This window comes from Ambystoma mexicanum, chromosome 6q, assembly GCF_040938575.1.
Source record: "Ambystoma mexicanum isolate Mex_15411 chromosome 6q, UKY_AmexF1_1, whole genome shotgun sequence".
Classification (NCBI taxonomy): Eukaryota; Metazoa; Chordata; class Amphibia; order Caudata; family Ambystomatidae; genus Ambystoma; species Ambystoma mexicanum.
This window is the reverse complement of record NC_090937.1, coordinates 1,423,243,923-1,423,316,011: the sequence shown is the minus strand read 5'-3', so window position 1 is coordinate 1,423,316,011 and position 72,089 is coordinate 1,423,243,923. Positions and strand designations below refer to the sequence as shown.

Below are 72,089 nucleotides of genomic sequence, written 5' to 3'. Positions count from 1 at the left end.
CATTTAGAAGTAAACACTACAAGATGAATAGAAAACAACAGATATTAACTACTGGCTGAATAAGAGAGTAAGCAATGTAGAGTAATCATAAGGAAGTACCTCTCAAGACAGGCAGGTGCACGTGTATCTACGGACAGAATGCAAAAAATATGTGAAAAAGTAACGTAATGGTACAACTGGAGCCGTGTCCACGATATCAGGATGTCTGTTACGGAAAATGAAATAATCTATAAGTCTGATGGAAATGACTATCACAAAAATAATAATATCTACAAAATGTTGATATCGAATATAGACATGGTGACATGCTGAAACTCATAGATAAGTATAGTCACAACTAGTATAAGCATTGTGTCTGAAGAAAAAGTAACGCTAAATCACAGGATCGCCGAATTACCGAAAGTGTAATGGCAATCACCGCCTCGGTGTAAAAGTGGAAGTCATGTACTTTCTGTAAAGAAAATATGGGGCATGTGAGATAACGTATTTACAAATGGCAAATAAGCCACTAAAAATAGAGGGAAGCAAAATGTTACTTAATGGATCAAAAAAACACTACCCCGCTTACCTCGAATATCAAGTCACAAAGCCCTAGGCGTCCTGTAGCGAGGTCCGTATCCATGGAGACCAGGGATAGTAAAGAAACTCGTGGCCCTCTAGTGATGACTAATATGTTATCTCAGCCATGATTGGAAAAGAAGGAAGTAATCGACTGACTACCAATAATGTAAACAGCCAATGTGGCGGCCATCTTTGACAATAGTATACTCCTGGTAAAGATCACCCGGCTATTGATAGTATATATTGTTTGGAAAAGAAAAGGGAAGAAGGAATCTATAAAGGTAGCCCCTATGTATATCGTGATGTCTAATCTCAAATAGATGATTTCGGCACGAGGATTGGGTAAACAATGTATAATAGTGTACTATTATAAGATACCTTAAATGTCATCTGTTTAAGGAAATGGTTAATCGTAGTGAACAATGGAGTAGAATGGTAGAATAAATAAATGTTCTAAAGGAAAGTCCAGAGATATGGCCGATACATACTGTGAGAAATGAAATGAAAAGTGTTACCGTAGCTGTAGTGAAAGATCACCCATTGTGTTGACATTATGGTTTGTGACAGTATTGGTTACATGTACACCTTTCAGCACGAATATTACAGTATTGGTGACGGGTAAATTATAACTTCCATAAATTCAGTTCTAATAGTCAAAATAGACTAAATTCTGTACAATACATGAATAAATCAAATTCACATAATGAACATAAATTGAGTCTATATTCATATATATCAATGGTAATCATAAATTGAGTCTATCTTCATGTAGACGATTACCAATCCGTCATAGTGATGCATATATCTTTACATTAACAGCCAACAAAGGTTCTCTTGGCACAATGGATAAAATACAGAAGAATTTACAGACATAGTGATACCGTAAATCCAGTATATTGTAACAGTCTAACTTGAAGTAACTAGTAAGAAACTTGAAGATAAATACAAACATGACTTTCCAAAACATTGTCTAACCATTTGCTCTTATTAGATGTCCATTCTTGATTAAAATATGAAAGTACCATCAATTATCTCCATCATGGTCAAGCTATAGGTTTATTGTGAACAAAATCAACAAAATCAATTTGTTGTCAACTAAGGCCAAGAAATCCTCAATAGAACAGAATGACTCAATTGACTCTCTAGATACAAGACTTTCCTCCAAAAAAGGATGGTTTTCAGTACATAGGTCTTAGTCAGGGAATTATATAAATGTATAGACTGATTCATATTCAGGGCACGATATGTATGTAGGCTACTGTTAAGATGGATTTCTGAACTCTGGTCTGGTGGGCAGAGGTTCAGGAGGCCAGCCTGCCTAGTTTCTTGGAACAGGGTAACCTTCTGGACAAGCCAGACCAATCAAGGAAGCTTGGCGGCGGTCATTACTAGGTCCCAGGAGGGGTGAGGGTGACTGAAAGACCTCAATGAGCACACAGAGTAAAGGGCACTTACAAATCACTCCCAGTCAGGTGTAGATATATTAAAAATACAAATACATTTATTTCAAGGCCTTTGAGTTTCAACACACAAATCAAATCACAGTAATACTATTAAGCCAACACAATCCTATCTAAATACATATATACAAGACGAATGGGGTCTAAAGGTTTAATGTACGAAATGGGTCCAAAACCTTAAAGGGGAAGGAAACAGGCAGTGCAAATAGTCTTTAGTCCCTTCTGCATCCAACACACTCCTAACTAAGCGGCAGTCCAATCCCTAAGAAGAGTGGAGCCTAATGCTCAAGTTTACATGCAATGCTAGCGCACGCGTTAGTTCAAATGGGCAAAACAGGGTCTCCTCAAGGGTCTGTAGCAGCTCAGGTAGGTGGATGAGGCGATGAAGAATAGGTTCCCACTATACGAGGAGGGTCTCAATTTAAGGGCAGAGTCGATTCCAAGAGTTGGGAATAGTTTGCTAGTTCGCACTAGCAGTGGTAAGGAGAGGGGCCCCAGGGGTCACCCGTGCTTAAAAATGGGTGGCGGCACTAGAGGCCACTAGTTAGGGTTGCGATTCGTCACCGACCCCCGGCGCACTCCGGACAAACTTCAGCAGTCGAGTCCACTTCGGTTGCAGGCTCAAGTGCGGCAATTTGGCGGCTCTGAGGCTTTTAGCGACAAAGATGTGGCGATGATTCCCAAATTGGACAGTTGCGATTTCTCCGCTCCTGGTGGATAGATCAGGCCAGTTTCATTGCAGCAGGCTTCAGGGGCAAGAGGACACAAATGCAGCGCACCTGCAAAGTTCATCACCACGGCTGTGCGACACGGTAACCGTGTATACTCCGGTTCGGGTGCACTCACTTTACTCCAGACCTGGGAACGCCAAGTGTACAAAATTTGGTGTGAGGGTGCCGTGAACACGGAGCTATATTCCAAGTTTCGAGGGCCTCTGCGAAATCGCTGTGGTATCAGGGCAAAGAGTCTGCGTCAGCTGGTCAGCCCACTAGTTGGTCCAGGGACACTTCCGAGAAGGCTTACTTGCAGGGTTTGATGAAGGTGCCGAGAATAGTTGGTTCCACTATTCCAATGGGTCGAAGCGTCTTCGCAGGCCTTCTAGGACGACCAGATGCAGAGAGTCCCACGGGACGACAGCAGGCTCAGGGTGCCAAACCTTCCAGCAGGTAACCAGCGGTTTATCGACTCGGCTTCTTAGTTTCAGGATACTTGGATCCTATCCTTCATTCAGTGAGAACTCCAGAGATCGACATGGTATGGGTGTTTGGGGCCTTCTCCTATCCAGAATCTCCTTCGCGCCAAAATGAAGAGGACCCAATGGGAGATCTGCTCACATACAGGCATACCATACATGGACCAATCACAGACCACGGTGGTCCCAGGCATTCACAGCACTACAGACTCTCTGGCACCCAGGATGTGTATTGGAACCAGACGTTCCTGCCCACATGCTGGAGGCACACACACATGAGGCATACAGAAGCCCGCAAATGCTTGGCGTTTCATGGGAGAAGGCATGCCAAAAAAGGACTGGCCCGGGTCGGCTTGACCTGAGGAAGGTAAAGGGGCAAGATGGCCAAAGGACAGGACAAAGAACCTTATGGCATGGCCATTTTGGAGTCTGGCCACCTATACATACCAAATGCAGTAATCACGGTTTACCAGCCAGAAAAGGGTTAAAAATATACGAAATGATAAGTTGCCACGAGCCCTTTCCAAGGCACATCTGCACTTCTCCTAAAATATCCTTCGAGAGTATCTAAGGCCTTTGATAATGACTAATAGACCCAAGTGTACTGTACTGGAAGGTACATTGTACACTTGTTACATGTTGCATAAAAGTTACAACATTGGAAAAGGACTAAGGGAAACAAAGTCTCCCAGTACTGACTGTCTTAAAGGCAAATCAGTTTCCCTATTAAAAGTGAGCGAACAGCCCAGAGGAGTGCAGCAGAAGACTGGGCTCCTCTGGTAAAGTCAGACTATGGTGTTAAACTGCAGCAAAAAGTTGGGGGGTACACAACTGGAGGGAAAATTACACATAAATGGGAATCTCCATGTCACTGAGCACCCCATGTCTCACACCTGAGATTAACTTGCTGCATGAATTGCATTGTGGAAGTTGTAGTATTGGGGCAGTACACTTTAATGACATGGATTAAAGTAAAAGTCCAGGGGCCTCATTTCATGTTTGCCGGTCCTTAACCAGGGTGCCATTAAGCTCACCGGCACCCTTGTTTCCGGACTGGCAAACTACAAGTCTGCCTGCTGGAGCCGCTGTACCAGGCAGGTCTGACCCTGCCGGGTGAAGCAGCCACGGTAGGCAGACTTGTCACGGGAGCACCAGCACCGTTGCTAACAGTGCCGGTTCTCCCGTGTCCCCACTCCCATAGAGTCCAATAGGAGTCTATGGGAATGGGGATTAACAAATGTACCATTTGGGCGCCGGTAAATTATTACGGGTCCGGTGGCAACCCGCCGGTAGCACCGGCAGGGTTACCACCGGACCAGTTATGAGGCCCCATGACTCGAATACAGTTGCCCAGGTGACATAGAGTCTTCTGGTAACCTACATTTCCAGTGTGATGCATTTTCAGACAATGTGTAATCATAAAGCAAAATCTGAGCATATGGTATACTCTGAACGTGATGTAAAGGGCCACATTATACATTTGGTGGTATCCCGCCAGTAAATCTGGTGATATACCACTGAACGCTAATAATGTTACCGGCACCTGGTCTGCCAGATTTACCGGTAGGGTACAGGTGCCAGCAAGGGTAGGTTAATCCCCATTCCATGGACTCCTTGGGGGGATTGCCGGTATTTCTGCCACAGGTAATACCGGTGCCGGTAATACCGGCTGTTTCTTGCTGGTGGGATGTCTGACTTACCTCCTGGCTCTTGGTCCGGAAACGTGCAGGTAAAAGTTATTACTGGGAAGTTTATTCCAGACTGGCAAACCTGTAATGATGCCCAAAGTGTTAGCATGAAACTATTGGGAGCAAGATACCTGCGCTGAGCATAATACGTAGTCATGGGGCCTGATTCCGAGTTTGGCGGTAACCCGTCGGTGCTACCGTGCTGCCGAATTTGTAGCACCATTTCACCGCCTGATATCCCAGTGCCACTGGGAAGTCCCGGCAGCCTGGGATATCAGGCAACAGAAAGTGTAAGTCCCCATTTCCGTGGAGTCCCATAGGACTCCACGGGAATGGTGACACAGAAGCACCAGCACCATTGCTTATGGTGCCTGCGCTTCTGTGAAAACCATGCCTGTAGGGGCCGGTGCCCCCGGCAGGTTAGTCCTTCCAGGAGCAACGGCCCCTGCAGGCATTGTTGTAGTCTTGCGCTCTGGAAAAGGGTGCCATTATGTTGCTACTGGCATCCTTATTTCCAGACAGCCAGACTTAGAATGAGACCCCATGGACTGATAAATATTCAGATCACAGTGAGAGAGGCTGATGCCTATATAAAGTATGATCGATATTCATAGCCTGATGTAAACTCGTATAATATATATGGGTATATTTTAAAGACCTTCTTCCTTTCTTAGAACATGAGCAAATCATGGTGTTCAGAGAATGATATGTATTGAGTGCATGATTATTATTGAGATAATAATTGAAAGCCTCATATTCAAGGCATGATGCATTGCCATGCCATGGGATTTCAAATAATATCAGACAAATTAGGACCAACTTTTATCTTCTGCATGTGACGTAAACTCTTAGCTTGATCTCTATTCTGAGAATGATCCTATTTGGAGTATGTTTTATATTAATAGCAGGGAGTGTAATTAGAGCATCAAGCATATTGAGACCATGCCCCATAGAGCACGATACTCTCCAACCATGATTTACATTTTCTAATCCTCATTCAGGCATGGACTTTTATCATACTCTTAGCAAGGTATGAATTTTCACACCGATCATCCAGTGGCGCTGGTGCTTGCCTGCTCGTGCCCAGTCTTGCCAGTGTAGGACCAACACAAGATGACACAAACGTACAGTGGCATTAGGAATCCTTCAAACTCACTTTATATGTGAGTCAAATGACCTTGACTTCCTCGCCATTACTGAATCATGGCTACATGAGGCAGCAGGTTCTGCACTTACTCTAGCAGTCCCAGACAATTATACTATCCTCAGAGCTGAAAGACCAGATGCACGAGGTGGAGGAATAGCTATTATCGCCAAAACCAACCTCTCCATGAGGATCGCTTCCACGCATAACCTCAAATCATGTGAATTCCTTTCTATCAAATTACCTACCGCCAATTCTCAAACACTAAACATCCATCTACTCTATAGACCTCCAGGCCCTATCAGCACCTTCAATGAAGATATCACTACTGTTATCTCTGAGAAGCAAAAAAAACTCCTCACAAACCTTAGTGCTAGGAGATTTTAACCTAGGGTACAATGATATTAATGATCTCCAGGCCACTGCCATAGCCAATACTCTGTCAGAACTAGGTTTCACGCAGAATGTGAATACTCCCACCCATACCAAAGGGAGAACCCTCGACTGGATTGCCAGTCACAACTGTAACCCCTCTATAATAGCCATCGCCCCCCAAATATGGACGGACCACCACCTAATCTCCTTTACGCTCAATACTAAAAGACTCATAGCCCCAACACCCCCCCCCCCGCCGTACCCACTTTAACTAGAAACAAGAAAAACATCACAGCGGACAATATCCTGCCCCACATCCTACCTAAACTTAAAGCCCTACCATACTATTCTGACCCAGGCCTTCTAGTGGAGGAATTCAATAACGCTATGACCACTGCTCTTGACAGCGTTGCTCCACTTAAAAAAGCACCTGAACTCTTGGGTTACACCCCACCTAAAAAACCTAAGACATCAGAAGAGAAAATGCAAAACGGCAATTCTAAAACCAATCTAATAAACATTTCTACGCAATACAAAAAGGATATCATCCTGGCCAAACAAGAAACGTATAATAATAGGATTACCCAAGCCAACTCCAGTATGAAGGAGCTCTTCTCCATCCTAAAAGAACTGGAAACTCCTATCACAGTACAGGATGACTCCATAAAAGATAAAACCTGGTGCACAGACATACAGCTGGCACTAACCAATAAAGTGTCGAACCTCCAAACCAAAATTGCCCTAAAGAAAGCCTCATTACCAGCCCAAACCCAAACTCCCTTGGACAAAACCACTATACTTAAATCCAAAGAAACTACCCAATTCTGTTTCTCCAAGGTCTCAGTGATCGAGGTAGAGAAAACTATTTTGGCTCTTAAACCATCCAATTTCAAAGGAGACCAATGCCCTGCACAACTGATCAAGGACGCGGCTAGAGATCTAGCCCCCTTCATCACAAAACGTATCAATGCCTCCTTCACTACGGGTACCATTCCACATAACCTAAAGGAATCCTGGGTACTCCCCCTTCTGAAAAAACAAACATTCGACACCAACATTCCCACTAACTACAGACCCATCACCACAGTGCCTTTCTTACTAAAAATTCTAGACAAGGTAGCTTACACCCAAATTCAGAACTTCCTTGAGGTGAACCATCTCCTTGGTGTCCGCCAATCCGGTTTCCGACCTCAACATGGCACAGAGACTGCCCTCATTGACCTAAAGGCCCAAATAGATTCACTCAGAGATGAGGGTAAATTAGCTCTCCTCCTCCTTCTAGACCTCTCAGCCGCCTTTGACCTGGTGGACCACAGAGTCCTATGTAATCACTTGGACTCTGCGGCCCACTTCTCAGGGGAGCCTATAGTCTGGATACAATCATTTCTTAGTGATAGGACCATGAGGGTATTCGCCCCCTCAGCGGCAGCAGACCCGATACCTATCAATTGTGGAGTGCCCCAGGGATCTTGAGTCTCGCCAACACTCTACAATATCTTCACCAAGCCACTCTGTGACGATCTTGACAATCTGGGTATCACCTACACCAACTATGCAGACGATACCCATATTCTCCTACCACTTACCGGGGATTATGGGGAAGATCTGGCTTTGGTGAATAGAGTCTATAGCATCGTTCAAGCATGGATGGCCAACCACGGGCCTATGCTTGAACGATGACAAAACAGAGCTCATCATCCTGGGCACTGCAGCTCACATCTCTAAACTTAACCGACACTACTCAGCATTTATCATCAATGGGAACACTATCAAGGCCGCTAGAGAAGTAAAAACCCTAGGTTTTTACCTCGACTCGACACTATCCCTTACCAAACAGGTGAATTCACTGGCCTCATCCACGGCCTATACTGGCAAATTAATACGAGCCGGGAAACAATTCTTATTAGATGACAGCTGTCTCATCCTAGCCAGAGCCCTCATCCTATCTAAATTAGACTATTGTAATTCACTCTACATCGGGACAACTAAACAAATTATCAACAGAATTCAAGTGCTCCAAAATAACGCACTTAGAGTGGCCTTGAACATCCCTAGAAGAGCACATATTTCTGAAATAAGACGTAAACACAAATGGCTCTCCACCCAGGAAAAAATCAACCTCAAAGCTGCCGCCCTCATTCATAAATGCTTAAATAACAAAGCCCCCCGCTATCTAACAGAACGTTTCATTAGAAAAAATCCTACTAGACTCACAATTACAGTCAACCCTAACTGTCTTCTAGTGCCCAGATTTAAACTATCCACTACTGGAGGATCCAGCTTCCCAGTCAAGGCAGCTCAATTGTGGAATACCCTACCCCATGCACTTAGATCTGACCATATGTTCTACAATTTCAGAAAGAACACAATAAAATGGCTCACCGAGAATGCTATATAGCTGGCACTCTCCCCATCTACCTCCACATGTTTTGCACTGATACAGACTGACTTGCTTTTATGTAAAGGCTATTATGTAAACGCTAGTATATACTAACTGCTTTGGCTGCGCACTGTCGGCACTTGTACTTGTCTCATCTTATAGAGCCAAGAATTATTTTTTTTCCATGCTCTGTAACCTGTATACTTCTGTAACCAAGCTGTAAATCTCCTTGTCTCATGCGCCCTGCAACCTCAGGGTCCGGCGCGCACAATAAATAAATAAACAAACATATTATGGACTGTAAGAGAGTGGAAGGGGGAGATCGAAACACAGGTGACATGCTTTTAGGTAAAGACTTTTATTGATTAAAGGAAGTAAAGAGAAACCCCTAGCTTTCCCTGACTCTAAGAGTCAACTAAAACTCTAAGGAAAATGTCAGAATGTCAGGAAATAAAGAGTCCACCCCCCAGTGTCAAAATCCTACTTCTATCCCTTAGACTTGAAAACAAACTAAGGTGGTTTACTGTCATCTTGGTCCAGAAGAACGACCCCCTTCTTCTGGACATGTACAGTTCTATGCAACTGGCAGTTCAACAAAAGTAGGGGGAATGTCTCCCTTACCCTGGCCTTTCTCAGTCTTCTCTTGACAGTTCAACAAAAGTGTGGGAATGTCTACCTTGCCCTGGCCTTTCTCAGACTTCTCGCGACAGTTCAACAAAGGTGGGGGAATGTCGCCCTTACCATAACCTTTCTCAGACTTCTCCAGTGAATCCCTTGGACAGACCGGGTATTCAACCTTATCAGGCGGTTCCTTTAGGGGGGCTTGTAGACTTAATTTGTCCTTCTTCCATTTTTAAGTTCCATTGAACGTAAAAGCTAGACTGCTCAAGGAGATGATCTTGTGAGTTCTTTCTGGTCCAGAACTCCTTCCTCGTCTCAATACTTTGAGGTGATAATTCAATGGAGTCAGCCTTGCTCTTCCTCGTCTCAGTTATTTGAGGAAATATTTAAGTGGAGTTGGCCATAATCGTCCTCGTCCCAGTACCGGTGGCACTACTGCTATAACATAGATACATGGGAGAACCTATGTAGTCAGAGGAAGGAAAAGAAGGTGAGGGGAGGAAGGTGGGTGAGGGTGTCTGATACTGTGTTATCCTATGATGTCCTCCCTGCATCCCAGAGGGGGAAACCCTCCCATGAGATACACCCACTGAGTACCTCCACGAGGGGAACTATGAGGGAGCAACCTCACCTCCCTGGCCTCATGGAAAGGGTCTACCCCTCAGGGAGAAGGCACACCATCATCAGCTTTCTCACAGGACCCATATATTCCTATGCAGGGGCCCCACATCCTTCCAGATACAGACAAGAGTCAGAAAGATCTCAGGAACATGCAAGCCATCGTGATTAACTTTCATCAGCAACCTTCTGGAGTGGTCAAGATGCACATGCTCTCAACATCAACCATCAGAAACAGCACTAGGGTGGAAGGGTCTTTGAAGTGGGGGTTGGAGCTAATACATGTTCTCACCACAAAGCTCACCATGGGTTCCTGTCGAAACTATACACAACTGATCATTATCTAGGGAGGCTAAGCTCTTCTTCAGCCCTTAAAACACCCCATAAAACAAAAAGCTGTTTTTCCTACCGGGTGTAGTACCGCTGAAGCACTCTTGACCAGAAGTATCTTGGAGAGTGACAATATTATTCAATGTTTAGCAATGGGAATGCTGAAATGATGTGCTCTCGTAAAATGTATTTTATAGAGCATTTATCTTGATCATATAACATTGAAATAATATATCAGTTCATTGCTACTGATCCAGCAGCTCCTGAACTCATGCCCACATTTATTTTGCAAATGCTAACATTGGTCTTTAAACAAAATCTGATCGTTTGAGTTGAAAGTCATTTATTTTCATAAAATGGTTTTCCGGACTCTGTCCTATGATGGTAAAGGCCAAGATTATTCAAATACTCATACCAATAGAAACCTTTTTCTCTATATACAGCTGTAAATGTGTGGTATTCAAAGTATTAAAAAGCAGCAACAACAGATCTCGCTACTACCAAATCTAAAGGTGATTCTTTTGTAATAGTATGCCAGAGGTCGGGGGTTGGGGCGTTCGCATCAACAATATCACAAGTTAGCAGAGTTTATAGGGCCCATCCGAAACCTTCCCCCCCCCGGCAATAACAGAGGACTCCGCCATGGGCCAAGTTATACTGTCTTTATTCTCCAATAGACAGGGACCATACATGAAACCACAAATCTCCATCAATCTCAGCTTCTGAACCTGTGCCACCCAGTTTTGTATCATGGTGTTGTGCAAACATTAACACCATCTCCAAAAACCTACAGGACCCCCTTATTGGTTAGCTCAGGCTTACTACCTATGGAACACATATACATCTGGATTCTCACTGGTCTTCTCATGTCAGGTGGCATCGCCTGAGACTTTCCCCCAAAACTATCTATTACTTTGTTGCAGGGTCGCATGAAGACCATTGACCCGTGCAACATCCTACACCACCCCATGATCTGAGCATCTGGATGGCTGGAGCGGTACCCCCCAGGCCTGGGACCCTGTTTCGCTCACAGCGCTTGGTGTACCTTTTCAAGGTAATGAGAGATTTTAGCGGCATGGCTACCCCCAAACTAGGTACCGGGTCCGGGTATCAGGAATATGGAATTACCTGGCCATTCCGACCTTGGAGGGCCCGGTAATTCCCTTTCCTGGGACCCAGACCCGGTACATCCCCATTCCCATTTGACCCCCATAGGGCTCAATGGGAATGGGGAGGATGCTAACAACGGGCCCGTTAATGACGGGCCCGTTGTTAGCATCCTGGTCTGCTAGTGGGTGCACCTGGTCTAACCAGACATCCTCTGCAGGACCCGCTGCAGACCTCGTAATGCGGCGGCCCGGAATGAACGGTGCCGGTCCCTTACCGGCACTGTTCGTTCCGTGGCCGCACTCGTTGTAATGAGGCCCTATGTGTCCCCATTGTTGCCACTGGTCTGATCACCTAGCCTGAGAGAGTGCCTGCAGGTTGCAGTTTTTGGTGGACAACGCATGTATCAATCTTGTCTGCTTCGCTTGGAACAGCTCCTCATCTCACCATGAGCAAATAGCCATTGTTCGGCTCTGCTGGGTCACGTGTGCAAGGACCACAAAACTGAGCCTTTCTGTCTACAATTATGAGGATTTTATTCTATATTTCGCAGGTGGCTCACAATGCCATGGTCCTATGGAACATCGCACTGCCAGGATACATGGAGAGGCACTGAGGACAACAGACCTGGATAGTGAGTAGAAAAAGCCAGCACATATGCGCTGTGAAGCACATGCCCAAATGGGGGGGATGCAAATAACTACACAAAGGATGGCATGACAAGCAATTGCAAATTCCATACTTGACCACCTTCTGCACCAGCATCACAGTACAGGCCAGGGAGTATGCACACGTCAGACTTACCTGCATGAAGGAGCTGATGTACAAATGCCGTAGCAACTATAAACACCAACATGACTACAGGTTCCAAAACGTAACATGCATTTATCAAAGTAATGGTGACAAATGGCCACATCGCAGCACACAAGAACAACCCTGCCAGTACCACAGGCATGCATTCATGTGTGGCCAGCCCACAAGGGTGACCTGGCAGACCCAGATGCTCAGGGAGGGCCCATGGGAAACCCAGAATGCCACATGCACTGTAGAAATATAATGCCACCATGTCAGCTGCACATGTCACTGACATACACCTCACGTAACATATGCTGTAAAGGAGCAGGGTGCATGTGAAGCAGAAACAATGCATGACACGAGTGACACAGCATGCGCAGACATAGAATCGACACATGACATGAAAAGAAGGCCCATTTACATGCACAAGTTGTCCATTGCCCTGATATTGTGTAAGCCCACCCCCACACCTTACACCATGACTAATATCTGTGACTCCCCCATGCAGGTGACACCGGATATCCACAGCTGCCCTGGCTAATGACTCCTGTGTGTGATCCACAAACACTGCAGGATAATGCCTACAACCACGCTCACAGCAGGACCCGTGTGTGCATCGAGCGTACCCTTGGCCTCCTGAAGGCTCGTTTCTGCTGCCTCGACCGTACTGGTGGAGCCCTGATGTACGCTCCAGAGGAAGTGGGTAGAATTGTGCTTGTATGTGCCATGCTGCACAATATCTGCCTGAAGAGGAATGTCCCACTACCCCCTGACATGGACAGCCACCTCCAGAGTATGAGGATGCAGCGCCTGTGGCAGAGGTAAATGCATGCATTGCCAGAGATGATGTGAGGGATGGGAGATTGCCCTGCCAGGGAATAATAGACAATTTCTTCTGACACTTTAACATGGCACAAGCCATGCACGACTGTGTGATACTCACTGCTATCAACAAGCACAATAATGACACAATCAGGAATGTCCATGCACTAATGAACTTTAATGGTTTTAATGTAAAGAAGTGCCCCAACTATCCCCTCTCCCTCCTCCCCCCCACCAACTCTCTAGAACACTATCCTCCTTCCCGCCTGCCCCACCAGCTCCCCAGCACACTATCCCCCTCCCGCTACCAGCTCCCCAGCACACTATCCCACCTCCCCCACCAACTCCCCAGCACACTATACCCCTGCCGCCTCACGCCACCAACTCCCCAGCACACAATCCCCCCTCCCGCCTCCCACCACCAACTCCCCAGCATGGCCACTCATGGCAATCAGTGTCTCAGATTCCTTCACAACCGTGGCATCTTTCCACCCCTGCCAGCCCATGGTGATTTTGGACGCATAAAGCGCTGTGACTGATGCCTCAGGTGCCCTGCTGTGACCCCTCTGTATGTGGTTGAAGTGTAAGGGACGTAGCCTGTCCCCAGATTGTGTTGGCTTTGCACCTCCAGGCAGATTTCTCTGCCCTATTCCGCGCAATGGCACGCACAATCCTGTGGGTGGCCCCTTGAATGCTGTCCCTAATGGCTTGCAGTTGTTTGGAGTGCATGTGTTCAATTGCCTTCATCTCCCGCTGTCTGCGCTCCATGTCCTCAAGCCTCTGCAACAGCATGCTGCTTGTCGGTGTGTGCTGTGTGGGAGAGGGTCTCTGCTCTTGCCCTGAGCTGTATTCAGGGGAGCCATATGAGGGAGTGTGAATGTCCGGCTCAGGTGACTGTGCACTTCAGCGGCAGCCAGGGCTGCCTTGGGCCTGTGGATGCTGGCGGCAAGGAAGGCTATCCGGGGAATGTGCGAATGCTGGTGGGGTGTAGGGCTATTCGGGGGGTCTGGACGCTCGTGGCGTGAAGGGCTCTCTGGGGTCTGTGGCCCTTCGGCAGGCGGTGACACCGGCTGGTGTCCCACTGCGACTCCTCAGTCATCCTGCCAGCAGGTGTGGCCTTGGTGTGTGAGCCTCCAGTTGCGGGTGTGGGTGCAGTGGGCCTTGCACTGCTCCTGGTGGCCTGTGATGTAGGTGTTGGCTTGGCCCTGCTGTGTTGCGGTGTTACATGGCGGGACATCCGTCTCGGTGTAGCCTGAGTGGCCCTTTGCGGGGTGGTGGTGGCAGACCTTGAGGGCCTGGATGTGCTGCTCCCAGATGGGCCTGCAACCTCCTCCTCCTCCGATGCCTCTGGCGATGCATGAATGCCTATAGGGGACATGGGAAATTTCACCAGGTATGGTTCCCCCATGTGTGTTGGCATATAAGACACATTTGCTATTGTACAGAGTGGAACCTCACACACATGGACAAATGGGCATGGTTGGTCAGGGGGTATTTCAAATAGGCCCAGCATCATGGGGTTGCTTGTAGCAATGAGTCTGTGACACATGGCCAGTTGGTCTTTGGCCTGTGTGTGGGAAGGGCAGGGTGTCCATGCTGGGGCAGCTGACTTCTGGCCTCCATGATTGTGATCCTTCATGCCCCCACATCCCCTCTTCGGTTGGCACTCGCAAGGTGGGAGTGGGGGTGGTGGTTTAGTCCAGGCCACTGGCATGTCTCCATCGGGCATTGCTGTGAAGCCAGCAAGGCTGCACTGTGGTGCAGTGATTGGCAGGCGGAGCACATGTTGGTGTGGGGAACGTCTACTTCCCTGTGGCTTGTCTGCCATGCCAACATGGGGTAGGCCAACTAGGCCCGCAACATGCTGGTGTGAATGCTGCACAGTGGTGTGGTTATTAATGCACCTCAATCCAGCTGGCACAGGGTGCACCAGTAGGGGTGTGGTGCGCGTGGCATTTGGTTGGGTCACTTGCCTCCCCTTCCCACTGCGGTGACGCTCATGGGTGCCTTTGGTGCCCTGCCCCATGGCTGGTGTGGAGGGTGGCTGATGTTCCACCCCCTCACTCCACCCTGTTAGCATGCCCATTTTCTGGGTCTGATGGCATGTGTCCCTGTCCACTTGGGCATCTTATGCTGGGCTGTCATTTGTACATGCACTTGTGTTGGGGGTTGGGGGGTTGTTGACTCACCTCCTGGCTGCTGGCACCCACATCCGCACTGCCTACTACCTCTATCCCTTCGATGTCCAGCACCATACTGCATTTCCCCTCCCAGGCGGTGATGACCGGTGGCACCACAGTTACTCCTCCAGTATCCAGGGACTCCTGGCGGTGTTGTGAGAGCAGGACCTGCACCCTGACCCTCAGGTCCCTTCACCGCTTGCGGCAGTCCTGTCCATCACGGGGTACACTTTCCACTGCTGTCACCTTCTGGCAGATGGACTTCCAGGTGGCTGTCCTGCGCTGCCCAGTGGTCTTCTGCTGCCGACTGCCTTAAAGTTCCTCACAGTGGGCAATGAGCTCTCCCTCATTAAATTTGGGTTTGCGCAGGTGATGTTCTTCCACCTTGCCCCTTATCCTCTCCTGGGACATGCTTGCTTCTTTCCAGGACAGGATGGCTGCAGGAAGTGGAGATATTTAATGGATTGTGTTTTTCAAAATGGCCACTGCAATGCTTGCCGTTCCATCGATGACTTCATTTCTGCTATCGCTATTAGCGCCTGGATAGCCGGCCTAGTGCTATAAGTGCTGGTTTATCAGCGGTAACCCTTATTTCAGCGGTTTCTGCCAGGCTCTAATAGCGTTACTGTTGGAATCGGGGGCACGTTTAAGCCAGTTGTAATCTAGCGCTAATACTGCTGCACGACCCGGCTGAAAGGCTATTTCCGCTCAGTGGAAACTGTGCGGATTACCACCCAATTTGTGATGAGGCCCAATCTGCACAGTTCTTTAGTTTTGTTGGACTGTGCTGTATTTACAGTCCAGTACTAAATCCCTCTCACTTCCAATCAGTGTGACAAAACCCAGTACTCATCAGAATTACCAGGGAGAGACAAGGCGTTCATCGTGTGCTATAACTGAAAGTGTACCATGGCTCAGTGTTAGCTCAATCATCCTTTCTAACGGTTTTACCTTTATGGCTGGGACACCACTGAGCCAAGGTGAGGTGTGGGTTCGGGAACTCTCTCTTGCTACATAACAAATGGCAGCACAAGATACTTTTTGAACTACTGAAAGGGGACTTGCTGTCTGATGAAGCCACGTGGGTAATGAAGATGCTGACGCCCTATGCTTCTTCAGGAATGTTTACTGTACATTCCAAGGTACCAGGTAAATTATGAACAGGTAAGTTGGCTCCGGACAAACAAAGGCCATCCACACACAGCAGCGTCCAGTTCAAACTGACCAACATAGAACACTCCCGACTCTCAAATCCCAACCTTCCATCATGATCTCACAACATTCCACTCACCATGACCCACACTACAGAAAAAGCCTACAAAATCGTCATTTGTTTAGGTGCATCATAGAAAAGGGAATCAGAGTTACAAACTGGAGTGGTTGTTTGTCCTCTGGCACAACGTGATACTCAGCTCAAGTCTGGTCCGCTGCTTCCAAAGTTAGAGAGAATGTTAATAAGTTGCTGTTTAGAAATGTAGGTTTGCATAAGTAGGCCATAATATGGTGAAGTAGCCAGAACACTGCCTAAACATCCTCCCCATCATCACAACGTGTGCTTCCACGACCTGGCACAATGCAGCCTGCATTGGTGCTACAAACGGATCAGTTAATTAGCCAGTTTGAATTTCTTGCTCCCCATCTGAGAGGTTCTATGTGCAGACGCAGCAAAGGTTATGGTCATGACATGTGCAATAGAAATTAGAGATTAGTTGCCTGGGAAATGTGTGCAGCTGGTTTAAAATGAGAAAACCAGGTGCTCAATCCTTCATAGCGCAAAACCTGTGGAGGGGTGATAGAAAGTGAGAATTTGCCATCTATGCTATAACTTCCACTTTGCCTACCACCCTGCCAAGGCCCACTTGCAGCGTTTTCATTTCTGGGCTGGGGCCTGTGGGGCGCCGCCGTTATGGTCGCGCACTTGGAAGCTCTGACCAGTTTCCATCTGAAACTCTGTGAATGTGGCGGTAGGAGTGACCCGATTGGTCCCAACCACAAGGAAAACTGGCTGTGAGCCAGATCATCCTGGTGATAGAAGATTGTTCGAGCTGATACCCACAAGGAGGCTTAAGCGCTGCATGCAAAAGCATGCGAATTAAAACTATCAAACATTGACTTACATGGATGCCCTTTAAGTGAAGAAAGGAATGTCGCTTTGGCTCAGGCCCACACTGGAAACTTCCAGCTATCAAGCATGCTATATTTCGCCCTACCATGAATAGAACACACAAACTAAGGGGGAATGCGGGGAGCGGAGCAGGAGCACGGCCTGCTCAATGGTGTTGCCCCACTGGTTAGGAGTGCACTGGATCAGCTGACACCCCAGACGCAGCTGAAGGCAACACTCCCTTGAAAACAGAGAGATGTGTTTTACCTGTGGGCTGCACTTATCGGTGTGGGCAGTGCTTCCCTTCACTGGAGAAGAGTTACAGGTTGCAGCGTAGACTCTACCTGAACTTGCCTCCTCACTTGCAACCTGTTTTTTTTATTCGAAGAAGGTGTGGTTTTGCAATCTAATGCAAGCTGTGTATGGAATTCAAAGGCATTGTGATGTGCATCAGCAGTGACGGTGCTGACAGGCGGGTGCAGGTCGGAAGCACCGGAGTGATGATTTTATTCAATGGGTTTGGGGATATGGTATGAAATGCCGAGAACCCGGGGTCTGATTCCCTTGAAGTGCTTTGTGGAAAACCAGGGACGTCATTTGACAAAAATGCCAAGGGTAGCAGAAGTGACATCACACGACCCTTGGCTCCTGATGACATCACAGGAAGTGATGTAATTTGACCCCCACCCCGAAGTGATATCGCGGGAAGTGATGGAACACAACCTTTCACCCATTGACAAAACAGGAAGTGGCATCACATAGCATTGTACACTACTGTTAGGCAGAAACCTGTGCGGTTCCCTTAGGGACCACTGCAAAAGGCTTAAGACTACAGGTGTTGGCAGTAACCCCAATTGGTAGCAGTCTGTACCACCCAGATTTACCTGATAGCTGTGGCTGAGCAGCCAGACTTCTCTCAAGAAGAGTTAGACAGTATATAGAGTATACAAAATAGGTACAAAGATACAGTAGCACAAGCAAACACTGACCAGAGCTTGGGTATAAAAGTATATAATTATTTATTTAAAAACACACTTTGTAAAATACACTAACACTAATATGGCAAGCAACTTCAAACACAGTCACTATTAATATATATATATACATCCCTGATTACTTATTGAACAAGTCTTAGTTAAAACACCACTTATTTTCAGACAGAGGTGAGCGCTTACCTAAGATGGCACTCCAATAAGTTAGTTAAAAAGGGAGGGAAAAAGGCAGAATTAGGAAGATACACAATACCAACACTTTGAGGAGAACCAGAGCAAGTCAGAAAAGGCAGAGTCTACCGAGGAGCAAGAAATTCATAGGCCAGGCCCACTCTTGGAGAGAGCAAAGCGGAATGTGTCCAAGATCACACAGTTGAATAGTACTTTAAAGAGCCGTTGCAGATAGTTCGAAAAGGGTTGGATCAGTTCAGAAAAAGTTAGTTAGCAGGTCCCAAGTCACCGCAGGATAGAAAGTCAAGGATTTACGGGACACCTTGAACAATCTGTTGCAAGGGAGACCAGGCGGGACACAGTATCTGAAATGGTGAGAAAGCTCCAGCGGGGGCAGTTGTTCCTGGCAGTGGGTGCAAGTCGGTGCTTCGTCCAGGGGAAGAGAAGATCTCGACGTGGAGGAAAGCTGGAGGTCGTTGCACTGCCAGGGAAGAAACCAGCCACTGAGTTTCCTGGTTAAAAGGTACGACCCTTTTATTCGCGGTAGTGGTGAAGCGCGGCTATCCAGCCGCCGGGGTGCTTGGCACGGGTGATTCAACCACGAGAAGGAAGGCGAAAAAGAGGGTGAACTGGTTATCCCCACTAGTTCAGAGGAAGAAGACTCTCCGGGATGAAGATCTTCTCTGTCGTTGGGAAGTGGTGAAACGGTTCAGCAGGGCTCCACCGGTGGTGTCGTCATTGCAGGTCGGCTCAGCTTCTCCCTCTTCGGATTATTTGGTCCTGTGGCGACTTCTGAAGTTCCAGTCCCCAAAGCCCTGCTTTTATGCAGAAAACCCCCATTCATCAGTCCTAGCTGTCACTCAAACATGCTAAGTGGTGAGTGAGCCGGGCGGCAACTGGCACCACTGGGCCAATCACACAAGAGTGCGACTTGAGTTGCCGAAGCAACTCAGTCCAGGGTGCCTAAACCCCCCTCCAACACATCCTGTAGACCCAGACAGAGTGGCACCACTTTTGGAGGCTTCTGTGGAGAAGCCCGCCAAAAAGTGGAACAAAGGGCTCGACTTGGGTTGGAGTTACAGAGGTGAACACAAACGCCATTTTAAAACCGAGTCCTGGCAAAAAGACCCAACCGGGGAATAAATATTAAATAAATAACCTGGCGGTATCTTTAACATTGCACCAAAAAAAGTATAATGTGAAGTACATTTCATACAAGAATGGATGGCCATATGTATCGTTAAGATCAGTGTGTATAGGCCCATATTACCAAATTACTGTGAATGCAAGTAGACGTCCATGACCAAATGTGTTATTATATAGCACTTACGCTTAAGCGCTTTATATAGAAAATATACACCGAATATCACCCAGCCTTTGTTGGTACTCATTTATCGACCTCAGAAGGATGAAAGGCTGAGTTGAGGCGTTAAAGAATAGACTAAATCAGTGATTCACCCCCTGAAGTGTGCCTGAAATAAACCTTTAATGAATCTAGCAATTATTGTATAGAATTCCAGAAAGACACATTATTTGGTATTCCTATTCTTTCTTATTTAGGGTCAGTGCTGAAAGTGTTAGACTTGTGGCACTCCTGTTCTTATTTTTCTTCTTTTTTTAAAGGGGCCTGAACAAGAAAGCCAGCCACTCCAGAAGTAAAGAGCCACGTGGTGCTGGCATTACAAAATAAATAAATAAATATCTTTTTTATTTTTTTAGAGGTCGCAAGGGAGACCTCAGAGGTCGCAAATGACGTCCCTGAGCTTTACTCAGCCTAAATTCTATTGTTTTTGGTTAGTGACTACTAGCCGTTTCCTTGTGCAGTAAGGAAACCATCACCACCCTGTGCTCCTTCTCTCCCTTCCTGACACTCTCCTATTCCTCACTCCTCACTATGTCTAATGTACATTTTCTACTTCTTCTTAACTAACTGTCCTCTCTCTCTCCTCTTTCCCATGGACACTGGCTTCAGCTCTGAAGTTGTACTTACTGTGTGTGCAACCGGTCGTTCCCGGTCTTACTGCAACATATTTAGATTGTTGCTGGTCACTACAGGCCTTACTGAACCTAACTTGTTTCTTGTTGCCCGCTATACTGTACCTAATGTTTATTGTCGTTGTTTGCTAATGTTCTTACTGCACATACTTCTTTGTTGATGTTGGTCGCTGGCAGTCTTACTGGACCTCATTTGTATCGGTTGCTAGTGCTACTATGCATTTGATTTGAAAAGCATCACCTCTCAATGCTCCACATGATTCATCCCCACGTTCTCCTTTGTACCAGAATCTGACCACTCTCACCTCACCATGCTCCTTCCCATACTACTTTTACACCTAACTATTCACTCTTCGTCTCTCTCTCAGGGCACCACCTACGCGCATGCTGTGTCCCACTACTCCTATTATCCTTTTTCCCCATCCCAACCTTTCAGTCTCCCTCTAAACTGCACCCTGGCTGGTTCAGTTCCTCACACACTAAACAATGCAACCTAATCTGCTCGGTCCATCTTCCAGCAACAACTATCTAAACCTCTCCCTCACCCCGTTCCCCCTATTGAACTCCCCCGGGGCCTCATTTTGCAAAACAATGTATTTTCTTGCTGATGACTGTGATACCCATCACCCCAAACTTTCTGTAATGGGCATCACTGAAACCTATATTTCAACACACGATACTGCCACTTTGGCTACCTTCTATACTGACTATGCTACCTTATTCACTCCCTTCAACATACCAAATAAGGTGGCAGTGTGGGCCTTAGTAAGAACACATCATCCTCTTTTCCATCCTCTGACTACATCTGCTCTTCACTATAGCACATCACATATCTGTCAAAATTCTTTCTACCACCCGTCTTATCTCATTTACTCTACTGTAAAACTTGCACACTTAGGGGATCATTACAAGTTGGGCTATATCCTGGCGGTAAATCCAACAGGATACCGCCCAACGCAATTAGCGTTACTGCAACTTAGTCCTGCCCTGCATCCCAAGTTGCGGTGGTGCAGTAAGTCCCCATTTGTTCTGGGCCCTTTGGACCATATGGGGCATTTGCTGTGCAATTACCGCTGTGGTAATTGGGCCTAAAAGTCGGCAGGTTTATCCCCAGCTGGAGGTGAATCCCCAACTTTCCGCCCAACTCATCGTTGGATGGAGCAGTAATGCGGCAGTAATAGCCTTTTTATCGCTCCGCCCAACTTGTGAAGAGGCCCTTTACCTCTTTTTCTCTGTACTATACCTCTTACTTAAGAACATCACAGATGACGCCCCTCGTCATTATAGGAACCCTCAGCCTCTCCGAAATTGCTAAGGCCCACCAATTATATCTTCAATTCACTCTTCCTGACAACACCTTGGTCAACTTACATAACATTTCAACACACACCCATGGAAACTCCTTGATCTGGTTTTCCTATCTTCTACACTCAAATCCTCTGCTCTCTCTATCAACCCCTCTCTCTCTGATCACTCACTTAATCAATTTACAATCTCTGTTCGAGCTCTACTCACATACCTTCTTTATCTATCTTCAAAAGCACATTCAAATCTGACTCCATCTGTCCATACCTGGACCAAGTCAAGGTCTCCTTCCAAGCACTCACCTCCGCTAGTCTGCCTACTCCACCAAACTTGCCTTTTCAGAGTGCGACGCTTTGCAGAACACTTGGCATCTCCTTAGACAACCATTATCCTGCTGGATTCTTCACCCCTGCTCTCCTCTGCCCTTCTAGATGTATCTCTCCAATCATCCCACGGCTAATGCCCCCTTGCACGTCTCAGTGCCCACACAGAACCTCTTCTTGCCCTTAATACTGCTCTTGACTACGCCAAATCGCATTACTATACTGACTTTATATCCTTCTATTCACATACCCACAAAATGTGGTGTGTAGTCTTTCAACGAAAATGTTATGTAGAATGCACAAATAACGGAAAACATAATGAAAATGTATGTGGGGGTGGGGTAAAGGATTAAATCTTGTGGGGAAATGGTGGTTTGGGGGGATCCCCCTCCCAAAAAAGAAAAAAAGAAATGTGTTATGTTTTGTCATTATAACATTTTCGTTATATGTGCTTTTGTTATAAAATTAGTCGTTATAAAGACATGCAACCCAAAATGTCTATGACCCTCCAGCCTATGGTATCCCAGCAAAGCCACTCTCTGGACTCCTCTTTTTCTCCAGAAGACCTGAAGATTGTTTTCTCAGTTCTCTCCCCCAAGATCAAAACATTCTGCAACACCATGCGCACCTATTGCTATTCCTATCCTTATCACCCTGCTTCCTTTGCTCCACCTTCTACCACCCCAAGACTCTCTTTACTATCGTTTTTCCCTTCCCCACTGAACTCTTAAACATTCTCGAATCACCTAAGACATTACGCTCATCACACCACAAATATTAAAGGGCTTGCTCCTGTCTCCTCCTCCTATCCCCATACCCTCTCCACTGGTATCTTCCCCTCCATGCTACAAGGTTGCAGCACTCATCCCTATACCCAATAAACCACATTCTCCCCTAACACTCCCTCTTTCTCCCTTTTTCCTCATCACACCACAATATTTGAGAGTAGTCTTTTGCCATATTGTCTACCATGAGGATGACTCACTCTGTGACCCTATACAATTAGATTTCCAGAGCAAACACTCTCTCATATCGCTGACTTTCTAGCTACTATTCACCACTCTCACCTCTCCTCCATACTCTTATTTCTTGTTGTTTCTGCAGCCTTTGATGCTGCTGACCATCCCTGCGTCCTGCTACCTGTCCCATTGGCTTTGAAGATACTGCAATTGACGGGGTGGCCTTCTACCTCACTGACTGCTCTTTCTTTATCTGCTGGAACCTTAACACCTCCTCCCCATGATACTATTGACGGGAGTCCCCCAATGTTCAGTTCTGGGCCCACTCTGTATTGCTCTCTATACCCGTCTCCGTGGGCAAACTGATCTCATTCTTTGGCTTTCACCATCCCCTCTTTGCCAATGACACTCAGATCCCGTTCTCCTTTTTCTCCATCACGCTTGGACTCTCTGAGCGATCCTCAACTGCCTTACAGCCATTTGTCACTGTATAGATTTACAGTGAGTTATGGTAAAGTCCTCCAAAGCAGGAGCCATCTTACTCCCTTTGTCCACTTCTGACGCTACTCTACAGTCTCGCATCTCCTGTCCTTCAGACCTTCTCACTCCCTTCCCCAAGGCTTGCATCCTTCTGCTCCTCTTTAACAGCGATCGAAGACTGCAGTAGTTAATCATGGCAACTGCCATTGCTTCCAGGATTAACATCCTCAATATAAGGGAATTCATATACCCCCTGCCCCCACTCAAACTCTACCTTATACCCTTGTGCTCAGTAAACATGATTACTGTTCGATTATACTCCTTGATCTTCCTCTCTACTCCTTCTCTCCCTCTCAACTCTCTCAACGTTCTTAATTTTGCCCCACATATTCTACAACCTGCCAGCATCATAACAACCTCTGTAGACTTACACTACGTAGGGTGGGTCACCAACTTTGGTAAAAGATTACATAGAACCAATTTCCTACTCCTCATCTACAAATCTGTCCATGGTTTTTCCCGCCTCTACCGAGCTGACTCTAATTCTCACTACTAAGACAATAAAAAATGACTTACTAACCAAGGAAGAGGGTGCTTCAGGGCTCTAGTGTGTATCGTGTTTATGCTCGTCTTGAGTCTTTGTCTCTGGACTGTGCCTCCTTATACTAGCCAGACGTCGACCCTACTGTATAGATATCCAACCCAAGGACCGCCTCTGTAATCTATATCATTTATTAAGTGCCTCATTTCTGATTTAAATTACATCCCTATTGTTATTAATGAACTACCTACTAGTAGACCGATGTGTGAATGTGGAACTTGCCAACAAGTGGTGACAATTTGGCAATGTAAAGCCTTTCTGCAATGATCTGCATTGAAAGCTTCCAGGAAATATGTCTAATACACACCTGAGGGTGTTAGTGGGAGGAGAAATGGATTATGGACTCATCCAGGTCCAGAACCAGTGCAAACCAGTGTACACTGTATCACTGAGGGCCACCACGTAATAGGGTGTTTATTAATGTATACCAGGACCTGATAAGAAGCCGATCCATAATGGGAGGATGGGTCCTGCTCTGCACCAATATCACCTCCTATGGAGAAACCAGTGCGCCAAAACGAAAGCAGACAGGAGACTCGTCTCTTCCTGCAACAGATGTCAAGCATGTCCAGTGGGAAATGCCTGTCAGAGACATGCAAACCCTGCAGCCAATTATGGCCTATCGGACATGCTGCTTGGGTCCGTTCATGGAGAGGGCGTACTCCAGAACCTTCTCCTTGCAGCGCAAACGAATGCACCACTGGGGGAGTTATGTTTTCAGTCAGCTGCATATGAGCAATGCGTGCATGGCTGGAACTTTGAAGGTTGAGGCACCCAACACTTTCTGTTACCGCCTGGCAGCCGTGCACCTGGTATTCAGAAGAGGAACTAGGCTGAGACAGGCAGGTGGGTAAAATTAAAAGGTGTGTGTCTGTGTGCGTGTGTGTATGTGTGTATATATGTGTATCGGGTCTGTGGCTCAGTGGACTAATGCATCAGACTTGACTATAGGGCAATAGGCCCATGGCCGGACCGAAAACGCAAAATGTTTGTGTGGGAGAGTTTGTTGGTTCAAAGTGGGCCAGTTTGATGAGTTACTTCACTATGCAGCTAATAGTTTTGATCAGTGTTGCTGAATAAATATTCTTTAAAATGTACAATTTGCATTACATTTGATCAAAAATCTTCCCCTTGGGTACTATTCAAACAGCGTCACAAAAGGAATGAATTCCCATTTGCAACGGTGGGCCACTTTTTTGTTGGTCCCCGAGACAGTTTTATGCCCCAATTCGACCCCGGGTGCAGACTCGGACGGGCTTATAGGGCAATAGGCCCATGGCCGAACCAAAAACGCAAAATGCTTGTGTGGGCCTGTTTTTTGGGTCAAAATGTGCCACTTTTTGGGCCAATGTGGGCCAATTTGATGAGTTACTTCACTCTGCGGCTAATAGTTTTGACCAGGGTTGCTGAATAAATATTCTTTAAAATGTATAATTTGCATCACATTTTATCAAAAACCAGCCCGTTGAGTACTATTCAAACAGTGTCAAAAAAAGAATGAATTCCCTTTTGCAACTGTGGACCACTTTTTTGTTGGTACCCGAAACAGTTTTATTCCCCAGTCTGACCCTGACTGGAGGAGCTTGTATTCGACAGGTCCGCATCCCGGCAGGTCCACTCAGCCCATCATCCTTCCAAGGTTGATAAAATGAGTACCATTAAGGTGGGTAACAATAAACATCTGGTATCTGTCAACACTGCCAAGATTCCCCACTGAGGGCCAAAGTGTGCTCTACAAAAACACCCGGTGTGTGTTTAAGCATGTGTCGCTATGGTTCAGTTATCTGAAAGTGTATGTGTATATTTGTGTGTGTGTGTGTGTCTGTGTGCGTGTGTGTGTGTGTGTGAGCGCGCAATCGCGCGCTCGCTCCCAGAGTAAGGCCATCTCATTTTTGTGACTTTCAGCATAATAAACATGTTTTAGAGGGCAGTTGTGAAATCTACTTCGAGAACATGCATCACGAAACACTTGTGTACAGGCGCGTTATAAATGCCACATCATATCATATCATGAGCACATGTTTTACGCGGCATTACTGGAATGTATTGTGGGTAATGCATCATGAAATCATGGCAATGCTCGGTACAGTCATTATGAAAACTTGTTTTACAAGGCAAAGCTGGTACACATTGTGATAATGGCATCATGAAAAAGTGTTTTACCAGACAATACTGGTGTATGTTGTGGACACAATCATCATGAAAAAGTGTTTTACAGGAACTGCTAGCATATATTATAGGTAGAGTCATTGACAGAACAGATTGTAAACTGTATGAATTTTAAAGTATGCAGTCCTTTTAGGCACGGCAGAGTATTGGTGGTAGATACGTTGCAGGCAGTTCCAACAGTAATGAACACAGATGTGGGTGCACTCAGCAGATTGAGGGTACCACACACATGGCATCTAGTGTCACACAAGCTTTTGTTGCATGGGAAATGAGGAACCAGCCCCAGTGCCCCAGTATCCTCACTGGCTCTTTCTACTCTGATTTAAGCTGAGTAGTTTAGTTTAGTTTATTGTTTGCTTGTTAGGCGCTTATACAGCAAATGAATTCTGTTTCAAAGCACGCAGAGGGCAACAGGGCGGGAACATGGGATTGCAGTACAATTAAAGAGAAAATACAGTGGGGGAAGGGACGGCCTAACCTACTATGCCTTGTATACAGTATACAGAAAGTGCAAGTTCAGCAAGGAAGAGGACAGTGGGGTAAATGCTGGGCTGTCTGTGCTCGAGGGTGAGCTACAGGTGAAGTGCAAGGAATGGTAAGTGCTATGCGACCAGGAGCCGTTTTGGGTGTGAACTTGCAGGGCTCCAGTGCGGAGGGTGTGCTGAGGTAAGCGCTGAATGTAGAAGGAAGCTGGGGAGATTGGGTGTGAGCGGTCAGGGGCCCCGAGATGCATAAGGGTCCAAGACACCAATCACAGCAACTGTGAGATTGGCAGAGGAGGGAAGAGGGGAAGGAGGAGGAAAAGAGGAAAGTCTTGAGGAGCTTAGGGAACTTAAGAAGGTCCGGCTCAAGACGCAGAGGGCAGGGGAGGCTATTCCATAGGAGTACCATTAGAACGCAGACAGTTATCCAAGTTTATATGATCACATCTCTTCATTGTTGAGAGGCAGCACAGTGACCAGGCAAAGCAAGTTCTGCAAAGGGCATACGGAAAGCGGTTATTGTGTTTAACTTAGCTGTTGCACAGTCCTCAGTGTCAGAATTTAGTTTTAGGCTGGATTAACAGCAGTCTTTTGCAAAAGGGTCTGATTTACCAATATGTCCAGGAGATTGCCTCCCTTCTCCTTGTCTAGCTGGAGGAATCTTGAAGGCTGTTCCGTTACAGTCTTTTGCACTAGTCTTTCAAAGTCCCTGAATAACAATCACAAGGTTTTCTCAATTCTACTTCTTTTATTCCTTCTACTTTCATGTCTTCCTGGGCCCTGTATCTGATCTTGATCATTGGAGAGTTTGCTCCCGGACAGTTCTTGACTTAATAGATGTTTTCCAGGCTTATTAGTTTCACCACTGTAACAAGGGAGCTCACTTCTAATGCACTCTTGTTTTTTATAACTTTTGTTGTCACCACTGTGACGAGGAAGATCACTCCCGATGCACTCTGTACTTTGGCTGCTTTCTATATTACTATTGTAACAAGGGAGATTACTGTCATTACTTCCTTGACTCTTGGTTTGCTTGGTGTCACTATTTTGACAGGGGAGATTACTCCCGAAGACTTGACTCTTGGTTCTCTGGGTATCACTACTGTGAAGAGGGTGTTCACAGCTGAGAAATGCTTGACTATTGTACTTCCCCAGACCTCACCTGGCTTGCCAATAACTCCCATTACGTTCATCTTGACTGGGGAATTTAACCGGTTCTCACAGGGTCTTGTGTCAGTGTTTCTTCTGCACGCTTCCCCAGTGTGTTCTTCTGCTGCTGCTCTTCGGTTACTGTGATTCCGCTGAGCTGTTTCCACAGTGGTCTCTGCATTGTTAGTGGACCACGTGGTCCACCTCTCAGAGGTCACGCCACCACCGGAGTATTCCTGCTTCTGTTGCCAGTCGGCCTCCGACCGGCTCGATAACTCCTCTCTGTTTCTTGCCCGAGGACCGAATGTCTTTTGGGACTTCGGATGCCACAGGTTTGAACTTCCCAGGCTGCGCAGGATGGACGCCGGATTCACTTGTGGCTGTTCCTGCTTCCCCACAACATTAGTCCTTTCTCAGTCTTTAAATTACACAGCTGAGCCCACCCTAGTTTAATGCAACGCCTTTCTTTGGTGTTCTTGGTGCAATCCTCATGCATCTTTGGGACCACCTCATCACAGTCTCTTGGTAATACAGTCTGTGGCTACTCTGTATATTTCCTTGGCTCTTCCTCATGTCAGTTGAAGCAGATCTTGAAGGTGAGATAGAAGAGACTTTAAAACAAAAGTGGCAATGTCAGGTTGGATGGCTTTACCAGGGTCATGGCTTCTGGGGAAACAGGTATAGGGAGGTCCTTGACGGGACAGCAGTCCATATCCCCAGGAGGGGAGTCTCTCCCTGTGAGGTCTCGCATTCCACCACTCTTAGGGGGACTATTGGGTAGCAGCCTCACCTCACTAGTCTCAAATAGAAGGTCCCCTCTTTGGAGAGAAGAGACAAGATGCTGTGATTCGTCACAGTATCCATTGCTTGCCATTGGTCTCTGTGTTGAATGCTTAAACCCCATCATGTCGCGTCCACACAGGGGCTGGAGAACAAGGCATTTACTTACAAACTTGTCTGACACTTTGCGTCTTTTAGAGGGAACAATCAGTATTTGCAAAAGAGGGGTAAAAGTGGTGTAAACCAGATCCAGGAAAAAATTCATGGTTCATTACCTTGTGCAGAAGTGCAGGATGGAACTTTTTGTCTCACAGCGGCATCCCTCACAGAGTGGAGCAATGGAACAAAAGGACGGATGCCTCTATGTCTTGATTGCTTTAAACACCATTAGTCCTATTATTGAGACATTCAAACACTGCTCAGAAGACAGGGCACATATTTAATTTAAACATGTTTCCGTCTGTAGAATTTTGTTGTGGTGCATTTTTCTGGTGCAGCCAAACAAATATTGCCAACACCATTGCTACAGAGAGGATAGATACAGCAAATTGCAGCCAGAAAGCCGACTATGTGGTTGGCATGACAGCTCAGGAGTACTGTGACATGTCACGTATGCGTGTCAGTTTCAAAGCTCGGCCGTTTAGCGATCTGTCTTTTTGGAGTCAGAGGAAGTTGGGCTGTAATTGGGCTACCTTCCTGGCTCGTTGGGCTACAGGTCGCTTTCCCTTTCTGGGTACTGTTACAGTAAAAACATTGAGATGCAGTACCAATAACAACTTACAAAGGTCCTCATGAGAAATCGGGGAGGACCTCTGTATGTTGTCTGTGGTACTGCACCTCTCCAAAAAATGCTTGCAATGCTCAGATCCCAGAGTTTTCATATATGCTTTACGTTTCCATTGTTGGAAAAACATTTGTGCTCTGATTGTGCTGTGTATGCTGTGCAAGCATTTCTATCACTGTTGAAGGGATAGAAATTAAAAATGGCATCATAGGGTTATGACTGACCTGGATATACATTGTGCAATTCCTCTGCTCCTGATCAAAACATAATGTATGCGCATTTCAAAGCACATTCCGTTTTTTCAATTTGGGATGCATTTCGGAATGTGTATTTGTCAATTTCAAAGCTGGCGCCCTTCAGTGATCTTTCTTTTCTGAAGAGCCAGTGCGAGATGGGCTATATTTCAGCTATTTTCCTGGCTCTGCTGGGCTCCGTTTTGTTTTCTCTGGCTGACCTGAGATGGCTTTCTTTCCATCATTGTTTAAAATTAAATGTTCTATGTTTAGTATTTAAATCCCAAACAGAGAAGAGAGTGGGCACCACCATGTATTCAAAAATGTTCAGAATATTCAAGTAAAAATCAAATATTTCAAAAAAGAATATACATCCAATTGAAAAGGAGCTGGCTGTGACAAGTCTGGAGAGGTTTCACACTGCAGTCTGTGTCACTGCCCTGCAGCTTCACAGTGGAGGATCGTTTCTCTCTGTGTATTACAAGATTGGTTTCCTTGTAAGCACGAGTGGATTTTCTCCATGCCTTTGTGCATAATGTCATTTACAACCCACTGCTGAGTGGGCAGGAACGCAGGACGTTCTGTTTTTCACCACTGACCACACCAATGAGACTCGCCCTGATGAAGGAAATAATTTCCGAAATGCATTGGCTTTTTTAGTCTAATACATGTGGATTGTGGCAACTGCTTCCTCACTAAGGATTATTAGTGATAGCTTTTTGTTTGAACTACTATGGATAAATCATTTTTGATATGAATCAGAAAGACTCATCTTCCTTTCTCTAAGAAGTATGGTATATTATGGATACTTGAACATATTGTCGTGAATCAGATATAAATACGTGCCCATCTTGGGCCCCATATGAGAGCGGTTGTGTGACCCAGTATTATTACTTGGTCTCCAGCGTGTGTAGTATTTAAATCCCTTCATGGCTTTGCACCCCTATATCTTTCCTCTCTTATCTCTCTCTCATTCGCTCCACCCTTCTTCTCACTCTTCTTGTTGTTCCTCGTCCTTCCTGTGTTCAGTGTTGTTTTCGTTCCTTTTCTCTTCTTGTGCTTTTACAATGTAATGCTCTCCCTCTTTCTCTTCGTTCCATTTCTCTCTATTCTACTTTCCAGATCTCCTTGAAATCCTATCTTCTCTCTACCGGTTAAAAAGGCTAATGTAAACACAGATCTCTGCTGTGTTTTCTACTTTATCTCCATTTTAATGTACTGTTTTGTTCTTATGTACAGCGCTTTGGTGTAAAGCGCTATATAAAAATTTTAAAAACACAAAATACAAATACAGGCATATTTCCTTTCTGGTTACTCTTAGAATACAAGCATTATTTTCAGAGACGTTCAATACTACTGATAACATAGAGAGGTCCTCATAACAAATCTGAGAGGACCTATGTATGTTGTCCGTGGTACTGCACCTCTCCAAAAAAGCAATGCTTGGAATGCAATGTAATGCTCAGATCCCAGTGTTTTCATATTTGCCTTTCATTATCATTTTTGGAAAGGCGTTTGTGCTCTAAGTGTTTTGTGTAAATCATTCAAGCATTTCTATCTCTGTTGGAGGGATAGAAATTAAAAATAGCTTCACAGGGTCATGATTTGTTTGAATATGCATTGTGCATTCCCCTGAACCCGATCAAAACATGATTTATGTGCTTTTCAAAGCACATCTCATTTCTGATTTTGGGATGCACATTGAAATGACTAGAAATACCCTTTTTCCTACTGCTTTGTGCAATTGCATAAAACGTGATGGAAAGGGTATTAGAATGTATTCATCTATGACTATGAAGAAATGTCAGATTTCTTTTGAGGAAATCTGCACCAGGCTGAAAATTAGCCCCTTTGGGAGCAAAACTACAATACAGGACGGTTTGGGGTGATTTGGTTGAATCTATTTGGTCATTGAGAATTGGTTGAATTCTTTTGTTTACATGTGCATTTTGCCACTTATATATGCCGGGGAAGACACCCATGCAGACCCCACCCTTAATCCCCCTCCATTAATTATATCCCTATACCCACCCCCCCACATATATATGCAGCAAAATGGGCAAAAATAAATTGCGTCCAATTCTCCAGCGCAGTAATCTGCCTATTCGATATATAGTACAACTACGACCAGGCTGAAATCATACATACAACCAACAGATGTACTCCCCACTTTCGCTGTTGCTCCTTTCCCCCCATGTGCTGTGCCTCTTCCCCACCTTGTGATTCCTTCTCCGTCCTTTGTGCGGTCCCTCCTCCCCTTTATGCTGTCTCTCCTCCCTCTTTATGCTATCACTCCCCACTCCTTGCGCTTTCACTTAGTCCCTTTTGCGCTGTCACCCCGTCCCTTTTGCACTGTTGCTCCTTCTGCCATGCGCGGGGGCTCCATCCATGTACTGTTGGGTATTTTGTGTAGATTTGGGGCTTGGCGGTATTTTCTTACCGCCGAAAAATAATTTAGCAACAATCACTCCTTGTATTCAGATTGGGTTATGTATAATAATAATACAGTGGATATGCATTATTTCAGTACACAGACATGCGTGGTTGGTATGCGTGGTTGGTGGTATTTTTGTTGAGCATAATTCCTTTGTTTTATTTGTGGCCCCAATATCCAGAACCCCTTATTTCTGTTTAGATTTTTCGTGTAATCACTAGAGAGACCTCAGGCTTGCATTTTCATGTATTAAGAACAATTGTTTAGGAACAGCGATCAATCTAGACTAATCCACACTCAATACGATCAAGGACTCTACGCTGCCGAACCTGCCAGAACTTAGCCTAGTTCTATCAAGCTTCCAACTTGACTAAAGCTGAGGACAAGTTCTGTCTCAGCCTCCACACCCCCCTGAAGAAGTTCCTATAACTAATCCCAAGGAATACAGGAACGAAACATGTAGGGCTACTACAGATACTAACACTAAGTACCTGAATAAGGAATTATAACCAGTAAAGGTGTATTTTAGGTACTCTGAAACCAAAACACCATATCCTGAGACACTTGACAAGAATAGGTCTCACATATTATCTTTAGTGTGGCTCTTTCTGTTTACCATAATAAGTCAAAGGTTGCCTCTTCTTTAAATTTTCAAACTACAATTGTAAACAATTACCTGACAAATCTAGAATTCTTATGTATTTTGAAGTCAGATTCAGTTAAAGTATGCTGTTTGTACTTTATTAACACTTTTTGGTGATTAGCACAAAGCACTTTATTTAAACAGCACTGGTCACTTTGTCAATTATTTTACTGACTAAATTTTATGTGTATGTTTTTATAACCTTATAAATTGTGTATTAAAATTGTTTTTAACTGTACATATAATGAAGTCAGGTTGTATTCTCCATGAACTTCGTAGCGTTACTGTCTGACATCATGTTTTAGTGTGTTAGTTCATGTTCAACCAGGATACAAAGTGTCCAAAACTTTATGATGTACGGGAGCCTTTATGTTCTATTATTCTCTAATAAGATATGTCAGGTTTGCTCCCCGACTACCTCCAGTATACCTGATTTCCCTCTAAGTGTGTACAGTTGCATTTCAGGAACACCACATTTTCATTTTTAGTGTGCCACCATGGGCAATTCTCACTGAATTATCTACAACAATGAGCTACATGTGGTATTTTTTCACTAACTTATATACGGTAGTGAACTATGTCCAGGGCCTCCCTTTCTGCCGACTCATAGACCTCCGGCAGACTACAACACACACAGTTAGTTATAATTGCTCATACTGAATGACATTGTGCGCACAGCTGCAGCCAAATCTTATTTTTAGCTACCTTAAAAAAGACAATTGCACTGTCTAAACATCTCCCCACATCATCAGCACTGTATTGGTAAATGCACAAAGGAAAGAGAAAATAAAACACACCACCCGTCTGCTTTCAGATATTTTTGTGTATTATAAAAGTTGCATTTAAACACGATCTCACTCTTTTACAGAAATAAATGAAATAGCACAGTAACAGCATTATTTGTGATACACTGGGAAGAGAGTGGCGGGGAACAAGAATTCAATTTGCAACATTAAACACGTGGGTAAAGCACAGGAATCTTCTTTCCTACACTGACTGAATATTTTCGCACACACTCAGCCCCCACACTTCAGCGAGATAATTACCAGGCTTATTCAGCATGTAACTTCTTTTGGCTGGTTGCCTTCTGAAGGGGTTCGCCCAGCAAGGACACGCATTTGCTGTCACTCAAACTGGGACTTGTTGACTGGAAATCCCAGTCTCTGCAACCAAGTTGAATCTGCTTTAGGAATCAGGCATCCCCAGCTATCAACCCAGTCCTTCTTCGAGCTGTGTCAAGATGTCTCTCCCCAGCTTCTTCCTCGAGATTATACAAGAAAACTCTGGTTACCTCCTACCAAAGGATCCTAACCAATAAAATTCTATCATGCCCTAACCACCCTCTGCACACAATGGCTTGGCTTATACAGTTGCAACTGTAACCAAACCGATTTCCTGCTTATTTGAGATCTTTGCTTCCTGCAGTTACTGTGGACAGAACAGCAGAGCAAAAAGAAAAAAAAAACTGAATGTGCGTTTAAATAATGACTTTCAGAGCCTGTCATTTTCCATTCATTTTGCACTGGAGAACATATTATGTTATTAATGAGTTAGCGTGTTAGTTTTTTGTTAATGAGGTTAGTTCATTAATCCTCAAATGTGTCTCCTGCAACAGAGGAATTTCAGGTAAAAATATGCATTTAACTGTGAAAAAATTATTTGCATTTTATATGTGGAAATATTTTTTTACTGCATAGCCTGTTTTCATCTACATGTCCATAGGTTGCACTGGCAACACATAGCTTGAAGCAATTGCATTAAACCCATGCAGTGGCGCTGCATAAAAATGCTCAATAACACATGTCTTGCTGTACCACATTATATCAATGCACCAAACCCATGCAGTGGCGCTGCACTTCAAAAAAACATGCTATACATTGATCCTGTGCAGTGGTGCTGCGCTCTGTGCTCCCAAAACACACTAAACAATCCTACACATACCCTGCTTTTTTTGAGAATTTGGCTAATCGGAGCCACAATTGGAAAAAATCCAACTTACTCCTTTTCTTCTTTCAAAATGTAACAATCCAATACAATTAACATTCTTGTTGTGAAGATGAAAATTGAAAGTCACTGTTCAATCAATATAATATTAAAATTCATCTGAATTCATCAATTCTTATAAAATGTTCTACATTTGCCTGCCCAATGGAAGTGTCCATAGGCCAGTGTTTCAACTTTATACTTGAAGTCAATTGAAAATAATAGAATAAAACAACTAACTAAAACAAATAATTAACATAACAGATTAAAACAATTAATTAAAATAATAAATACGTGGAACTCCATATGTCAGGACACTTGTCTGCCTCTTTTGGTTCATTCGGGTACTCTTTCATCTTGGTACTCTTGGATCCTTTTCTATAGAAGTCATCTTTTCTTTGTCATTCCGGTTATTTTGTCTTCACCTCCACCCGGAGGCAGGCATCTTTTGGTCTTCATCCAGGGGACTCCAGGACTCCATCGTCTCCCGTGACCTCCGGTATAAATAGTTAATGTTCTAAATCAAATATAAAAGAAACAGATTAAGTATATAGCACAATACTAATTTCACCCTTTTGCCAAAATAAAACACGCCTTGTAAAATGTTCTTTCGCCTTCTGAAATTAAACACATGTTATAGAGAACAAGCATACATAAAACAACATTCATGTTTAATACATTTTCATTCTGCAACTTCCGCTTCTATTTTTTTTATATTATATATATATATATACATATAGTACATTGTTTATATGCCCTTATAATCAACCATCTTCATTTTTTTTTAACTTCTCTGTCACTGCCTCCTGACTAGACATAGTCACTCCACCTTTTTTACGTTCAAGGGACTTTATCTGTTTCTACATGCTCAAGCTGCCTGATCTCGTGTCTGGGATGGCATGGCTTGATCTGATTTACATGGACAAACTGCTCTATCGATGTTTCACCTTCATTCTTCAAAATTTTATAAACTACAGGAGAGATCTTATCTATAATTCGAAATGGCCCCTGCCATGCTGCTAGAAATTTAGAATTTTTCTGTTTACTTTTTCCAAAATGAAACTTGTACACCTGATCCCCTACACTATATTCTCTCACTGATGTTCTTTTATCATAGTATGTCTTAGCACTGTCAGCAGCCCTTTCCAGATTTCTCTGCACAAAAGCAAATGCATGTTGCAAATGCTTCCTCAGTTCATCAATTACTCATGATCTGTGGTTGCACTCACAAGTGTCTGCTCATGTGTTCTGTATAGCAGGTGTTGTGGTAACACCATTTTCCTACCTGTCAAGACCTCATGGGGGCTAACACCTGTTGCTTTGGCAGGAGTTGTTCTGATTGCCATTAAAACTAAAGGTAGACGTAAATCCCAGCTGGAACCTGCTTCTGCCACGAATTTCTTTAAAATATCCACAACAGACCTATTGCTCCGTTCAACTCCACCTGAAGAGGCTGCCCGATATGCGATATGTAGTTTCCTTTTCACACCCAGTATTTGCCATACCTTACTCATTAGAGTACTTGTGAAATGACTTCCTCTGTCTGACTCAATTCTTTGTGGCAACCCAAACCTTGAGAACACATGGTTCACCAGCAATGTGGCTGCTGTTTGCGCACTACAATCTGGTGCAGGAATACATTGAATCCACTTCGACATCAAACATATCACACTTAAAATGTAACGGTTTCCTCTGCTCGACCTTTTTAAAGGGCCTACATAGTCTATTTGCAAATCTGACCATGGAAGAGTTAGGCCTCTTTTCATCAATGGGGCTCTAAGCATTGGTGAAGCAGGTTTAAATTGGGCACATACTAGACATCTTCTAGTATATAATTCCACATCTTGGGACATATGTGGCCAGTAAGCATAATCTTTTAGCATTTCCAATGTTTTTTGTGAACCTCTGTGGCCTGCAGTTATTGCATCATGTGCATGTTGTAGCATTAGCCCTCCGAATGAAAGGGGTACCACCCACTGTATTTGTCCTGTTATGGACTCTCTAATCATGAGTCCATCCTGCAGTCTAACTAGTTGTTTATTCTTTAATAGCACCCTCAACTCTTCTTTTCCCATACAATCATTTTCTGTTAAAGGGTTATGTTCAGGATCTATCAAATGGTTATAATAGATTCCCAAAATTCGATCATTTTTTTGTGGCTCAATCAAATCTTGGTCTGGCATATCATGACCCCACTGTACCACTGGTTGCTCTGTCTCCTTTGGTGTTTTAGAACGTGTTACTGCATCAATTTGTATTTCACCCAGTAAATCATCTATAGGTAGCAATTCTCCCATCACAGCCCCAATTTTAGCCAGGTGGTCTGCCTTATCAGTTCCCTCCTTATCCTCTCCAGGTGTTTTTAAATGCCCACAAATGTTTCTCCAGTATATTGTCAAATCATTTTCTGACACCAATTTGTCTATGGTTTGTATCATTTTTCCATGTTTAAGTGGCTTTTTTGTTGTATGTAACCATGCCTCTCGCTTTCCAGCCAGGTAAATACTCCACAAAGCTATTTCGTGCATAGTCAGAATCAGTCAGCAGGACAATTTCACTGAATTTATTATCAACTGCAGTAGCAATTGCTTTATAAATGGCCGTCAATTCCGCCACTTGACTGCTTCTAGCTCCAATCCTCATCTCTACACTAGGGACGCCTTCACATTTTCAACCAGATATTCCCTATTCCTGACACTAATTGTTTATTACTGTCATTTTCAATGTGAAAAGCACAACCATCCACATATACAGTTGGCAGATCCTTGCATGTTTTTTCATCAAAAGCTTTGTGTGGTGATTGTTCAAATTCCTACAAACTAGGTTCCACTTCCATTTCGTTTGATACTTATTCAGCTGCACAGTCATGTAAGTCAGCTAACCCTTGAGCAATTGGGCTCTTTTTATTTTGTCCATATCTCACTTCTACAGGAACACCTTGTAATGCCAGCGTCCATGATGTGATTCTGGACTGCGCTAGATTACCTGACCTAATTCTTTTACTCTCTAAAAACTGCAAAGGTTGATGATTTGTTTCAATAATCACCTTTTCTCCCTGAACAATAGGGCGGAAATGTTGTAGCGTCCACACAGTGGTTAATAGGGCCTTTTCACATTAATTGAATTTCATTTCAACTTGGGAAAATGCTTTACTTGCATATGCAATGGTTTTGTGATTCACATCATGTTTTTGTGATAACACTGCTGACATACAATGTTCAGAGAACCCTATTTCTACAAAGACATCCCTACCCTTTATCGGATATGCTAAACATGGTGCCTTTACAAGACATTCCTTCAATTTAGCCACTGCCTCAGACTGCTCTTTTTTCCATTTCCAGGGAGTATTCAGTTTAAGTAGTTTAGTCAATGGTTGAGTAATTTCAGCATAATTTTCAATGAACTTTCTGTTATAGCCTGTCATCCCTAATAAACTTTTTACCTCTTTCACATTTTTAGGGTCCTTTAGTTTTTGTATGGCCTCTATTTTCTTCTTTTGTGGATTTAGCCCATGTTCAGTCACTTCATGGCCTAGAAAGTTCACTTTTTTTCTTGCACCATTGTGCTTTTTGTAAGGACACTTTGGCGCCTGCTATCTGCAATTGGCCAAGCACATGTCTTATTTCATCAAAATGGCTTTCATTTTTTATCAGGACATCATCCACATAAACTATGGTTCCTCTTTCCGCTGCATCTGGCATGGCCTTTCTCAAAAAATATGCCAAATTCACTTCCACTATTGATGTACTCGAACAGAGCTCTAAGCCAGGCGTATTGGAGTCCTGTCAAATGTAAAGGAAAATAAATTCTGTATCTCCTCTGCCAATGGCATGCACCAATATCCAGAGGTGAGATCTAATGTGGTAAACACTTTTGAACCATGTACCTGAGCTAGGCCCTGATCAATGAATGGCAGTGGCCATCTGGATACTGGCACTCTTTTATTTAACTCCCTCAAGTCTGCACATAACCGCCACTGACCATTTGGCTTTAACACACCTAAAATAGGTGTATTGGATGTGCTATGAATGGGCCTGATGATTCCCCGAGCTTCCAAATTCTTTATAATCTCTGCTAATGATTCTAAACATGCCAGCGGTAGTCTATACTGGCGTACAAATACTGGACTTCTGCTACACCCTTCCGGTAGTGTGGCCACATGTAAATCAGTTAAACCGCAATCATAAGCATATTTTGCAAATACATCCTTAAACTCCATAAATATCTCCCTCAGATTGTTTCTATTCTCATCGCTGTCACATGCATCCGCTAAGGAGATCTGCTCTTCTACCATTTTGGAAAATTCTGGAAAATCTTCTGGTAAGGGAATCTCGGCGCTTTCCTCTAACTGTGTGGCTATGTCTTTTTGTAAAGCTGCCACTTTTAAATATTTTGGCATATCAGCTTCCACTTCAATGGGCTGATTTTCTGTTTAATTTTCATTTAAATTAAATGTTATGCAATCCTCTTGATGGCAGCACACTGTCTCATTTGAATCATAAGGATACACAGAATGAATTTTAAATATTCCTTTGGGCTGAGAGTCCAGGTGTTCTGGCAACTGACCCTTGGCATCTACATACTTTTCAGGGATATTTCCAATCACCATGTTATTTAAATCTGCCGTATAATGTGATTTTTGTATGGCCATTCCAAATGGGGAGTTTTCCTCTAAATGAATATCCTGACAACCTTTATTATTTACCATAATTTTTACAGATCCTTCACCAATATCTACCAATGGAATGTATTCATAATCCAGGCCTTGCTGTTTTATGGATTCATTCAGGCATACAAATGCATCAGAGTCTTTCATCTGCTGTCCATTTTTGCATTTCAGTGTTATTGCAAACTGTTTTGTAAATGCAGGAATAATAGTATCTTTCCTCATTTGTAATTCGATTGCATAAGGAACCAGTTGTGTACAATGATAAGCCCTTCTTTTGTCTTCAAATTCAGGTGCCGGCCCACCTAGGCATGACCATATTTTTTGATTAAGGAAATCTAACACCATACACATTCTGTGCATGATATCATTGCCCATGTAAAAGTCATTTTGTGCTCCACTCACTATCCATACATTATGGTAAATTGTTTTCTGCCCAATGCTAATTTTAAGCATGCATCTGCCTGCAATTCGGTTTTCAAAGTCTGGACTGTCCAACCCAGAAACATATTGGTTTTTAATCCTAAATTTCGGGATTTCCTCCCTCTCCATTATTTTTTGCAAACAATTTCTCATTAATGAAGCTCCTCTCCTGTTCAAGCGCTAAAGTGGCTTTTATTGTTTTAAAACAGTCATTTATACCAACATGAACCCATGGTTGCTCATCTTCCATGTGTATTTCAGCAAGAGTGGTAATGTGTTTTTCTGAATCTGTTTTAGGAGCAATATTCTGTTTGATTGTTTTCTCTTTTAAATAAAAACATAATGTGTGCTCATCTATGGCAGTCTGCCAATTTTTCCTTGGGTCCAAGTATATTTGTACAGGTAGTCTTTCATTGTCGCTCTGCATTTTGTCTTGACACATTAATATAACAGTGACACTAGGTATGCAACTATTCTGGAGATATACCTCCACAGCATCATTTGTTTTGGCAACGGTGTGACATTCATTTATGTTGCTGTTTTGTGATTTTAGTTTCTTAGGACTCAATGGTTTTTTGGTTAAGGACCACAGCACTCCATTCACCCCATCTATGAGAGGAGACAATCTTTTCAGGCAATCTGTCCCCATCAGAAATGGAATTTCACAAATAGATGTGATCAATACCTCTTGTTTCATTCTGTGCTTTCCTATTTTTATGTCAAACTCAGTTACACCTATGATGGGCACCTCCTCCCCATTAGAGTTATGCACTGGACCTTGATTTTCCTTCACTGTGATCTGATTCTGTGGGGGTCTCCCTTCATTGATACTCTTTACCAGCTCCTTGGACATAATTGTGGCCTGTGCGCCAGTGTCAATCATAGCAAATGTTTGGCATTTTTCTTCTACAGTGATGGGTGCATAATATCTGTCCTCAACTTCCTCTAATACACGTAAGAAGTGTGAATTCTTACTGATTTCAGGGCTCACCTTTCTCAGGCCTTTTTCACTTTTGGCTAAGCACATTGGTAAATGGAAAGACATTTTTCCCTCCTTTTTACCCATTTCTGCGTGAGAGACTTTATTCATTTCTCCATGATCAGAGGTTTTTTGGAGTGTGGCCACTGTTCGCCCATCCATCTGGGTATCATCAGGGACCACATTACAACCTTCCAACTGAACATGTGTAACAACATCATTTAGTAATTTGTCATTATTTAATTCTGTGCATTTGTGATCATTTAGTGTGGTACCAGCCCTTTCAGCCTCTTCAAAAATACTTGGCTCAAAGAATTCTTCAGGTGATTGATTTGTACCTTCCTTTTGAGTATTCCCTTTTTCTGTCTGTGTTTGTTCACCATTTTGACTGTCCAGGGAAGGGGCTATAGCATCCCCACTTACTCCCTGTTCACTGGTATTCCCCATGCATGAGTCATTTTTCTTAAATCTGTCCCTTTGTTCTTTTGGAATTTCAGGTGTTTCTTTTTCATTTGCACAAACCTTCAATGTTTGATTTAGCTCTAGGTTAAACCGTACCTCTTTTTTAGAAGTGTTTGCACTTTCTGTTACATGTTCATTTACTGGCGTTTCCACTTTTAAATCATTAGACATCTCAGAGTCATTATGCGAAATTACATCAGGGCAATCTGGCTTTTTGGCACTGCAGGTATCATGAGTACTTAGTCACTTTTCAGACGCCCCCCGGTCATTGCTATGGCCATCAGCCCCCTCCTTGGATGGCTGTTTTTGCGCTGTATAGAGCTTTCCTATTTGCTCAGCTAACATTTTCACTTGGGCTTCAAGGCACTGGAACCTTTCCATCTCTCTAGAATCCTCTTTCTGTGGCCTAGGTCGATATTGGTTGTTTTCCCCCTGATTGGATCTATTCTGATACCTTTCAGGTGATTGATGTCTGTTGGGATGGTTTCTGAACTCTTGATTCATTTGTGGAGGGGAGCGGGGTGCACCCATCCTTTGATTATAGTCCCCTGGTGGGGAATCATTGTACTGACGTGGATTGTAGTTCATGTTCTGCCTCATGTCCTGTCTCTCAGATTGTGGGTACTGGCCCCTAAGTTGATTCCCATTATCAGTAAATCGATCCACATATCGGGGTCTATCCTGATTACCATATATCATGGTGTTAGGATCAAATCTGCTCTGTGTCCCCAATGTCCGGTAGGGACCATCATTTCTTTGATCTTGATTTTGTCTCTGGTTATTGTTCATACCTGACATATCAGGCCGATATCCTGCCCGGGGTCTGTCCCCTAAATACCTAGGGCTGATGTAGCTCTCCCTATTACTAGGATCATGTGATTGGAACATTGGTACAGGAAAGGGCGATCTTTGTTGATTACCCCTTTGTTCAGGTGTCACATTACTTTTACCTGGGCTTTGAGCAGACTCAAGGGACATTTTGGCTGACCTGATTTCCATTACTGTGGCTGAGGGTTCTTTAGATTTAGGTCTAGTATCTTTCATTTTATCACTTTCTCTACCCTGACAATAGAGTACCTCATATAGTTTTGTGCTTTGATGTACAATCCATTCAAGGGACTTGTCACGGTCAAATTCACGGACCAATTGGGATATGATGTCTTTCTGTAGCCCATAGAAGTATGCAGTTTTAAACTCATTGGAATTTGGGTCAAAAGATACATCAAAGCGAGAAAATGCTCTTTTTAAGTCTTGTAAAAATTGGCGAGGGGATCTATTAGGCCCAGCAGTGATTGTGTAAGCGACTTTCTTTGCCTCCTGCAATGACTGAAAAGGAGAAAAATGACGCCCAATTTCTTTTTTAAACTACACCCATGTCATATTCTGCTGTTCATTTAATCCCCTTATGATGCTGGCCGTCGGGGCATCTAAAGTTAAATGAAAATATTGTCTGTACTGTTCCTTAGGTATCTGGAGTGCTTTAAAAATGTCATGAACCGCTTCTAGGTGATCCTCAATGCAGCATTCACCTCCCTTTTTAAATAGTTTGATCAGGGCTTTAATGGATTTCATTATTTTTATGGGGCTACTTGTTGCAATGCATGGAATTGCACTACTTTTTGATTCAATCCTTGTTTCAGGTGTATGGGATTGGTGGCTGCCCCCAATGGGCGTATCAAATCCCCCAAGGGCGCTGCAACCAAGTTCAGTCACCGGCCCAGTCACTGGAGCACTAGCTCTTTGGGCAGAACTAGATTCACCTCCACTCCATTGAATGTAGTACCCTGCCGCCTCTCCTGGGACCTGGGAATGCACATTTGTTGTTCTAAGTCTTTGCACTTTTTAAGGAGCCTGCGTGCTTCATTTTGCAGATAGTTGTTTTCATCACTCATTTTATTTATTACCTCCTGCATGTCGCACATTTGCATTTGGCATTCATTGAATTCTTTGTTTCTCTTGTCTTTTTCTTGAATCATTTTAACCATTTCTTGCTTTGCACCTTGGAGATCACTTTCTTTTTCAAAATGTTCTTTTTGTAAAATCTGCATTTCTGAAACAATCTCATCTTTATCCTCTCTAATGTGGTCCACTAAGGCTTTTAAGTGTACCAATTCTTGCTCACTATCCTCAAATTGTTTCTGGCTTTTGGACAACTGAGCATCAAAATCTCTACATTTTAATTGCATGTCTTTCTGGCATACATCCAATTCTGCTCTTAACATTTCCTGATTTTTACTTGCCCCATCTAATTCAATCTTTAACCTGTTAATTAGCTGGGTATCATTTTCCTGCATTCGCAGGGACCTATTCAAAATAAACCATATTTTGGCACATAGCCGTATTAAACAGTCTTTTTCTGCACTTTTATCGGCTGCATTCAATAATCTTGTAAGGCAGACCTGAATTATGCTGCCTTCTGCAAAAATATTGTCTAGTTTTTCTTTCTGCACCTCACCCTGAATGCGGTCATGCCATTCTAAGGTACATCCCATGTGCAAACAACTTTGCCTCTAAATATTGCACTAGGTCTGAGAATGTGGTTTCCCTTTGTGACATTCTGAAATTCGTTTTTAGTAACACACTGCTATTATGAAATGGGTTCCCTTTAATGTACAGATGGCAGTGTGAGACACACTTGCCACGCCCAGTAGGTGCCTCTTTCCCGGCCTGCAACGCACCATAAATATGTTGGGTATTTTGTGTAGATTTGGGGTCTGGCGGTATTTTCTTACCGCCGAAAAATAATTTAGCAACAATCACTCCTTGTATTCAGATTGGGTTATGTATAATAATACAGTGGATATGCATTATTTCAGTACACAGACATGCGTGCTAGTTCCTTGTGAATGTTTAGCATGCTCATGGGACCTTTCCTATTGCGCTTGAAGCTACTTCAACGGCACTGCACGTTCGCCATTGTTGCATTTTAATGCTTTTGAATGAAGCTAGGTTGCGCCGGTACCCAAATCCGTCTCTGAGCCCCTTGCCCATCCCCCTTTATCACGGGAAGACAAGAATCAGTCTGTTCATAATAGGGATGCTGCACTGGAATCACACAGCACCACAAAGTCCTCCTCTTTCACGGATTGAGCATCGGACGTCTGCATCCGAGGTACATGGAGCTAGATTTTTTCTTTTACAGAACGTAGAGTAAAACGAAAGAGTAAATGTGATTTTGCCTGTGTTTACTCTTCCATTTCCCACTAAGATTTGCAAATGTGGAAAACTGCATGCAGTGGACCCAATAGTGAGTATGTGCTAACGTTGGTGGTCCAATGCTTGTAATTACCATTTCTTTCTAAAGTAGCCTAAAAGTAGATAACCAGTAAGTAGCCTCTCCATCCCATCAGTCAGCCTCTAGAGTGTAATAGGGGCCAGTGGGGCAGTGCATTGGTGCACAGCCATAATAAATAAACATGAGAAGATACTACTGTGGTGTTGGTGAAGTTTCAAAACTACACATTGCACACCAGTGGCACTGACATTCTATGGCCCATAATGTTGCAATATGGACACTGCCTCACTTATCCCGAAACATGAACTTACTAAGGGTCATAAAACCAAGGCATAACGCGTTTTACGCCTTGCTTTATTGCCTCAAGAGATGTTCTTCCCTTTTAAAGGCACAGTAGGGACACAAAGAGGAAATAATATTTCTGCTGTGCCTTCCTCCTCCGCCTTCAAATAGCACGTGGCTTAATGTGAGCATGTATTCCATTCTGGCGTTAAACCGATGGATTCCTATGGGATCCACCTGTATTTCGCAGATTCTACAGGAATCGATTGTAAGTGCCGTCCGAAAAGCTTAATTTGCAGGCAGCAATTACAATTAGCATAAAATGAAGCCTAAAAACAAGGATTAAATGGGATTTTGCCTGTTTTAATTGGGATTTTTTTGTGTGCAAAAGCTGAAAGTTTCATGCAGGGGATCCAATAGAACGCACGTGCTACCAGTGGTATTTCCCTGCAATCTGCAGTTGCTTTCTCATAGATTTCCTTATCAGCAATAGCGCATGTTCCCTGGATGGGGGATGATGGGTCCATGAAGTCAGGGTTGGATCATAGTTTGTGGCCAAATCCAGAAGTTCTTTCTGTGCACCAGAATTTAGGAGGTTAGTAAAGAGAACAGTGCACATTAGATATTGATGGCCACCTTCGATTGACAACCGTGGCAAGAGGCACAGTAGAGATCAAATGGAATGATAGACCGGAATTGCTCAAATAGACTGTCAAGGACGCTGGTAAGACAGGGGTAATCCTTGATAGGTTGCTCGATTTGTTGCGATATTGCCTAAAGTTTTCACGTAAATCATTTTGTTAAGTAGTATATTGTTTTTTAACATGAATTCAGCACAGTGATATTTTTAAAATTTGCAAATGATGAGAAAGGCGAAAGATAAACAAGAAGAAAGTGAAGGAAAAAATGTTTAAAAGGCAAAGGAATGCACGAAATAAGTATTTCTAATATTTTAATTCCGCTGTAAATGCTCAGCTCTTGTGTATATAGCCTATCAGATAGCACAGCAAGTTGAGCGCTCGCTTTGATATCCGTGCAGAGCCCACCGACCGGCAGGGCCAAACTCAGCCTTTGATCCTTCCGAGGTCGATAAATCAGCACCACACACATGGGTAATAATAATAGGCGCTTAGATGCATGAGGCTTTGTAGCGCTAGATAAATGCTAAATTGAATTATATGCACTTCTTTCAGTATAGGGCTAAGAAATGGACTGGGGCCAGGCAATGTGTACATGATGGGAACAGTGCAACCACGTATGCGAGAGTTCTTCCTGCGTGACGGTGAGGTTATACTGGATACATTTTAAATGACGTCAGTTACTGATTGCCTACTCATCAAGCTGCCGTGGAAATGCTGTGAACAAGCATTGGCAAAGGCAACAGTTTTGGCTTTTCTGTAGGCGTGAGATGAGCATTTGCCAGTCCCCAACTGGACGTATGCTAGCAGTACCTGACAAACTGTATTCATAAAGAGATAAACAAGCCAAAACTGTTGGCTTTGCCAATGCTTGTTTTTAACAGAGCTTTGTTTTGCAATGAACAAATGCAGGGACACACAGATTGCTTTTAAGTCAAGTGTTTGAACGCATAATTGGTTAAGATGTTGGTATTTCCCCAAAAGCGCTTTACAGCGGCAACGGCAATGTAATCATTAACTCTGTGAATACCACTGACATGGCGCATGCAGCATAACGTTTGATGTTCCTACTTGACAGAGCTAGCTGAAATAGATTACGGGAACATGTGTTTTGGTGGGGGGTAGTCAGTGGAAACTGTCATTGGCAGTCAAATGGAGGGGGTGGGGGGAGTAAATAACCAAACAAGCTGTGTCCATTCTCACATACCATACCATCTGCCTCTGATCTGTACTCCAATACAATAGTTTTAGATGGTAGGGTGGCACTTAAACTCCAGCCAAAACGAATAGCAGACTGCCAGGAGTAGACTATGGCCCTCATTACGACCCTGGCGGAAAGTGACTGACCGGACCGCCACAGCGTAAATAGCGTTTCCGCCATTGCACGAAGGAGCAAAGTGCGGCCCATTCCGACCCATCGGGCACGAGCACCACGGCATGGCGGAAGTGCAAAGTCCGCGATGGCGGAAATGACCCCAAAACGGCCCACACCGCCGCCGTACGGCGCCCTAGGTGCAATACCGCCACCCATCACAGCGGACACCGCAGTGTGCGCCTACCGGAAAGTACGGTGACCGTAAATATACGGAAACGGAAGTAAAAACATGGGCCCGGAACGGGAAACATCCCGCCGTACACCTATAAAACCACTAAAACCACACAACCACTAAAAACACTACCCTGAGACACACCCCAACCCGTCATCCACCCTAGCGAAACCAAGAAAAATGGGAAAAGTAGCGAAGAAAGCGTGCGACCGCAAGCGGCAGGTCCACTTCTCCCGTGAGGAACTCACCGTGCTAACAGAGACCCTCCAGGAGAATGCTGCCGTCGTCTTCTGCACGCAAATGACCAGGACGGCACTTGCAAACAAGAAGGCCATATGGGCTCTGGTGGCACAGCGGGTAAGTGCGGTGGGGACCGCACCCCGCACCCCACAGCAATGCCGAAAGCGATGGGACGACCTGCGGATACGCGTCCGCAGCATACTCTCTGCCAACCGCAACATTGCCACAGCCACCGGGGGAGGTCCTGAATCACCCATCAAGTTGACCCCCTGGGAAGAAATCTGTGCCTCCACCATCGGAATGGAGAGCATAGAGGGAGTCGGAGGGATGGAGAAAGGAGTGCAGACATCCGAAGATTCAGGTAGGTGGGCCAGATAAAACAATGCCAAATCCACAAGTCCATCCATGTGAAGTACCATGTGTCCACATAGTGCAACAGAAACACATGTCCAGGAGAACGTCCACACACATCGGCCTGATAGCGCACGTTAAAACCCACAATAAATACATAAATAATTAAAAACCCCTAAAACACGCACTACACGTGCAGCAGGCACACCCTAACTGCAGGCTGCCAAACAACTGCACCCTCACTCCACACACAAATGAAAGCACCTCCAAGGCCCCGACCCAAATCACCCTCAGGTACCACCCCAATGCATGTGATACAATGCCATTCCAATTCCCACAGACCCATCAATAACCCTCGCCCTCCTTTACTCCACCACAGGGTCCGATCCAAACGACGAGCATCAGGACACCCCTACCAGCACACCTGCAAAGAGGGCCAAGACCAACGGCCAAAGACCCTCCACCTCAGCTGCACGCATCAAGACACGGCAGCAGCACAAATCAGGTGGCAGCACAGAGGAAGGAACATCAACAGGCACCCCAGCAGCCAGCATGCCCACACCACCACCACCACAGGTCCCCCCAACGGATGCCACAGAAGGCACTGCCTCTGGTGGCAGCAGCACCATAGGTGACACCCCATTGATGGCAGCATGCTCCGACACAGAAGACGGGGATGTCGAAGTCAGATCCATCCATGACCTGTCCCAATCCCCCTGTCTGTCCCATCCCGTACAACATGAGGATACCACGCAGGGGCACCCACAAGACGACGACTGGCCATCCCCCACAAGCCCTGTGGCAAGGCAACATGAGGTCAACAGCCCCTCTGTGACACCCCCGCAAATGGCCATGGCCCAGCAGAGGCAACAGTCCCTCGACCAGTTAATCGTGCAACAGCAGCAACTGGCCACGCTCCTCAAGGACCATGCCGATGAATGTGGGGGCACTAAGGCAGACATAGAAACATCAACTGAGACACTTAGGGCAGAAATGGAGAGAGGTACAGAGACACTAAGGGCACAAATGGAGAGTAGCACCGAGAGCCTGGGAGTCCAAATGGAGAGAAGCACCGAGAGCCTGAGGGGGGAACTGCATGCGACGTCCAAGGACGTATGTGCCGAACTTGCCGCAGTGCGCCGTGTGCTCACTGAGCTCTCGCAAACCCTTAGGGACATGCATGGACGTGAGCAGGCAGAGACATCATCCGTTGCAAGTTCCGTCCAGGGCAGCCCCCAACGTAGATCTGGGAGGAACCTGCGCTCCACAGGCAGGGGTGCCCCTGATACCCGCAGAGGGGGCTTGCAATAGCGACTGCCCACTGACAATGAGCATCTTTGGACACTGGTGTTCGGGGGGGAGGTAGGAGGGTGGAGGGGGTGTGTTGGGCTCACTTGGGTGGCGGGTCGATAGGGTGTACAACATGATATCACATATGCCATAAACAGTGCACGATCAACCAATGAGATGTGTGGACATTGATCTTTGTGTACTAGGCCATCATAGGCGTACAGTCCATATTGTGCATGTCCCAGACACACACAGTGCCACGAGTCCCGTGTCCATGTATCAGCCACCAGGCGTGAGTGCTAGAAGCATACATCAATGAGATGCTGACGAATGTCACGGCCCTCCGGTGCCTCGCAGACTCCTTGAGGTGCTGCCACATCCCCACCCTCATCATGACCATCATCAGGTGCTTGCAGTTCTGCGTCAGGGGGCATGGGCACATTTCTACGTACGCACATGTTGTGGAGCATGACACATGCCATCACCATCTTTGCAACCTTCTCATGGCGGTACAGGAGTGCCCCGCCAGACCTGCTGAGGCAGCGGAAACGACCCTTCAGTTGGCCGAATGCCTGTTCAATGACTACACGGGTACGTGAGTGGGCATGGTTGTAGTCCTCCTCATGCTGGTCCCGTGGGTTCCGGACTGGTGTGAGGAGCCATCTCTTCAGTGGATATCCAGCATCACCTGTATGTGGACGATAAACGTATGATGTGGAATGCCATTGCTACGTACGCACACCCCCCCCCCCCCTTCCTGCCAGGTCATTGCCGAATCACATACCCCACATTATCATGCATGTAATGAGACTCACCGAGTAGCCAGGATCTGTTCCCTGCGTGTCGCACCATGTAGCGTGGTATTGTAGAGTTCCTCAAGACCATAGAATCATGGGTTGATCCAGGGAATCTGGCACAACAATGTGTAATGATCCTGTTGGAGTCACACACCATTTGTACATTCAGAGAATGAAATTGTTTTCGGTTGCGGTACTGGGCCTCCATGGCATGTGGGACGACCAATTCCACATGGGTGCAGTCGATGGCACCAATGCAACCCGGTATGCCGGCAAGTGCATGGAATCCCACTTTTGTGTTGGTAATTTCCTGCTCCGAGCGTGGTAGGGAGATGTAGTCGTCTGCGTGCTGCAGGAGGGCATCGAGCACTTGCAATAGTGTCCGTGAGAACAGTGGCTGAGAAATGCCATGCAACTGTCCGACTGTGTGCTGGTAGGTGCCTGTGGCCAGGAAGTGGAGTACAGACACCACCTTCAGTAGGGGTGGGATGGCGGTTGGGCTATCTATCATGCTGACAAGGTCAGCCTGTGTCATGTCCACAATGGCGGCTATGGTGTCCCGGTCCAGACGGTAGAGGGTGTGGATCTGCTCATCAGTGAGGTTGAACGGATGTGCTCGGAGGCGTGGGATTGCGGGCTGCCTGCGTGGTGGTAGTGGCTGTGCTGGCGGCCCTTGCTGGCCCTGCCTTGCCCTCCTCCTCCTCCTGCGTCTCCTCCGTGCGGCCGGTTGTAGTTGGTGTTCGTCTTCTTCTTGGAGTTGGAGTACTTGCAGTGCTATCATGTCCCCCAGGGCCAACATCGCGAGTCCTGCCGGTAGCATTTCGGTGTGGTTGTGGGAGGAGACTGGCTGTGCAATTTATGTGTTTTCAGGCTGTATGGCCTCCACCTGTGGTGATTCATTCCACCTGTGCAAACTGCTCTCCCCTTTGGCCGAGCACGTCCCGCACACAACGCTGCAATTCGGGGAATGGCATCTTGCTATTGCAATCATGTATTTGTACCCGATGGCCGTGTAACATTGGTTGATATGTTCATTCTGCTGTGGTCCCATTGTTTCACATACTATCTGTGCAGTCGCGAACAGACTTGTGAAGGGTCAGTGGAACGTAGTACTCGAGTAACGGTGGACCCTCATGCATCACTGTACCGAGTTGCAACGACGGGCGGGGCGTCCCATTTGTGGGTGAAGGCAGTTGCCATTTTCACACACAGCCGCACTCGATGGATTAATTAGTGATTTCAAACGGCCACAGATGCCTCTTCGACGTGATGTTGCAAATGAGGAATTCGAAGGGCGGCGCTTTCGGTTTTCAGCTAGCGGCGAGGAAATGCCCACAGGTCTGACTGCAAATATAACGTACTATTGTTCAATGTCCTTGGGACAGGGGCCATGGCGAGGATGCAATGATTGATATGAATGGTTTGGGATGCGCAATAGCGACGTGGGCGATGAGGCCGGACGTTCCCAAATACATGTTACTTCACTACACTGGAATTACGGGTTGGGGCACTGTGGATTTTGCAGGCTGCATAACGCACAGACTCAATGGATATTTCTAATGTTATGTGAGTAAATATTCAGGCGTTTTAATCCCGGGATGAGGGAATGATGAATGGATGCATGGGCAGGTGATTTGATACAGAGTTTGCCATGTACAGGGCTTCTTGGAATCTATCCGCCTCCCCTACGCTATGTGATGCAGGGCTGCCATAGTGGGACCATCGTCTATCTGGCCTTGTTGAGCCCTCCCTGTCTCGACGCGCCCTCAGACACTTGTGTCCATGCACGTTACCAATCCCATCTGATGGATTCTGTTTTGACAGACGCATGCACAGGTACACTCGTTTGTGATGGTGTTTACACCTCGATATAGATAGTCATGAGTCGCAAGTGGTTTTTGGGTGGTGATGAACCTTTGGAGTGGGCTAGCATGCATATGGCTGTGGATTTAGTGTGATCATTGAAGTGAGTTGTTCGAATGTAGTTCTGATGGCCATTCTGTTCTTTTTCTTTTCTTTTGGTTGACAGGTATCTCCTCCCCTTTTGCCACTGCCATCTGTATGCCACTCCTGCAGATGGCTTTTACTCCCGACACCTGCTGCTTCGTGTTAATCAGTGGAGCTGCATTACGATCTTATGGGACGATCGCCAATGGGCCACATGCCCTTACGCAGTACTGGTGGCTCGGAGCAACATTTCGGCCTTTCAGCTGGACTAGTGCCTCCCCATTGGGACGGCCCTGCGGTTCTGTGCGCTTCCATGTTGCCTTTTCGTACGTGAATGTGGCTCTGTGTACCATGATGGAACAGGGCGTCACACAAGTAGTGGCTGGTCATTTCTTGCGGATGCAGCCCACAATGGTGAAATGTGTTTTGGAGTTCATGGCCTGATGGCTGTATGGGCTTGGTGATTTTGTTGTGCATTAAATTTCTATTCTGATTTGGCCCGTGTAGCGTTCTTCTTTGCAAGTGATGTGGCATATTCCTATTTGGGGAGCGATGTATTGTGAGGAGATCTGCATTGGGTTCCAGCTTCGGAGTTTAGTTGCGTGGTACTGTGCTGGGCGCGTTTGCCTACGAAGCCCAGTGAGGTCAGGGATGGGGGCTGCCAATATGACTGTTTGAATGTTGTCATGCTCAGGGGCGGGGGATTGGGTTTTGTGTAACAGATGCCGGTCAGCCAGGTGGACTGGTGGAATGATGTGATTTTCGGAATATTGCTGGTCACAGGTGCCTGTGTTTGCGTGCGTTTCTTGGTGGGGGACTGTGGTCATGTCCATTGGGATGGCTTCTGTATTCGTGCCATCTGTGCCCTGCAGCTCCCATTGGCCCCTGTTGTGTTTCTTTTGTTCGTTGGCATGCATGGGTGACTTGTACATTTCAATGGTTGCATTGTGACTTCATTGCACCTACGGGGAGTTGTACTTTGTGGGCAGGGAGCGGTGTACAGGCACTCAGTGGGGCCGTTTACGGTTGATTCGCGATGCCGTACTTCTCACCATGGCGGAATGGTACATTCCGCCATGCTTGATGGCGTTAGGTACATGTCCGCTAGGGTCGGAATTAGCGTACCCTTGCGCCATGGTGGTGTTTACGGTTTGGCATGGCGCGCGCGCGCGTGCTTGGTGCAGTTAGCGTTGGCGTTCACTACGGTGTCGCTAATGGCTTCGTACTTTGCGGTGACGGGTCATAGTCGCACCGAGCGCTATTCGATGGCGGTATTGCATTTCCGCCATCGTTTTCCGAATTCCGCCAGGGTCGTAATGAGGGCCTATTTCTTTAAGAGTGTGGTCCACCAATTCCACATGCTACACCGATGGACTGCAGTGGTCTCTGGTGGCCTACTACGGCCGGGTGACGAAGCTAAAGTCTTTATTCCCGGAAGGTATGAGACACCCGGGCGCACTCATGTGGAATGTTCGATCTATGGAAGCAGCAGAGGTCAACTCTATAGTCCCAGATTAAAAAGGGGTGATCACTATGACCAAATGAAATATGTGCTGACGGAGATGGACAAACGTATCAAGCAGGTGGTGGTGATGGCGTTTATGGCAAGATTTTATCAAATCTGAGCGCACTGTTCACTTTATTACATGTGACATATTATTGGCCGTACGGTCAAAGCTGTTCATTGACATATTAAGGTGACTTATTATTTGCTGGTATTAAAAAAACTTCTCTAAAATATATTACTTCGACGTGGTCGGGTTCTTTTTCCCGAATATTACCCAGCAGTCTGTGTGCCAGGATATCGATGACCGATAAGGGGAATGTTTTCGTCTTTCTCAATTCCACTCGGCTTCTGGTCTCTTCTGAGGCAATGACCGAAAGGCGAGTACCGAGCTGTCTTCCTCCCACACACTAAAGAGCGCGGCCACCTGGTGACTCGGTGATGGAGGGATGGGGGGCAGTGGCCCCGCTGCCTGCTGTGAGGTGACGTTGCCACGCAGTAAAGAGGAAGGCGCGTATTGCGCATCACGTGGCTCAGGACTTGCCATGCCCTCACTAATGACAGTTGAAAGAGCGCTTTAGTTTCAGACCGGAAATCAATTGTGGTTCAAGGGTGGCTTAACGCGTCGACACCAGCTTAACAGCGCCTGCCACTGACTGGCCGAAACTGGTTTTAACACCATATTATCCAGCTCATTTAATCATTTAAAAGGTAATTCTGTGAACAATGTTACTAATTGAATATGATTAGTTTAAGAACATATTTTAAAACAATGTATATTTAGCCCACAGAACTGTTTCTATGCACCTCCCGCAATAAACATCGCCTGTAAATCAAACTCATAATTATGAGGTATTTAAAAAAAGGTATTTTGTTTTTCATTAATACCATAGTCATAACAGATGCATCAAAATCTATATCTGGGTTGCTGTATAGTGGTTTAAAGAAACACAAAATATAATTGTTTAATGACAGTTGGGTTCGCAGACATCTGTAATTTGGAAATGATTGGGTGGGGCCAGATTCAAAAGGCAATTGTAGCCTTCATCTTTAATTTAATAATGGACACTCACCCCATCCTAGAATTAGGGCGAGCGGTGCAAACTTACATAATGGGGCCACCTGCGTATATAACAGCAACAGCGGTCCAATTGTATCCTAAGTAATGCTGCCATATGCCCAATGTTTAGACCATTTAGACATTGGGCCTCATTACGTCTGTGGCGGTAAGGCAACAACGGCGCCGGTAGTGCTACCGCCGCCGTTGTTACCATGTCACCACATTACGAGTTATGCTTGCGGGTGTCGCTCTGCACACCTGGTCAGTATATACTGTATTGAGTGCCCGTGCCACTTGCGCTATGTTGGGCAGACTATGCGCAATGTTGGAACACGGATATCCGAGCATCGGTCACGAATCCGCTGCAAAAACATGACATCTCCCCTAGTACCACACTACACAGAGAAAAAACGTAGCACTCAAGACATCAAGTGGTGGGTTATCGAACGGGTCTGCAGTGGTCCCATCATCCCAGGGAGACTCTTAGACCTGGAATGTAGGTGGATACACAGAATGGACTCAGCTGCCCATGGTCTGAATGAACAACAACGTTTTCCGCATAGATGACTGACCTATGCAGTCATTCCATGTACCTCTATACATCACTGAGACTAATGAATATTCGAAGTGTACATACGAACTAGGCATCACAATAGGAGAGCTTCTTGGCACCCACCTTCTTTTCCACTTATGACAAGCAAGACCATCCTACAGAGAACCCCTCTACCAGTCCAGCACCTCCCCAGCCAGGCGGTATTAGTGGCCACTTTGAGGGATCGAGTGATCATTATTTCTGGATGCAATTCAGACTGGGAGAGACCAACACCCCTTAGCCAGAGGGCACCCTCCCTAAAACCGAGTAGCCAGCGATTTGGACTGTAAGTAACCAACACCCCTATAGCCAGACGGCACCCTTCCTCTAATCGAGGAGCCAGTGACTCACCCATGTTCTGTACACCAGATTGGAACATTTCCTCCACCCGAGACATTAGTGAGAACCAGTGCATTTGTGCGGGGGCGCATGCACATGAGCATTTTCGCCGTAGGCATGACGGGCATGCACAATTTAAAACCCAAGGTCTCCACTTCACAGACCGAGCTCCGGGTGTGCACTAATCCAACTAATCATGACCTGATGCATTCAGGATCATGATTGGAGGACGTACGACACACACCACCTAGGGGCTCCGTTGCATACACACTTTTCGATCAGCGGGACGCGCGATTGCCATGAACACAATCAGATATTATTTCCTTACCCCACTATACAAATCTCCATGGGCCAAAGAAGAACAAACATCGAGAGCGATGTCAGCATTCGGTACAACTAGCCCAGACTGCAGATTCTGCTTCCGGATGACATACGTCACAGCCAATCGGGATACAGAATTTCTAGTGTCCTGATTGGCTGAGAGACACACACCTTCTAGGTATGTTTTACTGCAGCATCAGGCTCGTATCTCAGATCACACTCTGTTTCCCTTGGGAGCCAGGATCACAGACGGGCCCCACGGAAGAGAGTCACACACCCTGGGGAGCCAGGCACAAGGTACCCAAGAAAGAAAGTGTTTGTTTGTATATATATGAACGGCCCCCCCTGAGAGAGAAAGACTCTTCAAAGACGGGTTTCACTATCACGACTCCTAAGCAGAGTTTAAAAGCACGGAGAGCAAAGAGATGCCACACAGCTGGTTTACACTGCATCTTTTATTGTCTCCCCCTTATTAGGATGCACATGGCGTTGTGCTCATGCTGGAACACGGACATGAGCTGAGTCCGGTTTTGATTTTCAAACATAGAGGATGACACAGGAGTCTAACAACGGACCTTCAGTCTCCAGGTATTCTGCTTATAGATAATAAAAATTATTTCCAAATTCAGGATGGGAACAGCCCACCGCTGGCTCAAAATCCAATGGCCGCATGCTCCAATATCTGGAGCCTATCTAGGCATTATACATTAAGTTTGGGTCTCTGTTTTGCATGTGTTCTGACACAGAGACTCTGGCACACTCATTAACAATGTCATTTTTTTGCTTCTCAGAGTTTTCTCACTCAACTTTGAAGTGTTTTCTGTGCACCTCATCTTGGGTTGAACGAGATTGTCCCCTTTTGCAAACTAACAAACAGCCCTGTGAACTGCAGAGTCCAGTCCGGGAGCCTGCCCTATCAAGAGTTTCTTCACAAGGTTTCTGTGGTGAGACATGTATTCAATACGCCCACCATAGACTACCAGGGATAGCAGCAATTACACTTTTTAACCTGGGTTTACACTAAGGGCCCCCTCCTTTGAACAATTGTCCAATATTTAATTAATTTTCCTAACGTCTGAATAATTCTTTCTTTACTAATTTGCCCAGAAAGGTCCAGAAAGGAAACACAACTCACCGGAGAGGACAGTAGACTTACTCCTTTTTCTCTCTTTCTTGGTTTTTCTGCTATAGGGGCCGCTCATTCGCCCTGAAGAAGGCGGCTTACACGTCCCTCTGACTTGACTTCAAGATGAATGCTAATGCCGCCGAAACGTCCCTTTCAAGCAAGGGGGAATAACAAACCTACTTTTTTTTAGGTTCGGCATCTAGCTATTGGGACCACTCATTCCCGATAGAATGTACCTAAACAGGCAGATCCAAGACTGGTGTTACTACCTAGGCATCTCAAAAAACATTTAAACAGGGGTGCAAGGTAGACTAATATTAACAGCGGGTTGTATGTTGTTTTGTCTCTGCAGTATCCTTGACTGAATATTGGGGCGAACTTCATGCACCTGTTACAACAAGTAGATGCACCTAGTGATTAGGGTGTAGCTTTAACTGCCAGCACACCATTGAAGAAATGTCATGATGCCTACCCCCAGGCATCCGGACCAAGCCCATCAGCCCCGGGAGCAGGCATCTAGACATTTAGTAAAACCTCAGCAGCCCCGGCTAGGGGCTATCTGGGTTCAGTCCTGGCGCCAGGCTCATAGTAGAAATCAGTCCTGGCACCTAAGGTGCCAGGCTCATAGTCATTACTTACCTCAGGCAGACCATGCTACAAATAACTCCAATCCAACATGAAGCCTGAAAGGGACTATTTTTCTACAGGGACTATTTTTTACTCGGGTGTGGTTCTAGGGACTTCTTACCTGGGACTACTTTTGAGGCTATTTAAACCACGCCCGACCAGCAACACACGCTTCGCGTTATTCTGCATCCAGCAGCGTAACGCTCACTGTTCCTGCAGCCTGCATCCAGTCTTCTGCCAAGCCCGCCTTGAATCCGGAGCTCCTAAAACAAAGAGGAAAGAAAGGGACAAGGTTAGAAAACAAACTTATTTCTATTCCACACCTGATTCTGGATCCATCTCGTCACCGGACCTGTAAAGAACATCATTTCTGCATGCGCCGCACCTCCAGCTGCAGCGCCGCGCCATACTCACCAGTCTTCAAAGCATCCTTCGGGTCGGTGCTGCCTCCATCATTTCTTCGCCGAACTACGGCACCTAGGAGACAAAAGAAAACCACAAGGTGAGCCGAGGGAACCAACAAATATAATTCTTACCACCATAGACTTACCTGATTTACCACCGGAGGCATCCTTTTGTGACTCTCCATATTTTCACGTGCCGCATCTGTAAAGAGAGACAAAACAACACGTTTTCCACGTGCAACATTTACCGGACAGCGCCGAGTAATACAGACTCTTACCTGAGCGCCACCAGCTGCCACAAGAGCATCTTTTCACGAGCCAGCTGCAAGACAAGAAAGGAAGGGGGGAACAACAGTGAACATGGGACATATTGAACTCTATGAACTTAATACTTACTGGTCCTCACCAGGAACCTCAGAGTCAATACTCACCGGAACTCTCCCGAGCCTTCAAACCAGTGAAGTAACTGGGATCGACGCGCCCCTGCAAATCCATGCAGGATGGAGAGCTCATCTTTCAAGAATATAAGGTGAGATTGCTGTGAGGGCATTTCAGAGGTGATTAGTTGGGGAGGACTGTGGGGGTGCCAGTCATTGCTGCACTACGCATCACGTGGGTGGAGACCGCAGCTGTCCGGGTCCGACCGACGCCCCTGTGGGAGCCAGGTGAGCGTAACAGAACGCAAAGCCTATGTACAAATCCCCACTCGGGCATTATGGAAACCTCAGAAACCGACCAACTAGCCCTATTGTTAGGGGAACTTAGGGAAGACGTGCACTCCGCGCGCCAAGAGACTAATGCCCTCAGGAGAGAACTGATTGTGTCAAAGAAGCACACTGATGATCTTGCTAGACAATTACTGCAAAACCAAGCTGGGCAAACACCATTACCTGGATTCAGGGGGAATCCAACTCCTGTTTCATCGAGCAATCCTGTGTAAGTGGTCCTACCAGGGAGCATTCCTTTAGCTACACCCGAACGTTTTGCTGGGGACCCAAAAAAGTTCGCTGTGTTTATGAACCAATGCCGCTTGCATTTTTTATGCAGACCTGGAGCTTTTCCGAACGACCAAACCAAAGTAGCCTTTGTACTATCATACCTTAGTGGCAGCGCAGCGGATTGGTCAATTCCATTAGTTAACCGGGATGACCCTCTTCTTCGGGATTTTCAAGGTTTTCAATTGAGCATGGAAAGACTATTTGCCAGACATTCACAGTGACAGGCCCTGGATAACAAACTTTTATCATTACGACAAGGTAACCAGGATCTACTAACCTATATCGCCACTTTCAATAGGTTAGTGGTGGAAACCGGATGGCCAGAGGTAAAACGAATTACATTATTTCATCGTGGACTTCGGGGTGAACTCAAAGACGTTTTGGCCCAAGTTGTGAACCCACCTCAGGATTGTGCAGAATATATAGACTTAGTGGTCCAGTTAGACCACCGACTTCAGAATAGAAAGGCTGATCGAGCTAAGTTTGAGAATCGGGTATTGGTTAAACCCAATGTTACCCTCAAAGGAACAGATGTATCACAACCGATGCAGATCGGGGGGGTCAAGGGACCCTTAACTCAAAAGGAAAGAGAAAGAAGACGGCAGATGCAATTGTGTCTGTACTGTGGGGCCTCAGGACATTTTCTACGGGATTGCCCTATAAAAACATCTAAAAGAGTAGTCGGAGTTGCTGATAAAAATCAAACAGAGTCTCATTCGGGAAACGACCACGACCGACAAGCGTAGAGGTCCGCTTGCCGAGCTTGAAGAAGGATACTCAGACCTCGCCCTTCATCATACCAATGGTCCTTATAGATCCAAGGTAGCCATCACGTATGCACGCAGTGAGGGCATACATTGATAACGGGGCCATAGGAAACTATGTGGACCATGAGTTGGCTTCTAGGATGAATCTATCTCTCTGCAAAAAGACCACTTCGGATGTCATCACCACAGTCGATGGAACTGAAATTGCCTCTGGGCCTGTAACTCATTCCACCGCAGAGATGGCACTATTGGGTCAGGATGGGCATCGAGAGACTATTGTGTTTGATTTAATCAAAGCCCCGCAGTTCCAAATAATACTGGGGGTACCTTGGTTGGAAACACATAATCCTTGTATTGATTGGAGAGGGAAGAGAATAACCTTCCTGGATTGTGCACATACTTGTTACCCGAAAAAACCCTTGAACCAAGGCCTGGCCACAGTCGCTACTCCAGTCGTGCAGTTACCTCAGGAATATAAAGAATTCCAGGATGTTTTCCAAAAGGAACAGGCAAACACCCTACCACCTCACAGATCAAACGATTGTTAAATCGATCTCATACCCGGTGCACAACCTCCATGTAGTAGGATCTAAGCCCTTATGGAACCCGAAAACCTTCACCTACGACAATACTTGGACCAATACCTTGCTAATGGCTTCATTCGTCCATCCAAGTCCGCTGCATCTTCAGCTTTGTTCTTCGTGCCTAAAAAGGAAGGTGACCTCAGAACGTGCATAGACTACCGCGCATTAAATCAAATCACGGTTAAGAACCGATACCCATTGCCTCTGATCCCCGAATTACTAGACCAAGTAAAGGATGCTTGCATCTACAATAAATTAGATCTCCGAGGGGCATATCATCTGGTACGTGTAAAGAAAGGTGACGAATGGAAGAATGCTTTTCGCACTAAGTACGGGTTATTCGAATACCAGGTGATGCCCTTCGGGTTGTGCAATGCACCATCAGCCTTCCAGTATTTTATGAACGATGTCCTTCGTGAACTCATTGACGTCTGTGTTGTTGTATACATAGACGATATTCTAGTGTACTCCTCTTCAGAATCAGACCATGTGAAGCACGTTCATGCAGTCCTTGAGAAACTACGCCAGCACAAGTTATATGCAAAATTGGAAAAATGCGTTTTTCATGCTACGGAAGTTGAATTCCTTGGATTTATCCTGACTCCAAAAGGAGTCCGAGTGGACTCTCGAAAGGTGGATGCAATCCTCAAGTGGCCATCACCCAGTTCAGTTAAAGGGGTACAAAGCATGCTCGGATTTGCTAATTTCTACCGAAGATTCATTCCGGATTTCTCACATGTTGTACACCCTATCACAACACTTTTGCGAAAAAACAAACGCTTCTTGTGGACCGAAGAAGCTGAAAAGGCCTTCCAAGAGCTGAAAGCAAAATTCACGTCTGCACCTGTCTTAAAGCATCCACGCCCTGAACTTCCATACATAGTTGAAACTGATGCATCCAGTTTAGCCTTGGGAGCTGTCCTGTCCCAGAAGGATCCTGAAACCGGTCAACTTCACCCATTAGCATTTTGGTCCAGAAAGTTCCCGGCACCCGAGTTAAACTATGCGGTTACCGATAAAGAATTATTAGCCATCAAATCCGCCTTCAAGGCTTGGCGGCATTATCTTCTCGGGGCCAGGCATACCATTACAGTAATCACTGATCACCGGAACTTGCAGTATTTAAAAACAGCCAAGGCCCAATCGTTGCGTCAACTTCGATGGGCATTGTTCTTTGCCGAGTTTGATTTCGTGATCACTTATCGACCAGGTTGTAAAAATGGCAAGGCAGATGCCTTATCCCGAATAGGGATGGGAGAAGCATATGCGAACCCGGAACCGGTGCCTATAATTTCAGAACAAAGAATTCTTGGCATAACCACTCTACAGACACTAGAGGATATTCAAGTAAAGATCCAACAACTCTTCGATCCAACAGCCCTGCAGGATTGGGTGAAGAAAGGCTCGGACTACTCAGTCATCAATGACCTACCTTATCAAGGGCGACTATTTCTACCACACAAGGAACTACAAGAACTAGTCATCTCCAATTATCATGACACCCTGATGGAAGGACACCCAGGTATTGCAAAAACTGAAGCTAAAATTAAGAGACAATTCTGGTGGCCCACCTGGCAAAAAGATGTAAAGTTATTTGTAATGTCTTGTGGCATTTGTGCCCAAAACAAAAGTCAGAAGAAAAAACCAGCTGGCCTCTTACAACCTTTGGATATTCCACCTACACCATGGCACACCTTATCGTTAGACTTTATTACAGATCTACCTCCATGTAATGGATTTAACACCATTCTAGTTATTGTGGATCTTTTTTCCAAGATGGCCCACTTTATTCCTCTAAAGGGATTACCTTCTGCTTCAATTCTGGCCAAGGAGTTCCTCGAAAACATTGTTCGAATACACGGATTTCCTTCCGTATTGGTCTCTGACCGAGGTAGTAAATTAATTTCACATTTTTGGAAGAAATGTTGTCAACTGGTGCAAATTGACGTGAGGTTATCAACCAGTCACCATCCCCAAACCGATGGTCAGACGGAGAGGACCAACCAGACCCTTGAACAGTACCTACGTTGCATGCTACACCAGACCAAAAGTAATTGGAAAGATATTTTATGGATTTCCGAGTATGCATACAATAACTCTGTACATTCAGGAACCGGACAAAGCCCCTTTTATACCATATATGGCCATCACCCTTGAACCTCAGAACTAGATTCGCCTCAGCATTTAGAAATGCCTGCAGTTAGTCATTTGCATTCTACTATTAAAGAGGCAACAGAACATTTGAAACAAGCAAAAGAGAAATATAAGAAAAATGCTGATCAACATAGAAGTGAAAAATACCAGATTGGGGATCAAGTTTGGCTGGCTACAAAACACATACCTCTGAAGGGAACTCGGACCTTTAACCCTAGATATTTGGGACCTTACACTATTAAGGCCATTATCAACCCGGTAGCCGTCAAATTGGAATTACCCTCTAATATGCGCATTCATCCTGTCTTTCATGTTTCAATTTTAAAACCAGTTCAACCAGGAACAAGATTAACCAAACCACCCGACCCCATCTTGATAGATGAAGAACCTGAATTCGAGGTAAAAAATATCCTGGACTCCAAGATGGTTAAATCAAACTTTTTTATTTAATCGATTGGAAGGGCTACGGACCACAAGAAAGGTCATGGGAACCTAGTGACCACGTCCATGCACCTCGGTTGGTAAAAAGATTCCATCGGAACTTCCCAGACAAACCAGGGCCCAGGGAAGAACAACTTTAGGAGGGGCCTTGGGGGGGAGTGCTGTCATGATGCCTACCCCCAGGCATCCGGACCAAGCCCATCAGTCCCGGGAGCAGGCATCTAGACATTTAGTAAAACCTCAGCAGCCCCGGCTAGGGGCTATCTGGGTTCAGTCCTGGCGCCTTAGGCGCCAGGCTCATAGTAGAAATCAGTCCTGGCGACTAAGGCGCCAGGCTCATAGTCATTACTTACCTCAGGCAGACTATGCTGCAAATAACTCCAATCCAACATGAAGCCTGAAAGGGACTATTTTTCTACAGGGACTATTTTTTACTCGGGTGTGGTTCTAGGGACTTCTTACCTGGGACTACTTTTGAGGCTATTTAAACCACGCCCGACCAGCAACACACGCTTCGCGTTATTCTGCATCCAGCAGCGTAACGCTCACCGTGCCTGCAGCCTGCATCCAGTCTTCTGCCACGCCCGCCTCGAATCCGGAGTTCCTAAAACAAAGAGGAAAGAAAGGAACAAGGTTAGAAAACAAACTTATTTCTATTCCACACCTGATTCTGGATCCATCTCGTCTCGGGCCTGTAAAGAACATCATTTCTGCATGCGCCGCACCTCCAGCTGCAGCGCCGCGCCATACTCGCCAGTCTTCACAGCATCCTTCGGGTCGGCGCTGCCTCCATAATTTCTGCGCCGAACTTCGGCACCTAGGAGACAAAAGAAAACCACAAGGTGAGCCGAGCGAACCAACAAATATAATTCTTACCACCATAGACTTACCTGATTTACCACCGGAGGCATCCTTTTGTGACTCTCCATATTTTCACGTGCCGCATCTGTAAAGAGAGACAAAACTCTTACCTGAGCGCCACCAGCTGCCACAAGAGCATATTTTCACGAGCCAGCTGCAAGACAAGAAAGGAAGGGGGGAACAAGAGTGAATATCGGACATATTGAACTCTATGAACTTAATACTTACTGGTCCTCACCAGGAACCTCAGAGTCAATACTCTCCGGAACTCTCCCGAGCCTTCAAACCAGTGAAGTAACTGGGATCGACGCACCCCTGCAAATCCATGCAGGATGGAGAGCTCATCTTTCAAGAATATAAGGTGAGATTGCTGTGAGGGCATTTCGGAGGTGATTAGTTGGGGAGGACTGTGGGGGTGCCATCACTTGAATCCACAAGTGGCTAAATCCATCTCTCCACTTGCAGGAGAATATTTCTACGGGTTAAGCAGACAAGATTAGGAGGGCAGATCCAGTCAGTCATCGCTGCACTACGCATCACGCATTCTGATTGGCTCTCACCGGGTCCTTACCCGGCCGAGAATCCTTCCATTCTCGGCCGGGACTCCAGCTGCCTTGTCCTCGGCGGGGGGGGGGTGTGGCAGCCCCTCTGCCAATGAGGAGGCTCGAAGCGGGGCCATCCCCGCTCCGAGCCTCCCCATGGCCGAGAGGCTGCCTCAGCCCCCCGCTGGGGACTCGGGCAAGCTTTTTTTTTTTCCTTCCCTCCCTCCTCCCTACCCCACCCCACTTACCTTCTTGCTCCTGCGTCCCTGGTGGGGGACGATGGCAGCCTCCAGCAGTGTGGAGACTCTGCACCTCCACACAGCTGGAGGCTTCCATCTTCCCCTGGCAGGGACGAAGGTACTTTTTTTTTTTTCTCCCCCCCCTTCCCGCCCTCCCAACCCCACTTACCTTCTGCTTCTTTTTTTTACGGGAGCGGACGCGCTGGGAACACTTGTGTTCCCAGCGCGTCTGCTCCCGAAGGCCGCCATGGAAAGAGAAAACGGATTCCCGTTTTCCCTTTCCCGGCGGCCATTTTCTTGGTCGTTTTTTTTTTTTTTTTTTTAATGCTTTTAGTGCCCCGGTCACGCATATAATGCAGGCTGGGGTACTAAAAGCAATATGACCCTCGCGGCGGGGGCATTACCTGTGTCAGTAATGCCCCCGCCGCTCAGGTCATATTGCTTAATTGTTTTAGTTATTTGTCTTTTGTGTTTGTGTAATCACTTTAGGAGCTTTTAGACGATAGGTCGAGGTATTAGGTTATTTGTTCCACTGTGTTCCATGTTTTTTGGGTCTTTTGATGTTTTTTATTTTTGAATCTATATTGTACTGAATACATTTATATTATATATTTTTTGATACATTACAGCTTACATTCTATTTTTTACGGACTTAGTTTGCCGAACAATCAGGGATTTTTCTCTTTGGATGGAAGGGTCCAATAAAATTACTGTTTGTATAATCTTATCTCCTTTCTAGAAATATAGACTAATATATGCACCAGGCACTTTGAATCTGGGCAGTTTCCAAGAAAATAAGTCGTTGATAGATGTATATATGTGTTACTTTATATGCACATTTAAAATATTTATTTAGTTCTAATTATGTTTTATGTTATGTCTTTGATTCTCTCTGACACTCACATTTAAGCTGCATACTGTATTTTTCACCATTCCTCAAACCACACCAACTCAAGGAAGAGACTATGTCCAATGTTGTTTTGTTTAAAACACTATTATATGTTTTGGTTTGTAATTTTGAATTTTGTTCATATATCTAAGTGTGTACAAGAAAATTATATTTTTTTGTTTCAATTCAATCAATTTATATCCACAGCCCCTTGTGTGTATGTGGGTTTTCTTCCTGGACATTTCTTACGGGCCACTTACTTGGGGATACACTCCATTAGTAAAATTGGCAAAGGTTCCCTGATATAACAAATACGTCTAGCTTCATTTAATGACAGAATCAGGCTGAGCCCCCACCAGTAGCAGTACTACCTTTTCTGTACGTGCCGGGCGTCACCTGCAAGCAGATCGGGATGGTAGCAACGGTACCGTTATGAACGTTATGAACGGTACCGCTGCTACCATTTTCCCCATTCCCATTGAGCCCTATAGGGCTCAATGGGAATGGGGATGTACTGGCTCCAGGTCCCACAAAAGTTGAATTACCGGGCCCTCCAAGCTCGGAATGGCCCGGTAATTCCCCTTTCGCGGGACCCTGCGCCGGACCCGAGTTTGGGGTTAGCCATGCCCTTATTAAGGGCATGGCTACCTCCAAACTCGTAATAAGGCCCATTGTCATCATATCCCCAAGCAATCCCTTAATTGTGTATGTCCTCTGTAGGGAGACTGGAGTTTGACCATACAGACAGGCATTGCCAACGTATTCCGAAGTACTCAAGTCATGTGCCAGGTACCGTCATGATATAGCGGATAACCCAATCACATATTTTAAATCGGTCTATTCCTTCCCCTGCCCTCTACAAGGCAGACAGACACAATAATAGGAGTACTTGGGCCTATGAGGGCAAAGTAAACCTTGGCAAATCATATGCCAGGTGATGTTATCATACGCCCATGTTACAAACAGTGTAGGTCAGGGTTTGTCATGATATGCCCAAGTAGGCACATCATTATGCAAACTTTGCCATTTGTACTTTATTTTATTGTATTCTATTGTGTTGTATTGTATTGTATTGATTTGTTGGGGGTGCTACAACCAATGGATATCTAAGGTGCACATCATGAGCCACCTAGCAACCTTCAACTGCCGAACAAGATTAGAAGTGGTGTGTCTTTAAGTTTTATTCTGAAGGTCGAGAGAGCAGCGTAAATCTTCCTGGAGAGCATTCCGGAGTGTGGCTGCAATGGCAGCTCCAGACTTGCCAAGTTCATTGAAAAGCCTAAACTGATCTATTTTCAGGGGATAACGAGCGTTTGAACACTTTCCTTTTCATTATCGGAAGCTATTGCCATTTCCTCAGAACTGCAGCAATGTGGACCTGCTCTGGTGTGTTAGTAACAATCCGTGCAGCAGTGTTTTGTACTACTTGTAACCGATGCACACTGGATTTAGGCATGCCAGCATACAGTGCATTACAATCATATAGGTGTGATCCCACAATATCCCGGGCGATGGTGGAGCAATGATTTTCTTATAAGAGCGGTCTGATTTGTTTTAGTAATATAAGATGGACATGAGACCAGCTGATTATTTAATTGTGGGTTTGTCAACCCCAAGTTTTTACCTTAGTTTGTGTCTTAATGCAGTGTCCATCAAGCGGAAAAAATCTGGATATATCTCACAAGCTTTTTATGATACGGTTGGAGGAAGCAATTAGCATGATATCTGCTTTTTCTTTATTTAGACCCAGCCAATGTTGTGCCATATATTTTTCTATTAGATTAAAAGTATAATGCATGTAGGCAATTTTAGTATGATGATCTTAATGTAGGTCGAAAAGTGATATCGGTATCACCCGATTAATTTTGTAATACTGTGATTCACCAAAAGGTCATGAATCCGCTTCATGTAAATATTGAAAATGGCGGGAGTGTCAGGGATTTCAATCAGGCACACACACAGGTCTCGCCTAGCAATGTAGTGCGCATTGAATTCACTTATGATGATGAGGAATAGAAAACAGGAAAAAGAACAGTTTTGATTTGTGAACAGATAGCGTTTAGGTTAATATTCCCACTGCAAAGTTTTGTTTAAATACAAATGAGCAATCCTACACCAATGTGAGTAATCAGCAGGTATTCGGGAATGAAAATACAAGGTCTAGAGTTTATAGGCAATCTCCCCTCCCCCAACAAGAGAAAAAACCGTTTTTGGAAAATGACACTCTTAAACTGACAGATGACAATCGCTTTGTAAAATAAATGCAGAAGGGTGCAAAAAACGCTTAAATGGATAGAAAGTCTAAGGAAAGCAACTCTAAACAAATCCTAACACACACGAGCGATAATATAAATAACAATACACACTTGAGATCAGGATGGGATGGAAAAAGCACTTTGAAATGGGCAAAAGACACACGTACTTTGGCTAAAATTGCAAATTCGCGGCAAACTTTTACTATGCGATATTGGAGAGAAACGGGTTCTTAGTTGTGGATGTAGCTGAGGGTCTTAGGTATCAGTGAGAGTTGAAATTTCGTTTCTAACTTTAAAACTGAAGAAGTTGTAGAGGTTTTAGTAAGAGGCGTTTTTGCAAAATAGGCACAAAAATGAAAACAGAAATGCGGTTTTGAAAATGACAGATGGGTTTGATTACACTATATTATGACTATGAAAAAGAGAATGCCACACATGGATCTTACAGTTATGTGGCCAGCGTAACCCGTCACGTGGTGGATACTCTAATTCTTCCTGGGATTTACTTTAGTTACTCAAAATCACTAAGGAGATACGGTTTTGGTTTAATGAAATAGATGAGAATAATCAGTGCAAGAATGGTTCTAACAATACTAGGGTCTGAATTTAAAGATGGGATGGTTTGAGATAGGGATAATACAATGCAGATATTTTGGACTCCACCTCAGACTGGATTTGGATGGCCCTTCTGGTCGATGGACATGACAGATTACAGAAGTTTCAGCAGGAGATTCTGATTCCGGTTGCTAGGTTTCCAGGGGCTTTTCACAAGTGGGTAAGGAAGCTTCCTCTAAGGCTTTCCACCCCCCTTCCACCTGTGCCTCCTCCCTTGGAACCGGTGGATTGTTGGGGTTCTCTCCCTGTCATTGCTCTGGAGTACCAGACCCTTGATTTGTGGAGTTTGAGTCGTTCTACTCATCTGAGGGTTCTGCTGATCCCTCAACATGCGACCCAGTTCCTGTGACAAGTTCTGGACTTGGCGCTCCAGTTGGGGCACCCGCTCTGGCTGGTACGGGGGTCTCTGTTCCATCCTGTGTGGATCACAAGAAGGGTAACTGTCCCTTCTCCCATAATATACTTGGTTGGGATAGTTTGGGTAACCCTCCACCTTTGGCCTCCCTCTCCCTGATTGGGCTGTCTGGGCTCAGGAAAGTGGGGAAAGAAAGAAGAGTTGTTTTGGGTGTTGATATTTGGCGGGTACCGGGGAAAGAAGCTCAACCCAGCATTTGGGGGATTACTGCCCTCCTGTGGAAAGTTAGGAGGGAAGTTTCCTGGGTTGGGAGCTACCTGGTTGGATCCCCCCTTGGGCTGGGGTAGTCCACACATACCCCAGGATGGGACTGTTGCCCTTGTAATGGGGGCTTATATAATCAGGGAAGTTAGGGGGTCCCATTTGTGGGATTACCTCCCTGGTTACCTATCTGGGATTGGCCCAAGGGCCTTCTGGGTCTTTGGTTAGGAGGATTTTGCACAGGAATATTTTTAGGCCCCCCCATCTTCAGATCTAGAATGGGGCAACCTTCACCTCCGCCACCTTAGCCGCAGCAGGGGTGTTGGCTGGTTTTGGGTTTTTATTTGTATTTTTATTCTCTACCGGTTTCTGCACTTCATAAATACGAGTCGCCTGTTCAATGACCCAGTCTAGTGATCTCTTCTCGTGAAAGTCCCTCACCAGGTGGGTCATGATGTATTTAGGGGTGCATGAAAGAAGGTATTAATGAACGCCCTATTGTCTGTGAGTACCCTCCTGGTGGTCTGCGCAAAGGCATGTTTTAATTCTTGCACAAATTCTTGTGGGGCCTGGTCTTCCCCACATTGCAGGTTGTAGGCTGCCTCGTAGACCTCTTGAGGGTTCCTATGTACAGAATTTTGTTTTCAGATGGCCGCCCTATAGGTGGACCATCTTGAGTGGTTCTGATTCTCCAGCCCCGCAAAGAAGATGGAGTTTTCAGGGGAAAATGTCTTTTTGACATATTGAATGCAACTCTGGCTATCTTACAAATGGAAGGTATCAATCATTTGCTCGTATAATTTGAGGTGCTCCCAAACGGAATACTTGGCATTTTTATGATAGGGAGTGATGACGCTCCTAATGGCCTTGATCTGTTTCAAGGGATCTTTTAGGAGAGCCTTCTTAATTTTGTTGGCCTTTTTAATCTTAGTCACCCGTGTCCACTCATCCTCTGACTCAGAGGCACTGCTACAGGAGGTGGCTATCTGATCCTCTAGGCTCTCCCTGATTCTGCGAGCTTTGGAATGGCTTGCAGAATGTGGGGGCCTAGTTTCATGAGACCTGTGGTGCTCAGAAGAGTCTTCTGCCTCTCCCTTGCTCCCAGGATTGGCTGAGTACCACCACCACTGCCCTAGCTGGGAAGAGGTCTTTAAGATACTCTTTGTGGGCCTAGTTTCATGGAGTTCCCCACAAAATTTTACAGACTCATGCTTTGGTAGGCGGTATCTTTGAGGATCCAGTTCCCTGATTCCCCCCTCAATGGAGTCTTCCTGATCAGAGAGGCTAGCCCTAACATTTGGGAATCTGCACAGAGATGCCCGTCCATCCATTTCTGGGAGACATTGATCTGTCAGTCCCATGTTACTAATTCTACTGAAGTCTACCATACCCGTGGCCCTTGGTTCATGTGAGCCAGTGGACATGAGGGCGGCAGAGTCCATGGTACTGAAGGGGTTAAATGGGTCCCGATGTTATGCTCAGGGGATTCTATGTCCCTTCCTACCTCATCCCTTTCAGCCCCTATTCCCTGGTGACATGCCAAAATCGGACTCTTTTGCTCCTCTATTAAGGCCTTACTGGTCTCAATGATTTGCTCTTGCATGGCTATCTGTTTGTGGAGCCTGTCATTCTTTTCACAGAGAGCCTCGTTGTCTCTCTGTGCTTCCTGCCTGGATTGGAAATACTGGGCCAATTTTTGCTGCAGGAGACTCGCCTCCTGAGTTTTGTCATTATTGGTCTGAGAGTCCTTTTCCAGAGCTTCCTCCACCCGCCTGTTGTGCTCTAGTAGCTTCTCATATTCAGTTTTAACTTCACTAAACTCCTGAAGGGCCAGCTTTCTTTCCTCTAACTTAGTTTTTAATTGGCTGACTTCCTGGCCTAAGGCGTCCCTCTCCTGACTTAGAGTGCCCCTCTGTTCAGCCAGGTCATCCCTCTGTTTCTTAAATGCTCTCGATTTCTGGTGCTCCTCATCAAATTCCTCTTGAGAGTGGATGTCTTTAATAATTAATTTATTATTTTCCTCTTTCAAGGATTCTATGTGGTTCTGTAATGTGATTACCTGCTCTGCGCAGGCTCTATTAAAATGTAATTGTGCCAGTTTCTGTTGGCTCTGTTTTAAAGACTCCACCCTTTCCTGATACTCATCTTGCAGTGTCTGTAATTTGAATTCATGCTCTGCATTCTATTGCTGTGAGAGAGCCAGGTCTTCCCTTAATTTGGTAATATACTGCCTAGCCTCTGTTTCTGATTCTTGGCTCTTCTGGAGCCTTTGTTCTGCTGAGTCCAGATTAGTTTGGATTCTCTGCAGTGTTTCCCCTTGCTTCTTTGCCAGAACATTCTTTTCTGCATGCTTTTCCTGTATTACTTCTATGTGGAGGTACAGGTAGGACGCTATTTTGGCAATTTTACACTGCTCCTCTTTTATTTTTGGGGCCATGGACAGTTCACTCAGTGCAATGGACCCTTGTCCTGCCATGTATCTAGGTCTACTGCAGTGACTTGTTGTTTTATTTCCTGTAGCCATACCTGTTCATCCTGTTCTGGCGAATCACCCCTGACAAACAGTTTGTGCAGGAAGTGTTCCCTAGCAATATTAATTTAAACTCGGGTCGAAATTTCAGAAATATCAATTTCCTTCTGACTTATTTCAGGGTTAATTGACTTTTGGAAACAGGCACAATTTTTGGAGTATTTCTTTTGAGGGGTGCATGTACAGTGTAGCACAGTACCCCAACCCAGAAAGGTGTCTGTACCCTGCAGGCTAGTATGCTGTGTTAGACAGTCACGAGTGGTAGGTCAAATTCAGAATCGCGGCATGAGCCCCTAAGCTGTAAGGGATTTAAATCAGGCACCCACTCAGGTCTCGCCTAGCAATGTAGTGCCCAATGAAACCCTTATTTATTTTTGTCTATAAGTTCAATATTCTGAATGATATACCACTCATATCACACCCGTCTCAAAATACCCCCCAGGTCACACTGATCAATCAGGCTAGTTTGTAAAGGTAAATATTTATTTTATTTATTTAATATTCAAATCACACATGCGTTTAATATATATATATTATATGAGACAGCAACCACCAAGGGGTGACAATACAATTAAAAAATAAGCAAAGCAATCAATTGAATTCACTTATGATGATGAGGAATAGAAAACAGGAAAAAGAACAGTTTTGATTTGTGAACAGATAGTGTTTAGGTTAATATTCCCCCTGCAAAGTTGTGTTTAAATACAAATGAGCAATCCTACACAAATGTGAGTAATCAGCAGGTATTCAGGAATGAAAATACAAGGTCTAGAGTTTATAGGCAATCTTCCCTCCCCCAACAAGAGAAAAAAACATTTTTGGCAAATTACACTTTTAAACTGACAGATGACAATCGCTTTGTAAAATAAATGCAGAAGGGGGCAAAAAGGCTTAAATGGATAGAACCT

The 72,089-nt window shown here is 45.3% G+C and overlaps 1 long non-coding RNA gene across 1 annotated transcript; it reads right to left on the bottom strand.

The window, feature by feature from the left end:
• Positions 1-33,685: 33,685 nt before the first annotated feature.
• LOC138516751 (uncharacterized) lies at positions 33,686-55,637 on the bottom strand. Its single transcript, XR_011282307.1, has 2 exons — positions 55,541-55,637; positions 33,686-35,377 (listed from the first exon to the last, which is right to left on the bottom strand). It is a non-coding gene; the product is annotated as an uncharacterized lncRNA (long non-coding RNA).
• Between the last annotated feature and the right edge of the window lie 16,452 nt (positions 55,638-72,089).